Here is a 72089-nt window from a genome sequence, read left to right on the forward strand (position 1 = left end):
GCAAAAATTAGAATTCCACGACAATAGCCACCCCCCAATCTGCTACTGATAAGGAAAAGCATTGCAGGCTAAGCATGCCGCGCGCTGCTACAATGCAAACTTTAATTAATTTTTATAATTAAACCGCTTTTCATAGGCCTCTAATATTTTACCACGGTTAGTTTGGGCGTCAAATCTACCAATGTGCCAAGTTTCATCAAAATCCGAGACGAGCAACGTGCGGGTTCTCCTTATGAGTGTAAAGGTTGCTACGTAAAACACAACATATAATTGTTTTTAGACTTTGTTATTCCTGTTCAACTGTATTTTTGGGTGCTAATTATTTGAATAAAAAATGCAGCATTTGTTTTATTATTAACATCCCGTAGGGTAAGTTATAGTTATCGCAAAAAATATATATCTTTACGTTTCAGGGGTTTCTGGACATTTTGGCTTAACTTAGAAAAAATGGATGTATGTGTGTGTGTGTGTGCGGATACAAATTTTCTTCGACGATTTCGGGAACACGGTTCAACCGATTTGAATTATTCAAAAAAACATACGATTTGTATTGATAAGGAGACGTGATGATTACTTTTTGGCATAAACAGGTTTAGCCGTTTCGAAGATACAGGGCAAAAAGTGCCACAAACGGTAACTCATTTTTTAGGAGAACGGAGCGTCCGATTTTAATAATTCAATAATTTTTTAATTTGTATTGACAAGATGATGAATTAATCAAATTTTCAAAAAGGCAGACCTAGCGGTTTCGGAGATCTAACAAGAAAAGTAAAAAATAATGCCATTTGGCGGTCAAAAATTATCATTAGACATATGTACATACAATTATCAGATATTTTATAAAAATTTCAACAATAAGTATAAATTTTGTATACATTCCTATGGGTTCCGTAATATTTTTGGTACGGAAAGTTCTAGGAATTTGCCTCAAGACACGATGCCATGCGCCCCACTAGTTTTCATTATAATTATTTACGGAGGACAGGGTAAAATTCTTCTGATTCAGGCATTTTTCATTCAATCAAGATTTGTACTACAATGTAACTTTAAATTGTTTAATTATCTATGTCGATTTCCTTTTTAATATCAGTATGAATACAACGTTGACACCGGTACGCATACAATGTTGATGCCGGTATGCATACAACGACAGATCTCTATTCACATACGGGACGACTAATCACAATCGACCCGTATAGAAATTATATCATGACGGCGAATGACGAATTTTTGGCACTCGACTTTTATCTTATCTTATCCGCCGTAACGCACTTCCGTTGCATTTGTACGGATTTACACCCTAGTCGCGTCTAAAGAAGTTTTACTTCAAAAATCTCTGGTAAATCGTAAATGTTTCAAAGTATGTCAGTTAGAAAGCTATTCATGACGACTTGAACATACTATTCGTGAAAGATGTAATTTTCAGTACTAGTCATCGCCATTTTAAGAAGTTGGAATCCCATCCTAACTCCGCTTTAGGACAATCAAAAAAGTTTCACTTGATTTGAAGACAGATCAAATTCGATGAAGACCAGACTCAGCCCATGATACAAACCTCAACTAGATTAGTTGACCACTCATTGGAGTACATACTATTATAATTTTTTAAACTTCAGCCGATTTATTCAGTGCATATATGACTGTGTGTGAATATATATATATATATATATATATATATATATATATATATATCTATCTGTGTGAGTGGGTAAAATCATAAGCACAATAGCTCATAGGATTAATTTCTGATCGCTGTAAAATAGAGTATATATAAAAAAATGTAACTATTATATAAACATCAAGAAACGTAATATGTAGTTAAAATATTATGCGTATATTATACTGTCTATAAATTGATTTCATTTGAAACTGAAGACAAATAAAGTAAAGACAAAAAGTAACATCAAAATAGGTTAAATCAAAACAATGATATAAAGTATGATGAAGAAATCGTAATATCAACAAACACAACAAATTTGAAAAAATATATATTGTGATTTTTTATTTTGGGACGAGTTGTGTATAAAAAATATTTGAAGTAACCAATTATATAACTGATGTAATAATATCATATGATTTGATAAATTATAAATAATTTAAATATCTTTTTTATTGGTCTGATTTACCCGTTTAACCGTATATTCTATTATACAATTACATTTGTGCTTAACGCACATTTTAATTTCGAACATATTATTGTTGCCAAGATTTTTCAGCACAACCTAATATCAAATATCAACTAGTGGTTTGTATGGCATCGTGCCTTAAGCTAAATTGCTGAAACTTCCGTACCGTAACAAAATGTTCGAGGAATATTTAAAGCTGTCAAATAGATTATTATAAATAAATAATTATCTAATATTTACAAGAATTATATAAACTGAATTGCAAAGTTAAAAATATTTGTTTAAAGTATATTAGAACTTAAGTCAGAATTACAATTAAAATCTGAATTATTTTCGATATACAAAAAAAAAAATTTATTGAAAAAAAAAAATTTTGAAAAAAAAAATTGGAAAGAAATTGAGACAATTTTTTTTTCGAAAGCAATTATTTTGTTAAAACAAGCAGAAAGTTCTCTCTCAAAACTGCTAGATCTGCCTTTGCCAAAAACTAATCACCACTTCTCCCCATCATTACGAATTGAATCGTTCAAATCAGATGCTCCAATCTTTGAAAAACTCGATTTCTATTTTCTGCATTCTTTGTTCTGTATCTCCGAAACGCCTCGACCTGCCTATGCCAAAAACTAATCAAAATTATTCAAATCGGTTGATCCGTGCGCCCGAAAATGTGAACGAAAAATTGTATCTATACATACATACACACACACATCCATTTTTTTTGAGGTATGCCAAAATGTTCAGAAACCTTCAATACGTGAAGAAATGTAAAAATTTTCAATTTCGATATTTGGATGATTACAATAACTTACCCTACGGGAAGTTAAAAATAATACCTAGTGATATTTGTTTTAACTTAAAATTTAAAATCCAGTATTATATCACATTACAATTAGAAGTGAAATTTTATCGCAAAGAGAAGAGACAACCAAAGGTTGTCATCAAATAAATCAAGTTAGTAGAAAGCACATCACAACAACTAACATAGTGAGGATAGATTTGATTTCATTTAAAATAATAATAATGTATACAACATAGTATTCAAAATATGTATTTAAAACAATGAATACAGCATAGTATTTAAAAATCACGAATGCAACAATTTAAGTTATCGAAGATTAAGTCTATAAATAGTAATAAACAACGGATTATCCTTTTCAATTCGTTTCGAATATACTTCGAAAGAGTACATAGTCGCTTAAGAGGGGTGCATTGCATTAAATACTGTTTATCCGGCAATAAACATATTAGCGACATATGACGCCCTTGCGATGATAAACTCAACCCCTGACAGTGGCCACGGGGCCATGAAATCAAATGTACAACAAAAGTCGGGGTTCATCAACAGGGATGTAGTTGAAAATATATGATCTACTTTAGACAATGTACATATATTACATATATTACGCATATATATATATATATATATATATATATATATATATATGTATATATATATATATATATATATATATATGTATATATTAGGGTGGTTCTTAATATAGACATTTTCAAATTGATAAAAAACAATTTTCTGAAAGTAGTAGAACTTAATATTAACTTTTAGATAGTGCGTAATTCAATCAAACTTCGTATGGAACTAGCATGGAAAAAATTTTGAAAAATAAAAAATATTTTTAGTGACAAATGAATTAAAAGTGAAAATTCAAGTCATTTTTTATTGAAAATTCGACGCTCTGCAAAATTTTTGAAATTTTTTTCATGCTATTTTCATACAAATCTTTGATTGAATTGCGCTCTATCTAAAAAACAATATTAAGAGCTAAAACTTTCAGAGAATTATTAACTTCCCGTAGGTTAAGTTATAGTAATCGCAAAATGAAAATTTTTATATATCTTTACGCTTCAAAGGTTTTTGAACATTTTGGCATACCTTAGAAATAATTGATGTATATGTGTGTGTGCGTTTGTGTGTGTGCGAATACAAATTTTCGTCGACGATTTCGGGACACCGATCAACCGATTTCAATAATTCAAAAACATTCGATTCATATTGATAAGGAGACGTGCTGATTAGTTTTTGGCGAAGGCAGGTCTAGCCGTTCCGAAGATACGAGGAAAAAAGTGCCAAAAACGGTAACTCAGTTTTTAAGTGAACGAAGCGTCCGATTTTAATAATTCAAAAAACATTTTACTTGTATTGACAAGATGAACAACTGATTAAATTTTCATAAAGGCAGGTCTAGTAGTTTCGGAGATCTAATGATCCGTACCAATGTTTATTCGTTAGACGGCAACGCGGCGCTTACGCGCTTTGACATTTTGTCTCTATGCAGTTGATGCAATACGATTGCTTTGAAAAAAAGTTCAGAATTTCCAAAATATGTCAAAATAAAAAAAAACATTTTTTTAAAAAAAAAAAAAATTTTTTTGAAAAAGTATTTTTTTGTCAAATTCCTAGTTTCTCAAAAATCTAATTTTTTCGAAGTAATTTTTTTTCAAAAATGTTAATTGTTTTTAAAAAATAATAATATTTGGTACGGGAAGTTCCAGCAATTTGCCTTAAGGCTAGATGCCATGCGCCCCACTAGTTTTTTATCAATTTGAAACCATTTGAACCATTGGGAGCAAGGAAATTCGAAAATGACCATATTATATATATATATACATGTATATATATATATATATATATATACTAAAAAGTTGATAAACGGAACTGCAGAACTGTAGCATTTTAAGCAAATATATTAAAAAAATAATAAAATGAATTGAATTCTTCAGAACTTTAATAAAAACAAAACTTTATGCTTTAGACAAAAAATAATTGAGTTGAAAATACAACTCACTTCAAATATTAGTTAATTTTTATGAAAAACATGAACTTTAAAATACTTTTTTTCAGATTTAGGTCTTTTTCTAAAAATTATTAAATTTGTAAATCAATTTTTTCAAATCAGGCAAATGGGTCCACTATTACCACTACAGACTATATAAAAAAAACTTAGCTAATTAAACTTTTTTTTTTTAAGAATGATATTGACTTTATTTTGAACCATTTTTGTTTTTTTTTTTTTGGTTTCTGTTTTAGTATCAAATATGATGGTACAATATAGATTTTGAATACAACATGATCGCCTACAAGAATTTACAAAAAGGAATTAAAGATCATCCCAATTGCTTGGAGCAGATCGAAGAGGGCAAATCTTAAAATTGTTTTTTCTAAATTAAATATCTAAATCCAAATTATCTTACTAATAACAATTTTTACTCAAAATTATTATTTTCTTATAACTATTAACTTCCCGAAGAAGAAGTTTATGTTTTCGACAGAAAATCCGATTTGCTTATCTCAATTGTTTGCTTTATTCCAAATTTGTCTATTCTGAAATCTTTGCTTACTTAAAAAGTTGTTTGATTATAAAAAATAATCAACATTTGAAAACTGGGCCATGTCAAAATTTCAAATTATATCGTCACAATTAGAAAAGTCACAATTCTTCTCACAAATACCAGTTACATATAGTTCTATTTTTCTCATAAGTTTTAAATAACATCGACTCATATAGAGTATTTTAATGAGCATACTTTGTTTCACTTTCTTATATATTATATTCAGCATAACTAGACAAGTTCGTAAAACAAATGTAACATAAAATAAAATTACAATTTGCTTATCGATAAATAACTTCATAAAAAGCATAACAATAATAAATCAATTACAAGCGGCTACTACCCTGTCGACCGATTGGATCTCTTTATGCAGCACCCTTTCGGTGATTGTTTTTGCACGCTATCGGGAACTGGGGGTTATCCTGAATCGCAGGACTATCCGATTGCATTCGGTTTGATAAGTTTACAAGCATCCTAAAATCCGTCGTCCTCCAGGGAAGGAAATCCCGCCCGCTCTTTTGTGGCGCTACGACCGGCTCGATCGGAACCGACGTGTCGTGACTTCATTACCAGATTAGATACGATTGTTTTTGTCAATGTTGCTACTTTTTATTTGATTGCTCGTGAAATTCGTGCTGACGTGGTAAAATTTCTATTTTTACGTATGTTGTAATTAAACAGTGATATACAATATCGTATTGAACGCATAGGATTTGTTTGTATTTTATTTGATAAATACATGGTTTTATGCAAAAATATTTACTTTGTATAGAAGTATATTTGAGAAGATTCAATCATGCACTAATATAATTTTTTTTATTAAAATCTACTAATAAAATATATAAAGTTATTATACAATAAAATTATATCATCTATAAAATAAACAACAAACATCAATATTACATCTGAAATACTGCGCTACGTACACTCTGATAAGCTCTAGAGATATGTATATTTTTCATTTGAAAACATATATCAAAATAATATTTGCGAGTAAAATAACGTTTTCGTAAAAAAGTTATTTTACTAAAAATATGTAAAAAACAAATGGTCATAATTACTGCAAATTTAAATAAAAATAATATGTTTGAAAAAATAGGGTAGAGCGGAGCTTATAAGTCCGCGGGTAAAAAGGTTCACCTCCGAATCTCAAAAGTTAAGAACTTTTTAACTTCCCGTAGGGTAAGTTATAGTAATCGCAAAAAAATCGAAAATGAAAATTTTTGCATTTCTCGATGTTTCAAAGGTTTCTGAATATTTTGGCATACCTTAGAAAAAATGGATGTATGTGTGTGTGTGTGTGTGTGTGCGTGTGTGTATGTATGTGCGGATACAAATTTTCGTCGACGATTTCGGGAACACCGATCAACCGATTTGAATAATTCAAAAAACATTTGATTCGTATTGATAAGGAGACGTGCTGATTAGTTTTTGGCGAAGTCAGGTCTAGCCGTTCCGAAGATACGGGGCAAAAAGTGCCGAAAACGGTAACTCAGTTTTTAAGAGAACGGAGCGTCCGATTTCAATAATTCAAAAAACATTTTACTTGTATTGACAAGGTGAAGAACCGATCAAATTTTCATAAGGGCAGGTCTAGCGGTTTCGGAGATCTAATAAAAAAAGTAAAAAAAAATGCCATTTGGCGGTCAAAAATGATCGTTAGACATATGCACATTAAATTATCAGATATTTTATAGAAATTTTAACAATAAGTATAATTTTGGTTTACATTCCTATGGGTTCCGTACCAATGTTTACGCGTTAGACGTCGACGCGGCGCTTACGCGGTTTGATATTTCGTCTTCATGCAGTTAAAGCAGTACGATTGCTTTGAAAAAAAGTTTAGATCTTTCAAAATATGTCAAAATAAAGAAAACATTTTTTTTTCAAAAAAAAAAAAATTAAAAAAAAAATCAAAAAAAAATTTTTTTTTCAAAAAAAAGTAATTTTTTGTCTAATTGTTTGTCAAAAATCTTATTTTTTCGAAGTAAATTTTTTTCAAAAATGTTAATCGTTTTTAAAAAAATAATTTTTGGTACGGGAAGTTTCAGCAATTTGCCTTAAGGCACGATGCATTAATTGCCTTAAGACAGAATTCCACTTACAGCTAGTTACAACCATATTTATGTTGAGAGAAAGAGATGTATAACCAATCATCATTGTGATTCTTACGATAATGCTAATGGCGAAATCATCAATGTTTGAAAATATATAACCAAATTACTTTCTTTCGCTGTTATTTGTTTTGGTTGTCAGCATTGTTGAAAAGCTTACACCTAGGTGGGTAAAATGGACCACTTGAACATTTACCCTGGTAAAGGCGTTAAAAAGACAAAATAGAGTATGGTATCGAGTTTTAAGGCGGATTGCTGGAACCTCGCGTACCGAAATGAAATATTCAAAAAATATTAAATGTCTTATATATTATCATCATTAACTTTCATTATATATATTTTATAAACAAAATGAAAGGTTTATAAATTGAATGACGATGATTATATATGTTTACACAAAAAGTATATAAATAAAACTTAATCAACCGGATTTAAAATGAATAATATAGTTTAATATTTCTAAGAATTATATAAACTGAATTGCAAAGTCAAAATTACTTATTTGTAGTATATAAGAAAGCTTAAGATTTTTAGCTAGTATAAAAATTTAAATTCGAATTATATTCGATATCCAAAAAAAATTTTTTTTTGAAATTAAATTTTTTTTTCGCTGTTTTCCCAAATCCAATAATTATCTATGAAATAAAATTTATTTGTCAGGTACGTAGCAATTCTTCATTCACATAATAATAATCGATATTTGACAATAATTAATTTTATTCACAATTATACAATACATATTTCCTTCTACATATCAATAGTGGTAATTGTGACGGAAAAAAGTATTTGGGCGAGTAAAGAAATTGAAACATCAAGTGACCAATAAAAGCGATTACTCAATGGCACTTAACCGACCGCAAACATCCCTCGATAATATTTATAAGGGGTTCATTACTTCATCAATTTCCTAATCAACTTTTTGTTCTGTATAGTGTGGCTATTATTCAACTGGGATTTTATATAAGCATGATCCAACGACGCAAATCGCCTTTATATATTATCTCACGCTTTTGAATATTTAAAGCTGGAGCCAAGAAACATAATTGACAAACATAAATAGTTCACTACCAAAGCAAAGTTTGTTTTTTATTCTTTTCTGGTCAAATATATTTATTAATTACACAAGTGCCCGAAAATATTGTCTGTTAACAAATGATGAAACATTTACATTTTAGAATTAATCATGTGTCATTTACTGAATTCGACAAGAATGGAAGTTTTGCCTATTCATTTTGAAATATTCTAACTATTTAGACAGCTGCGTGTAAAATAAATTTTTGAAGTTTACTTAAAATTCATGAAGCATTTGTAAAAATTAGATTTTTGAGAATTTTCACTGGATTAGCTTTTGCTAAACTAAAATTTAGAATGGATTGTCATTAACTATTTAGGCATTAAATGGTTAATGACAATCAATCTAATATAATCACAACATAATTAATAATTATTTAATAATTCCATATATTCTACATTGTTATATTTTTGAGAAATGTAAAAACATTTTTATCTGATTCTGAGTTTTCGGTCGTTGGCAAATCCCTTGTCCTCCTACGTACTCGATCTGCTCTCATACCCGGGAGAATTTAATTTATCAGACTTGCGACAGCAGCATCACAATAATTCGATTACATCTTTATATCATTCGATAGCTCGCGGCACACACGCGGCTCAGGGAGGCGATGTGCGTGCGATTTAACCTCTTCATTCAGATGAAACGAAGACTTTTTCCAGATACGCGCGTTTGCTTTCCGGCTCAAGTAGTAATAAGTAATGTATAACATTATGATTAGGTTTGAATACTGCCGCTAAATTTTATGTTACAAATTAGGCAAGTTGTTATAGAATGTCACTGTAGATCAAATATTAACTAGTGGTGTATGGCATCGAGCCTTAAGGCAAATTGCTAGAACTTCCTGAACCGGAGATCATTAAAAAAATCTTTGAACAAATTAGGTTTTTGAGAAAGTTTGGAATTTTTGAAAAAAATTGACTTTTTTGAAAAATTTGATTTTTTTAACTTTCCGTAGGGTAAGTTATAGTAATCGCAAAAAAATTGAAAATGAAATTTTTTGCATTTCTCGACGTTTCAAAGGTTTCTGAATATTTTGGCATACCTTAGAAAAACTGGATGTATGTGTGTGTGTGTTCGGATAGCAATTTTCGTCGACGATTTCGAGAACACCAATCAACCGATTTAAATAATTTAAAAAACATTCGATTCGTACTGATAAGGAGACGTGCTGATTAGTTTTTGGTGGAGGCAGGTCTAGCCGTTCCCAAAATACGGGGCAAAAAGTGCTAAAAACGGTAACACGGTTTTTAAGAGAATGGAGCGTCCGATTTCAATAATTCAAAAAACATTATATTTGTATCGACAAATTGAAGAATTGACTGAGCGGATTCGGAGATCTAATAAAAAAAGTAAAACAAAAAGCCATTTGGCGGTCAAAAATGATCATTAGACATATGCACATCAAATTATCAGATATTTTATAGAATTTTTTACAATAAGTATGAATTTTGTTTACATTTATATAGGTTTCGTACCAATGTTTATCCGTTAGACGGCGACGCGGCGCTTACGCGCTTTGACATTTCGTCTCTATACAGTTAAAGCAGTACGATTGCTATGAAAAAAAGTTCAGAATTTCCAAACTATGCCAAACTGAAGAAAACTTTTTTTTTGTTTCTCAAAAATATAATTTTTTCCAAGTAATTTTTTTTCAAAAATGTTAATCGCTTTTAAAAAAATAATAATTTTTGGTACGGAAAGTTCCAGCAATTTGCCTTAAAGCACGATGCCTTAATTGCCTTAAGACAGAATTCCACTTACAGCTAGTTTTGTATTTTGATTTATTTTGAAATTTTTTTAAGCAATCGTGCTGCATAGCTGATTTAGAGTCGAAATATCAAAGAAGGTGAGCGCCGTGGAGTAGTCTAACGTGTAAACATTGGTACGGAACCATATGCATGTACACAAAATATGTATTCATTATTATAATTTCTATAAAAGATCTGATAATACAATATACGTCTATGTTCATTTTTTATTGTAAACTGGCATTATTTTCACTTTTTTATTGCATCTCCAGAGACCTGCCTTTAAAAAAATTTTACCAATTGTTCATTTTGTTAATACAAGTAAAATGTTTTTTGAATTATTTTTATCGGACGCTCCGTTATCTCAAAAACCGCAATATCATTTTTGGCACTTTTTGCCCCGTATTTCTGAAACGGCTAGACCTGCCTTTGCCAAAAACTAATCAGCACGTCTCCTTATCAGTAGGAATAAAGTGTTTTGTTTGTGAAATCGTCGACGAAAATTTCTATCCGCACACACACACACACGCACATACACACACAAGCACACAGACAAAAACAAAAACAAAATTTTCTCACGTCAGAAATTAGATATTTTGTCGTAAAAAGTTATAATAGTTCTATCAGTTTTAATAAGTTACTTATAAGTCAGTGAGCTGTGTGAACCTCGCCTCTGGGCATAGTATCAAAGGGGACATAGTGTCAAACAATGCAGTTGTTGATACAATCAGTGCATCAAATATTTTGAATACAGCGCTATGCCCAGGTTTATCAGATGTAGCCCAAAACCCGCTAGCAAGCTCATGCGACGTTGTAAATAGTAAAGGAGAACCAATGGCTGAACTGTCAAACATAATTTCAGAAAACGTCATTTTACAACGTAATAAGTAATGAAAGAGCTTTGAAAAACTGATAAATGACCTGCACATGATTGTCAAATCAATGTCAAACATACATAAAGAAGTAAAGATAAAAACAGGCAACTTAACGGCTGTAATTAAAAGATTTATTGATTCAGACAACCAAATGATAGAATGGATGAGGAACCATGGAAGATACGGAAGTAATGATAAATGAAGTGCGAAGTGGTAAAACAGCCCCTATAGAAGAAAGTGTACGGCAGGGCACAAGCAAAGCTTCAAAAAAACCAAAACTCTCAAAAATATAAGAATTAGTCAGGTTAATGAGAAAACTGGTTTGCAAGACGTCAGTCAACCATAAAAATATGTATCAAAGAACAAGTCTAGGTAAATGGCTGGCATAAAGTTCAGCCGAGGAAACAGAAAAAAAGGAAGCAAAGGTACATCTGTCAAAACACGACTCTCACCATAAAATGATAAATATTCATAGATTTTTTCCAAAATCAAATGCCTTATGGATCCGGCCTACCGAAAAATTTAATTATTCCGAAATCTTACGTCGTATCAAACATGATGTCCCTGATGACCAGATAAATATGACAGTGAATAAAATAAATAAAACCAGACTTGTCGATAACCATTTCCAAGAAAAGTGCGGACAAAGGCCAAGGACTACAACAGATTATTGCAGGTGTGTTAAATTCGAATTAAAACCAGCAAGAAACCAATCCGGTGCTTTAAATGCTGGCTATTCGGAAATTATGGATCACAGTGCAAGAGCGAAGTGAATCGGACCAATCTATGCATTAGATGGACAAGAAGGTCACAGAATTGCCAACTGTATAAATGCAGCAAAATGTGCACTATGCGCAAAAAGTGGAAACTCTAAATATGTAGCACATCATGCCGGCACTCACAGATGTTCTGTTTATAGGGAGGCCATGGAGAAAATAATGAACGCAAAAGCATGAAGATAATGCAGCTAAACATGAATCATTGTAAGGCTACACACGACTTGCTTATGCAGACGGTAAGAGATATGAAAACTGATATTGCCCTCTTGTCAAAACCTTACAAATAACTAACTGATTTGCCACGGAAAACGGACGGTACCACGAAAGCTGTTATTTGGTCCTGTGGTAAATTTTGTTTCCAGATTGCTGTTTACAATAGCAACGCTGAATTTATAGCAGCATCATTAGATGACATACATTTATACAGCTGTTACGCTCCAACTAGTCTTTCTTTACCAGATTCTGTTCATTTCATAGATCGTCTAGTAGAGGATGCAAAACGACACCGCCCCGTAGCGATAGCCGGTTACTTCAATGCATGGGCGGTAGACTGGGGAAGTAAGAAGACTAATGCAAAAGATAAAGCTCTTTTTGAGGCCTTTAATGCACTTGATGTTGTTTTACTAAATAGTGGCGATAAGCCAACCTTTGTCAAGGGCAGTGCAAGCTCAATAATAGACCTCACTTTTATTAGCAATAGCCTCGTCAGAGGAAATTGCGATTGGGAGGTATTAGATATCTACACTGCTATTGACCACAATGCAATCACCTGGGTAATATCAAAAAATAGAAACATTAGAAGACATGAAGATATCTAAAGCCATTGGGTGGAAAACGAATTAGGAGATTAAACGAAACTTGTAAGCATGGCATAAATCAAAGACAATCTGTGCACTGGTGGACTGAAGAAATCAGCTCTCTTCGTAAAGTGTGCCAAAAGAAAAGAAGGAATTCCCAGCGAGGATATAGTTTCACAAATTCTGCACAACTGGTAGTGGAATACAAACAGGCACGTCGACAACAAAAGAAAGCTATCAAAGATAGTAAAGTTCGGTGCTGGAAAGAATTTCTGGATGAAGTCGAAGAAAACCCATGGCGAAGACCTTATAAGATTGTAATGTCTCACCTCAAAAGCCAGCCAATACCTTTACCAACTTGCCCACGACTATTGAATAAAATAGTAACTACTTTGTTCCCATGAGAACCTAATTTAAACTACCAGGTAACACATGTAGAACTGAATAATATTCTACCTCTAACACTGCAAAAACTGATGAAAGCTTGTCGTCGGGTTGGAAATATTAAGGCACCGTTATTAGATGGAATTTCTAATATTGCCTTAAAAACATCAATTATGACATCACCGACAATGTGTCTTAATGCCTATAACACATGTCTAAAATAAGAGGTTTTTCCACAAAAATGGAAACAGCAAAGATTAGTGCTTCTTCCCAAAGGAAAAAACCACCAGATGAACCATCATCGTACCGTCCGATATGCATGCTGGATACAGCGGGTAAAATTTTTGAAAGAATAATTCACCAAGAATAGATGCAGTAGTTGACCCAATCCTAGCAGACAATCAGTATGGTTTTCGCAAAGGGCAATCAACTATCGATGCTATAAACTTGGTAGTTAATACCGCCAAGGAAGCAATTGCTGGAACCAAATGGAAGAGAGGTACGAAGAAGTACTGTCTTGTAGCTACATTGGATATAAAAAATGCTTTCAATTCTGCAAACAGGAATTGCATTATGAATGCACTCCGTAACAAGAACGTGCGAGTAAACCTCTGCAGTATAGTCGCAAGCCATCTTACAGACAAAATTATAATGTACAATTTACGCGATGGTACAGAAGAATATAGTATAACAGGAAGTGTACCGCAGGGGTCTCCCTTTGCTGTGGAATATTATGTATGATGACCTTTAGAGACGTGAGATTCCAGAATGTGTGAAACTAGTAGCATATGCAAACGATGTTGCCATAGTAGATGTCTCCAAACAAATTGATGAGATCGTAAGTCTATTTGATATAACAAATAAAAAAAATTAATTGTTGGATGGGAACAATGAACCTCCAAATAGCACAACAAAAAAGTGAAACTGTTTTTATCACGAGTAGAAAATCAACAGAGACCATCAAGCTAAAGATAGTAAATCTAGAGATCACGTCAAAACCTCACAACTGTTACCTTGGCGTAATGCTTGATGCTCGATTGAATTTCAATCAATAGGTGTAACACGTTTGTGCTAAGGCGTCAATAGTTTGGACGAGACTTGCTCGACTTATGTTGGAGGCCCTAAACAAACCAGAAAGATATTACTATCGCCAGTGGTTAGTTCGGTACTGACATATGGTATCTCCATATGGGCTGATGCTCTCAAATCTCAAAAAATGAGGAGAATGGCAGGACCTATACATCGTATGAGTGCTTTAAGAATTGCTTGCGCATTTCGCACAATATCGGAGGAAGCAGTGTGCGTCATTTCAGGAACTCTGCATCTTTTCGTCTTAGCAGAGGAAAGACGGACAATTTACTATAGAAGACATCAACAACGGAGTGCTGAAAGGTTCAGATTAGAAGAACGGCAGAACAGCATTGACGGATGGCAGCAACTGTAGGATGTCGTGCAGGGCAGATGGACGCATAGTCTCATTCCTAACATCAAAGTCTGGCTAAGTCGCAAGCATGGAGAAGTAAATTATTATACTACGCAAATGTTATCCGAAAACGGCTGTTTTCGAGCCTATCTACACCGCTTTAAGCACGATAGCTCGCCGGATTGCCAATATTGTTTGGGCGAAATCGAAGATGCTGAGCATGTGTTCTTTGTGTGCCCGCGATTTGGTGCTCTACGGGACGATGTGGGAGAGACATTAAAACAAAGCATTACCCCAGGTAATGTTGTTGAAGTGATGCTGACAAGTGAAGCTGTTTGGAACGCCTTAGACAGATTTGCAAGAGGGGTGCTAATTGACCCGCGTTCTATGGAAAGAGAAGGAGCAAATGGGACTTCGCCCATTCAAAAGATGGGTATAAGTTTAAGAATTATAACATTCATTATAGCAAGTTAAGAATTATAACATTCTAGATCCTCCCCGCACAAAGTAATGCCTAACAGCGGTTTCCGTGGGGCCCAGAGGCAAAGGCAAAGCGGAGTTTTTAATCGGCATTATACCAGGGCGGTATTGAGTCCGACATACCCAGACAAAACACCAGTCTGGGATGCATAAAAGCATTTCCTTCGCTATACAAAAAAGCAAAAAAAATACATACACACACATACATCAATTTTTTAAGGTATGCCAAAATGTTCAGAAACCTCTTTAACGTAAAGATATATACAAATTTTCATTATCGATTTTTTTGCGATTACTATAACTTACCCTACGAGAAGTTAAAAATTAAAATTAAGTAGTGGGGCGCATGGCATCGTGCCTTAAGGCAAATTGCTGCAACTTCCTGTACCAAAAATTATTTTTTTTTTAAAAAAGATTAACATTTTTTAAAAAAAAATTCTTTGAAAAAAATAGATTTTTGGAACTATGAATTTTTGACAAAAATTTCCTTTTTTTTGAAAAAAAAAGACTTTTTGAAGAAAAAATTATATTGAAATATTTTGGAAATTCTAAACTTTTTTTCAAAGCAATCGTACTGCTTTAACTGCATAGAGACAGCGCGTAAGCGTATATCGTATCGATAAACATTGGTACGGAACCTATAGTAATGTAAACAAAATTTATACTTATTGTTAAAATCTCTATAAAATATCTGATAATTTGACTTGCATATGTCTAATGATTATTTTTGACCGCCAAATGTCATTTTTTTTTACTTTTTTTACTAGATCTCCAAAACCGCTAGGCCTGCTAGTTCTTCATCTTGTTAATACAAGTAAAATGTTTTTTGAATTATTCAAATCAGACGCTCCGTTCTCTCAAAAACTGAGTTACCGTTTTTGGCACTTTTTGCCCCATATCCTTGGAATGGCTTGACCTGCCTTGGTCAAAAACTAATCAGCACGTCTTCTTATCAATACAAATCGAATGTTTTTTAAATTATTCAAATCGCTTTATCCGTGTTCCTAAAATCGTAGACGAAAATTTGTATCCGCACACATACACATACACAATACACACGCACACACACACATACACATGCACACACACACATACATCAATTTTTTCTAAGGTTTGCCAAAATGTTCAGAAGGCGTTGAAACGTAAAAATATAAAAATTTTCATATTCGATTTTTTTGTGATTACTACAACTTTCCCAACGGGAAGTTAATAAACATATAACATTTCAAATTTTACAAATGCTGTCAGACTCAACTTCAAACATATATCCTAGACATTTTGGAGAATATAGATCAAGTGATATAAATGGTTCAAAAAACATTCGGTTCGTACATACCGCGAGACGTGCTGATTAGTTTTTGCGAATGGCACGTCTAGCCGTTTCAGAAATAGTACGTAGCGCAAAGAGTGTAAAAAAATTATTATGCAGGTTTTGACACAACGGATCATACAATTAGAAAGATTCAGAAATTTTGCTTGAGTTAGCGGTGTAATTTTTCAAAAATTAAAATAAGCTTGTGGTGCATGGCATCGTGCTTTAAGACAAATTGCTGGCACTTCCCGTACTAGAATTAAAAAAATCAATAACAATAAATATTGCGTATGGTTAATAACAATTGTTTTAAAAATTTTCAAATAGATAATTATAAACACAATATTTTAACTTCCTCTATGGTAAGTTATAGTAGGGTAGGGCGGGGCTAGTTGAGCAAATTTTTACTTAAACGGATGTAGCACCTCAATGAAAAGTCTCAATAAATTGCTATATGGCTTAATGGATTTGTTGTTTATCGCTTAACAAAAGTGTTAATACTACTTTTTGGTAATAAGAAATAATTTAAAAGCTACAGCTGTTTAAATGCAAAAAGTCAAGTATGCTCAATGTACCCCATAGGTGAGCAAGTTGAGCACTAAAAAAGTATAATAAAATCATAGGTTCAATGTCGATTAGTAATGAAATAAAATAAGTTTTTAATAACCAGTTCTATATTTATAGTCTTTATTGACAGAGAAAACAAAACTTATAGTAATTTGCTTTGAATAATTAACGAAAAGTAGAGTCAACAGAACAATATCGTAGCTTAGAAATTATTTTACCATTATATTCAGTATTTTTGTTTAAAATCATTATTTCTTTATTTTATTACTCATAGACTTAGCTTAAATCTTAAAAATAATGATCAATTTCTGGAAGTTAATGATAATTGTCTTAGTGACAGAACAAATTTAGCAACTATGCTCAACTAACCCCAACTCGGAATTTCAAAATAAAAGTGAGTTTATAAAAAAACCGTGAGAATTATAGCCAGAATCTCTGTGCACATTAAAAGTACTATAATTATATTGAAGAATAACATTTACCTGATTAAAAATAAATAACATTTGACTAAACCAGACGAAAACTCGTGATAAATTACGTTTTTACTTTTTGGTCTCAAAAGAAACAAAACGCCCGTGAGCCTCACTCATTTGTCCAGCGGCCACTAGTGATCGCGGAATGTTTATTTTTCCCAAACCTCTATCTTTCCGCCATATAACGCCTAAACGGACGGTGAATACTTTTCGAGATATTTCGATTGCTCAACTTACCCCTATGCTCAACTAGCCCCGCTTTACCCTAATCTAAAAAAAATCGAAATCGAAAATTTTTATATATCTTGTATGTGTGTGTATGTGTGGGTATTTGTGATAAATAATCTATTTGAATTTATTCAAAACAATTTTTGATTATTTTTATTTCTCGATTACAATAACACATATGAAATATATACATTTAAATATATAAATTGTAATTTTAAAATTTATATTTAAAAATTGGTATTTTCAGAAAGTATTTGTTTGAATCGTTCAAATGAACTTTAAAAATTAAATATCTTAATGCAAAACCCCAAAAAAAATTAACAAATTTAGTACTCATTTTTAAAATATTTCTAAAATATCTGATAATTTGATAAACATATGTCTAATGATCATTTTTGACCACCAAATATCTTTTTTTTACTTTTTTCTCTGTATATCCGAAACCGCTAGATCTGTCTTTCGAAAAATTTAATCAATTCTCATTTCGTGAATATAAGCAAAATGTGTTTTAAATCTTTCAAATCGGGGGCTCCGTTCTCTCAAAAACTGAATAACGGTTTGGGCACTTTTTGCCCCGTATTTTCAAATCGGCAGGACCTGTCTCCGTTAATCACTTTCTATCAATGGGAATCGAATGTTTTTTTAATTATTCAAATCGGTTGTTTCGTGCGCCCGAAATTGTGGAGGAGAATTTGTATCCAAACATATATACACACACACACAAACGCACCACACACATACACCCATTTTTTCTAAGGTATTCCAAAATGTTCAGAAACCTTTTAAACGTAAAGATATGCAAAAATATTCATTTTCGATTTTTTGCGATTACTTTAACTTACCCTACTGGATGTTAAAAATCAAATTTTTCAAAAGAATTTAAAAAATAAATCAACATTTTTCAGAATTGTCAAAAAAATTCAAAACTTCGAAAAATGTCATTTTTTTTAAAAAAAAACAATTGTTTTCAAAATATTCAGAATATTTCAAAACTTTCAAAAACAATGATTTTTTTAAAAAATTACCAAATTTTCAAAAATCGAATTAGAAAATTATTTGCCAAAACAAACAAAACATTTAAGAAAAATTCAAAATTTTCAAGTAATTTTAAAATTTAAAAAAATTCAAAGTTTCAAAATGTTTCAGAATTGAGAAAAAAATAAAAATAATTCTTGTAAATATGCAAATAAGTTGTTGTAATAAGCACTTATAAATTAACAGTATTTATAAAAATCTATTTGAATATATTTGAATTAATTGTTCTAAATTATCACCAAATTGGTATTTTGCCTTGAGGCAAGTTACATGAACTTCCCGATATTTGTAAATAATCGACTTAATCATTAAAAAATAAATTAATTTATAAGTGATGAGTATTCCGAGTGGATTTATTACACATCATTGAAAACGAACAAAAACTCGGAGTATTTTTTAAAAGAATTTTTTTACAAATTAATAATTTTTAAAACTGAACCAGTTTTTGTAGGACTTTAATGGTCTAGTATGTCCATTAAATCTAAGTACTCTATCGTTATACCAAGTAAATCATCTAATTTTAATTTTAACAAATGTCAAAAAAACTACTCATTTTTTTATGAAATTTTAAAATTAAACTACTTGACGTAAAGTCGTAATATTTCAGTAAGCTCTATAAGACTATGATATATATCGCCAAAAAAAGTTCGTTAATTACAAGAAACAGCTCGGTAGATTTTCACCTAAAACTAATCAGTATCATTCCCAACTAATGTCTTTCGAAGTTTTCGATGTTTTAAAATCGACGTTTGAGCTTAAATGAGACAACAAGTTTATCACTTTTACCCAAATTACAAAAAAACGGCTCAGCCGATCGTCGCATAAAACTGAGAAACGATCATCGAGATATATGGAGGTGTAGTCCATATTAAATACCATAATTATCCAAATTGTAGTCATAATAAATTTTATGAAATATTATGTTTTATACTTTGTTTATTTTATGTATGATTAGTATTGACGACACCATGTGTTATCATATTTATCATTTATAAAATATAGTTGGTATTTACTTATTTACAATCAAAAATAAAAAGTTTTAAGAATTTTAATTTTGGCAATCACACTAGGGATAAACAAAAGCCAGGTCAGATCTGACACTTGAATTAATTTTGTTTCCTCCGTGCTGTCACTATATGAGCCTATCTGTCCAGTAGAAATGTGATGCGTGTTGACGAGCTGCTACAGCAAATGCGGTGCGTGTTGACAGCCCGCTACAGATACATCAAATGGCTTTTAAATTTCTGCAATCGGTTCAGGCGCTTTTGAGCAAACGTCAATGAAAGGTCTAATTTTGACAAATGCCAAAGAAAAAACGATACCATTTTTTGCAAACTTTGACAAATTTTTAAAGTTAAACCAGCTGTCGTAGGGCCGTTATATTTTAGAATGATCTATAAAACTATGGTATCTACCGTCAAAAAATAATAATAAAAATCGTCGAAAATAAATTTTAACATTTTATTATAAGAAAACGGCCCGGCCGACCAAAAACTAATCAGCGCGATTTCCAGCCAATATCTTTCGAACGGTTTTTCAAGTTTCAAAATCGATTCAGAATTGCGGGCTAAAACGTGGACGAAAAATTTTTCACTTTCTGCTATTTATCTGTTCACACACACATACTTTTTCCAAATTTGGTCTCATTCGATTCAGAATGGCTTGAAACGTCGAGAAAACATAAAATTATTAATTATTATTAAATATTGTTTTTTTTTTCAATGTTCAATTACCGTACTGGAAGTTTTAGCAATTTGCGTTAAAGCAAAATATTATACATAATTTCCTATAGAAAAAGTTATAGTAATGGGCCAAAAATCGAAAATAAATTTTTTTGCATATCTTCACGTTTCAGTGGTTTTTGAACATTGGAACTTTTCAATTCAGTTTATATAACACTGTTTTTTTTATTGTTTGAACAGCAATCAGAACTCTTATATGTTCTATAATCTGTTGATTAAGGACTTATGTCTACTTATGTATTTCATGAGAGGCAATCCATCAATTTACTATTCTTTTGTGTGTGGGATATTTTTGATATCAGCTCTTACGTCTATCAGTTTACATATGATTGGATGTTGCAACTATGTCCACGAAGGATGATTACCACTTGGAGTTATATTGTGATCAATAACCCCAAGTGGAAATTTGACATCGAAGCTACCTGATGTCGGGCTACGGCGGTAGCGGGAATCGAACCAGCGAACCCGGGACTACTTGCTGCTAGCCCACGCTCTACTAACCAATATCGCCAGCGCTGAAGAGATTGAGAGATTTAAGATTGAGAAGTTTGTGTAAAAGGTTTAGGAAATATCAAACACTTAAAAAAGGAAACACATATTTACTATCAAAATTACTACTTTATTCTCACACGGCTCAAATCAGAAAAAGAATCCTAAAAACGGATATAAAATGAATCATAGAATATTTCATCAATAGTACCAATATATAGAACTTAACAAATATTCACTTAATACACAGTAAATATAATAGATGGCGCTACTATTAATATGAATATTTAACATCCTGTGCGCGCAAAAGAATGACACTATCTTACATGTCAAGTTATACAATGTCACAAGATTGTTACAAGCTAAATAACTATAATAATACATTTTTAGTTACATTAATTTAAGCTAGGATATATATATACAAACTTAGTGCTAAGTATTTCATTTGACAGCTGAGTATAATATGGATTTTATCATTTTATCATATTGACATACCTTGATAAACTTCAATAAGGTGTCAACTTAACCTAATTCTAATTTTAAATTTATTTATAAATTTGAAAAAAATTATCTTAAAAATCTACGATTTACACACTTAATTATTGTCTATATTAATTAAAGGAATCAATTTCACAATAGGTTGCACATATAGTCCTTGAGTGGTTTTGATAGTAGCCATCCGAACCTTGCCATCTTTGCCCTTTGTGACGCTGACTATCCGACCTGCTGGCCAGTGTAATGGCGCGACATGGTCCTCTTTTATTTAGACTACCATATCAACTGCTAGGTTGTCCAAGGATGCAGTCCATCTTGCCCGCTTCTGTAGCTCTGCTAAATATGCCGTAGACCACAAGGTCCAAAACCTATTTCTCATCTCATTTAGCTGTCTATGTATGTTTAATTTATTTTTTAGAGCAGTACTATCTACTACGGGTTCAGGAATAGCAGTCATAATATCATTTATAAGAAAGTGACTAGGGGTTAAAAACACAGAATCGGTGCTATCATCATTTAATGGAATAATGGGTCTTTAATTCATTATGGCTTCTACTTGATTCAAGAATGTTAAATAGTCTTCATAAGTTAAACAGGTTGAACCAATAACCCTATTTAAATAATGCTTCATTGTTCTAATGTTCCGTTCCCATAGTCCTCCAAAATGGGATGCATGTCACGGTATAAATTTCCATGTGATTCCAATGGTTGGCACACTCTCAATGAGCTGTTTCTTATTAATATTATTTTCGAAATAGTTATAGAGTCTATCTAATTCATTACTGGCGCCTACAAAGTTGGTTCCATTGTCACTGTATATGGTTTGGCACACAACTCTTCGTGACACGAAGCGTTTCAATGAATCCAAAAAGGCTGCAGTTGATAATTCCGTGACTAAGTCTAAGTGTACTGTTTTAGTGGACATGCAAGTGTATACCACTATGAATGCTTTTATTCTTGGTGCTTTGCGCAGTCGGCTTGCTCTCAACTCAATGGGACCAGCATAATCCACACCTACAGCAAGAAACGGTCTTTTACTTGTCACTCGATCAACAGGTAACGATCCCATCAGCTGTTGAGTTTGTGCTGCTTGAAAGCGCCTACAGATTGTGCACTCTTTGATTATTCCTTTAATGATGTTACTTCCATTTATAGGCCAATATTTTTGCCGTATGTTAATCAAGATGGCTTGAGTGCCAACATGTAATAATCTTACATGCTCCTGTCGCAACAGCAGTCGTGTTATGTAATGTCTCCTTGGAAGAATTATTGGATGTTTTTGTGATTATGGTAACTGTGAGTTCTCCAATCTACCACCTACTCGCAGAAGTCCTCCCGCATCAACAAAAGGATTTAATGGTTTTAGCTCTTGAGCTGTCTTAAACTCCGAGCTGCCCTTGCTCCTAAGATTTTCAATGACGCTCCTGTAAACCGTTGCGTTTGTCTAATTATTATCTGGTGAGCGTTTTCTAACTCAGCAACAGTTAGCGCTGTAACATTATCTAGAAAACGCGTCCTTTATATTTCTTTTTCACTCTAAGGCAATAAGCTACAACACGTATTAATTTATAAAATTTAAAAAAATTTGTGTATGTTGTTGCAAATTCTGTGTTATTTGTGCATGTGTTAATGTGGAGTACTGCCTTTTGCTCTGGAATTGGAGATGTTTTTACTACTTCCGTTACTGGCCAATTACTATCTCGTAGTGAGAGCCATGAGGGCCCATTCTACCATAAATTGGATTGTGTGATCTCCTGAACCGTCATTCCTCTAGACACTAAATTTGCCGGATTATCTGGAGATGCCACATGACTCCACTTTGCTCCTGATGTGATCTCTTGGATTTCAGCCACCCTGTTTCTTATTAAAACATATTTAATCTTTTTTTAAAAATTTAATTTTTGGTACGAGAAGTTTCAGCAATTTGCTTTAAGACACGATTCCATGCGCCCCACTAGTTATAAAACTATTTTAACAACATATATCATGTTCTTATAAAGCATAATAAATATTACGGCTCCACGGCAAAAAGTTTATTGTTAAAAATTCATTAGAATTTTTAAAAAATATTACAGTCAAAATTTATGTCAAAAGTTACTTTTGTAGTCGCTCGTCAGCTACCGAGCAGGTAAGACCTCCCGGTAAATATTGTCAAGTGTACAAGTGGAATAGTTTATGTGAAATTACGCAATAGTGTTATTATCTAGTTCTAGTGTATTCAGAAAAACATACACTATTATTAGTGCAGTTTTTTAAAAAGTCACAACAAATGTTACCCGTAAGGGTATACATTTTGTACAATCGTACAGTTTGTAAATATCGTATGTTAGAACCATCAGAAAATAATAATATAACAGAACTTTAATGTTCACTACCGCTAGTGGAAACGAACAAAGTACTTTATGATACTTCTGAGGCACTCTGAGGCAAACGCACAAACCGTCCGTTAACAAATGCAATAAACAACCTCTGAACTCTGCTGAATCTTCGAGGCAGGTACCAAAATTCACTGTTAAACACACAAAGCAAAATATTTTTTTTTTTTTTTTAATTTTATTTGAACAGCAATCAGAACTAATGGGTTCTATGAGCTGTTGTGAGCAAGATCTTACAAACTACGTTTGTTTTATTACAGATGGCAACACAAACAGTTGTCACATCTCTGTATGATAAATTTTTATTACAATCTCTGTAATAGGGCAAGTATGGTGCAACAATGGCGGGTGAGGGCTATTTTCACTTGGAAACTTATAAGCAAAATAATAACATTGAAAATAATGCGGTATTAGTCAGCGAACCTTCTACTTCGGGACTGATTTCTAAATCGTCCGTTGTAAATAATAAACAAAATATGAATCACATTGAAAACAATATGGAGTTAGACACCGAATCGTCAGCTGCTTGTCAGGTAGCCAATCCGTCCGCTATTAAATGCAGTTCACAAAATCTTGACAGCAATCAAGAATGGAAAGTTGCTACAAATAAAAAACGACATCAAAGTGAATCATTATCTAATAATGACACTGCAAAAAAAGTGACCTCCAAGGATTATTTGCTCAATCCGACGCCCACAAAAAAATTATTATGAAGTTTTAGCCAAAAATACCGCCTTACCATCAGAAACTCAAAAGGAAAAAACGCAACCCAGCAGACCTCCTCCAATATTTACCCACGAAATAGGAGATATCAAGCCGCTCATGCAATTACTCGAAGACAAAGCCCCGAAACAATATAGCCTAAAACTGATCAGTTCTTCTCAAGTAAAATTCAATCTGGAAATCGTTCAATGTACACGCTGCCAAAGGTACGGCCATACAAGAAATTACTGCCACCGCACCACAAGATGCGTGAAATGTCGATCATGTCAAATGTGCCCTTTGTGGAGAGGATCACCTCGCCAACTACAAAAGCTTTAGCATCTATGGAGAACAATTCTAAAGAAAATATTCTCCTTTACGACAAAGAACCGCAACGACTCTAAACTCTACTTCAAATCCTATCCTAAGACCAGGACTAACTTTCGTAAACATTACCAGAAACAGCGCAACACAGCCCGAAGACGCAACGAACACAAACAACAACAACATTGGCCACAGTAATAACACTGATAACAATACAAATAATATAACAAACGACTTTACCGAACTAAAAAATATGATAAAAACATTGACAAAACAAATGTGCACAATGCTCAATTTACTCACGACCATTTTAAAAAATAACAAATAATAATGTCTATACAACTAAAAATTTGCTTATGGAATTCGAACGGCTTGAGCAATCATGTCCAAGAACTTAAATATTTTTTATCTAACAATAACATAGACATTATGTTAATTTCTGAAACTCATTTCACCGATTTACACCATAGCATACGTTTTCAAAACTACCGACTATACTACACTAACCATCCTGATGGCAGACCACATGGCGGTACGGCAGTTATCATCAGGGCTAACATCAAACATTACGAGATGGAATCATTTAACACCGACTCACCAACTCATTGTGTCGGCAATCTACTGTCCGCCGAAACATAAAATTACAGAAAATCAGTTTTCAAATTTTTTCGACAGCCTTGGAAATATGTTCATTGCGGGCGGAGATTTTAATGCCAAACACACATTCTGGGGGTCGAGATTGATCACCCCGAGAGGCCGACAATTATTTAATGCAATTAGTAATAATGACCTCAGAGCATTTTCAACGGGTGAGCCCACTTACTGGCCAAGTGATTTAAACAAAATTTCAGATCTTATTGATTTTTTTATCACAAGAAACATTTAAAAAAACTGTATGGAATTAAAATCAAGCTTGGATCTAAACTCTGACCACTCGCCTATAATTCTTCAATACTCGACTCAAACACCGGCCAAAATTTCAAGTTCAATCACAAATAAATTCACAGATTGGAATCTTTTCCAAAGAGAGGTAGAAGACAATATATCTTGTAATATTCGTCGGAAAAGCAAAACTGATTTGAATAATGAACTAAAAAACTTTACAAATATAATTATTGAAGCAGCCAAGACATCAAATCCTCAAATGGATCATTCAAACGACCACTCCCTGCCAATTGACATTAAAAAAACTATAGCATATAAAAGAAAACTACGAAAAATTTAGCAAATTACCAGATCACCCAAAGACAAACAAAAATTTAACAGAGCGTGCACGGATCTCAAAACATTAATAATAAATTATAAAAATGATTCTTTCAAAAATTATCTGCATAATCTTTCAGGAACCAGTGATACAAATTATTCTCTCTGGAGAGCGACCGAAAAACTAAAACGACCCACTATACCTATTCCACCATTAAGAAAATCAGATGGTTCTTGGGCAAGAAGTCCTAAAGAAAAAACTGATGAATTTGCCGAACATTTACGCCTAACTTTTCAGCCCTACCCGAGTACATGCGATCCAAATGATACTACGTTTATCACCGAGTTTCTACAGAACTCGCCGTCGACTGTAACCCAGCCTGTTAAACGTTTCACAGTGAATGAAGTAAAGCAACAAATCCTGAAAGCAAATGCAAGAAAATCTCCAGGGCCAGATGAAATTTCTATCACAATGTTGAAAAAATTACCCGATAAAGCTATCAGAATGATTACAATAATAATAATAATAACTCAATACTGAGGCTAAAAACTTTTCCCCAGGCATGGAAAATGGCAAAAATCATTTTGATTACTAAACCAGGAAAGGACCCTCATCTCGTTTCATCTTACAGGCCGATCAGTTTGCTGCCTTTCATTTCAAAACTTTTTGAAAAACTGATCCTTTGGCGAATCAAAGATTTCCTGCAGGATTTGGATCTAATTCCAAATCACCAATTCGGGTTCCGCGACCAACATTCTACTATAGAGCAAGTTCATAGGATTGTAAACATAATCAACAACGCATTCCATAGAAAAGAGTATTGTTCTGCAGCCTTCTTAGATCTCACAAAGTCTGGCACACAGGCCTAATGTACAAAATAAAAAGATGTCTTCCAGATACTTTATTTCAACTGATAAAATCCTATCTACAAAATAGAATTTTTTTTGTCAGTATAGCTAATACAGACTCAAATATCACTAATATAAATTCCGGGGTGCCTCAAGGGAGCGTCTTTGCTACTACATTATTTTTAATTTATACAGCAGATTTTTCAATCTCTACGGATACAAGTGTAGCCATATTTGCTGATGATACGTGTATTATCGCCGTAAACAAAGATCCATAAGCAGCATCGTGCAGTCTTCAGCAACATCTCATCAAAGCTGAAAAATGGTTTTCACTGTGGCGAATAGAGGTCAACAGCTCAAAATCGGTCCATGTAACATTCACACTATGCAATCAAACATGTCCTTTAGTTGAACTTAACAATGCAATGATTCCTCCCAAAGAGTCGGTGAAATACCTTGGCATCCACCTGAAAACAACGTTGGAAACAACGTATAATTAATAAAAAAACAGCAATTAGATCAAACCTTTAAAAAATTCTACTGGCTACTAAACAACAATTCTGAACTCTCAGTTTACAATAAACTGTTAATATACAAGATGGTACTCAAGCCCATATGAACCTATGGTCTCCAACTTTGGGGTACAGCAAAAAAAAAAGCAATCTGAACATCATCCAACGTGCTCAAAACAGAATCCTGAAGCAAATATTAAAAGCTCCTCGTTACACCCCTTCATGGATTATCCATCACTGGCTTGCTCACAATCGAGGAACAAATTTTAGTGGTTGCTTCTAAATATAAAAATAGGATTGACGTACATCTCAACTAATTGGCCAGCAGAGTTTACCAGGATAGTCAGCCCACCAGATTGAAAAGAAAATTGCCACAAGACATTATCTAGTCCAGTTAAACCTAATTACTATTCTTTTTTATATTTTATTTGATTGTTTGTTTTTTATCGTTTTGTTTTTTGTATTTCTTTTCTTTTTTTATTTTATTATTATTATTATTTCTTATTATTATTAACATGTGTTATATATACCTAGTAGACACGCCGCTGGGTGTTGCTACTATCTTCTTGTTTATATTATATGATAATTATTGTTAGCAATCTCTGCTTAATGTTAATGAATATGTAAAACAGATTGCAGAATAAATTAAATAAAAAAAAAGTTACTTTTGTGATGTGTCAAACATTATCAATTCTTTAAAATGTGGAATAATAAACTACATACAAAATACAACTAAATACAATATTAGGGCATACAACCACGTGGCTGTGCAATATATTTGATATAAATAGTGGGGCGCATGGCATCGTGCCATAAGGCAAATTGCTGGAACTTCCTGTACCAAAATATATTATTTTAAAAAGATAAAAAAATAATTACTTTAACAAAACTGGATTTTTGAGAAACTATAAATTTTTGAAAAAAAATATTTTTTTTTGAAAAAAAAACTTTTATTTAAATATTTTGGAAGTTCTGAACTTTTTTCAAAGCAATCGTACTGCTTTAACTGCATAGAGACAAAATATAGAAGCGCGAAAGCGCCGCGTCGCCATCTAACGGATAAATATTGCTACAAAACCCATAGGAATGTAAACAAAATTTTATAGTCAAAATTTATACTTACTGCTAGAATCTCAATAAAATATCTGATAATTTTATGTGCATATGGCTAATGATAATTTTTGATTGCCAAATGGCATTTTTTACTTTTTTACTAGATCTCCAAAACCGCTAGACCTGCCTTCATGAAAATTTAATCATTTGTTCATCTTGCTAATACAAGTAAAATGTTTTTTAAATTATTAAAGTCGGACACTCCGATCTCTTAAAAACTGAGTTACCATTTTTGGCACTTTTTTCCCCGTATCTTCGGAACAGCTAGACCTGCCTTCGCCAAAAACTAATCAGCACGTCTCCTTATCAATACGAATCAAATGTTTTTTGAATTATTCAAATCGGTTGATCGGTGTTCCCGAAATCATCGACGAAAATTTGTATCCGCACACACACACGCACACACATACACACATACACACACAAACACACACACATACATCAATTTTTTCTAAGGTAAACCTTTGGAACGTAAAGATAGATAAAAATTTTCATTTTCCATTTTTTTGCGATTACTATAACTTACCCTAAGGGAAGTTAATTATAAACTGTATACAGTTCATTTGAATGTATTTGAGAAAATTGCAAATCGCAATGTTTAGATTTAATTAAAAGCAATAACTTTATCTTTGAAGTAAACGGTTCAAAATTTTATCTAAATATCTAAATTTCAAATTTGGTTGATTAAGGGGTTACACGGGTTTCTTCGACCAAAAAACGGCCTTTTTTCAATATTTAATAAACATTTTGTAAAATTAACATCACGACAAAATTTGCGGCAGTCCCTCGGAAAAAAGTGCCTCCGCGTTGTCAGCAGAACTTCTTGCAGAAACATCCAAAATAAAAATAATAAATACGTGTTTTAGTAAACACAATAAATTAGGTAATGGACGAAGAAAAATAAAAATAAATGAAAATTGGATTTTTGGCAAACGTTTTCTTAAAAAAATGCAAATTTCGATAAAAATTTTTGACATTTTTTTTTAAATAGTTGTAAATTTAAAAAAATCCTTTGTTCAAGACTTTGTAAATGATATCTCGTAGACTTGTGTGAAATTTAATTAAGATCGGTTGACTAGTTCGCGAGAAATCTTGACAAACGTCTTTGAAAACATAGTTTTGAGAAAAACGCGTTTAAAGTTTTAAGAGACAATAAAGGTAAAGGTATTAGTCGGATTAACTTGAAAATTTAGGACAGTATTCTAGAGATGTTAAAGAATTTAATAAGACAAAAAAAAACAATTTTTTGAAACCGTGAAACCCATGTAACCCCATAAGACAATTATTACACATTTCGGAAAGTTCATGCTATTTGCCTTATGGCTAAATGCCACTTTCAAATAGTTAAGTTTTGTTTATTTACTTTTTATGAAATAAGAATAATGAAAGTTACAATATTTATAATAATCTATTTAAAAACATTTAATATTGCTCGGGGAGGTACGGGAAGTACCAGCAATTTGCCTTAAGGCACAATGCCATAAACTACTAGTTTAAGTTTATTATTAGAAGAAGTCTATCTGATGTTTTCCAATTGTGGCCTTGTATATTAATATGACGAATAATAAAGAAGAGGTCTGTTTATTATCGAATACCCACAATTTACAAACGGTATTACAATATGCATTTGGCCAAAGTTCATGAGCGTAAAGCTAATCCGAATAAGTCGTTTTCTGCCACTGCCCGGGGGACAATCATTGACCTTGATTTATGTGATGAATTTTCCATGCGATAGATCTCCTACGAAGTTTGGTAAAATGAATTTAATAACTAGTTGTGTAGGGCATCGTGTTTCATGGCAAATTTCTGAAACTTTCAGCACAAAAAATTTTATTTTTTTTGAATTTTTTTAACTTTCCGTAGGGCAAGTTATAGTAATCGCAAAAAAATCAAAAATGAAAATTTTTATATATCTTTACGTTTCAGAGGTTTCTGAACATTTTGGCATACCTTAAAAAAAATGGATGTATGTGTGTGTGTGTGTGTGTATGTATGTATGTGCGGATACAAATTTTCGTCGACGATTTCGGGAACACGGATCCACCGATTTGAATCATTCAAAAAACATTCGATTCGTATTGATAAGGAGACGTGCTGATTAGTTTTTGGCGAAGGCAGGTCTAGCCGTTCCGAAGATACGGGGCAAAAAGTGCCGAAAACGGTAACTCCGTTTTTGAGAGAACGGAGCGTCCGATTTGAATAATTCAAAAAACATTTCACTTGTATTGACAAGATGAAGAATCGATCGATCGAAGGTCTAGCGGTTTTGGAGATATGGAGGAAAAAGTAAAAAAATGAGCCATTTGGCGGTCAAAAATGATTATTAGACATATGCACATCAAATTATCAGATATTTTATAGAGATTTTAACAATAAGTATACATTTTGTTAACATTCCTATGGGTTCCGTACCAATTCTTATGCGTTAGACAGCGACGCGGGGCTTACGCGCTTTATATTTTGTCCCTATGCAGTTAAAGCAGTACGATTGCTTTGAAAAGAAAGTTCAGATCTTCCACAATATGTCAAAATAAAGAAAAAAAACCTTTTTTTTAAAAAAAAAAATTTAATTTTTTTTTTTTTTTTTAAAAAAAGTAATTTTTTGTCCAATTTATAGTTTCTCAAAAATCTTATTTTTTCAAAGTAATTTTTTTTCAAAAATGTTAATCGTTTTTAAAAAAATAATAATTTTTGGTACGGGAAGTTCCAGCAATTTGCCTTAAGGCACGATGCCTTAATTGCCTTAAGACAGAATTCCACTTACAGCTAGTTTTTTAAAGCGATTGCGCTGCTTTGCCTGCGTAGAGACAAAATATCGAAGCGTGTAAGCGCCACGATGCAGATTAACATTAGTACGGAACCCATAAAAATGTTAACATTTGTATTTAATATTAAAATTTCTATGAAATATCTGATAATTCCGTCAAAAAACATTCTTTTTAATTTCCTGTAGGGAAAGTTATTGAAATCGTCCAAAAATCGAAAATAAAAATATTTGCATATTTTCACGATTTAGAGGTTTCTGAACATTTTGGCATACCTCAGAAATAATGATGTATGTGTGTGTGTGCGTAGGGTAGAGCGGGGCTAGTTGAGCATAGAGGGAAATTGAACAATCAAAATATCTCGAAAATTATTCACCGTCCGTTTAGGCATTATATGGCGGAAAGATAGAGGTTTGGGAGAAATAAACATCCCGCGATCGCTAGTGGCAGCTGGACAAAGACTGAGGCTCCCGGGCGTTTTGTTTATTTTGAGACCAAAAAATAAAAAAGTAATTCATCACGAGTTTTTGTCTGGTTTAGTCAAATGTTATTTATTTTTAATCAGGTAAATGTTATTCTGCCATATAATTATAGTACTTTTAATATGCACAGAGATTCTGGGTATAATTCTCACGTTTTTTTTATAAACTCACTTTTATTTTGAAATTCCGAGTTGGGGTTAGTTGAGCATAGTTGCCAAACTTGTTCTGTCACTAAGACAATTACTATTAACTTCCAAAAATTAATTATTACTTTTAAGATTTAAGCTAAGTCTATGAGTAATAATATAAAGAAATAATGATTTTAAACAAAAATACTGAATATATTGGTAAAATAATTCCTAAGATACGATATTGTTTTGTTGATTCTACTTTTGGTTAATTATTCAAAGCAAATTACTATAAGTTTTGTTTTCTCTGTCAATATAGACTATAAATATAGAACTGGTTATTAAAAACTTATTTTATTTCATCACTAATCGACATTGAACCTATGATTTCATTATACTTTCTTAGTGCTCAACTATACCTATGGGGTACATCGAGCATACTTGACTTTTTGCATTTAAACAGCTGTAGCTTTTAAATTTTACTTATTACCAAAAAATAGTATTAACACTTTTGTTAAGCGATAAACAACAAATTAATTAAGCCGTATAGCAATTTATTGAGACTTTTCATTGAGGAGCTACATCCGTTTAAGTAAAAATTTGCTCAACTAGCCCCGCCCTACTCTATGTATGGATAAATTTTTTCGTTCACGTTTTCGGGAGCACGGATCAACTGATTTGGAATATTCAAAAATTCGGTGATACGGAGCAAGGAATGCAGAAAATGGCAATTAAAGTTTTGAGAGAACCGAGCATCCGATTTGAATGATTTAAAAAACAATAATTTCGTAATGATGGGGTATAATGGTGATTAGTTTTTGGTGAAGACAGGTCCAGCCGTTTTGAGATAAGAAGCTAAATGTGCAAAAATAAAATTTCAAAAAAAAAACATTGGAATCATTTTATACCATGCAACACTAGTTACTTTTTTATTAGGTCTCCAAAATCACTAAACTTTTTCAAAAAAAATATTCAGTTTTTTATTTCGTTAATTAAAATTAATTATTTTTTGAATTAATCAAATCGGACGCTCCATTATCTTAGAAATTTAATTAAGTTTTTTGGCATTTTCATTCCATATCATCTAAACAGTCGAAACTGCCTTTGAAAGAAACTAATCAGCACGTAATCCCATAAATACGAATCGAACGTTTTTTGAATTATTTAAATCGGTTAATCCGCGTTCACAAAAACGTCGACGGTTTTAGACAAGAGATTCCACCATGTGTCAAATGATGTAGCAATAGCAGTTGTTTTCAAGCAAATTAATGAGATTGTAAGTTTTTTAATATATCCTTGAGAAAAATGATTCGCTGAACGGGAACAATAAACCTATAATTAGCACAACATTAAAGTGAACCTGTTCTTATCACGAGTAGAAAAACAATAAAAACCATCAAACTGATGTTAGGAAATCTAGAGATTATATGAAAACCTTACGTCTATTACCTTAAGGTAAGGCTTGATTTTTTAATAAATTTGAATCAACAGGTGGAATACGTGCTAATGCGTCAGTAGTTAGAACGAGTCTTGCTCGACTGATGCTTAATGTTGAAGACCCAAAACAAAACAGAAAGATATTACTATTATCGTCAGTGGTTACTTTGGTGCCTACTTATGGTATATTAGATGTCAAAACTCAAAAATCGCGGAGAATTGCACGACCTACAAATCGTCTGAGTGTGGAAGAAATTTGCATTTTGCTCAATATCGGAGGCATCTCATAGTTCTAGCAGAGAAAGAACGACTGAGTCCTGAAAATTTGAGAATAGAAAAACGGCAGAACAGTATTGATTGATAGCAGCAACTGTAGGATGTTACAGTGAAGGGCAGATGAGCGCAACGTTTTTATTCCAAACATCAAAGTTTGGTTGAATCGGAAGCACGGAGAAAAAAAAAATTACACTACACAAATACTATTTGGGCACGGTTGTTTTCGAGCCTACCTACACCACTTCAAGCACGATAGCTCGCTGGATTGCTCATTTTGTTTGGTCAAATTCAAAGATGTTGAGCACGTGTTCTTTGTGTGCCCGCAATTTAGTGCTTTACGTGACGATGTAGAAGAGATATTGAGGTGTTGCATTTGGAATTATATCTAGACAGTATTGAGTTTGACATACCTAGACTAAAGTCTAGTATATGATGCATAAAAGCATTTCCTTTGCTATACAAAAAACAAAAATTTGTACATTCACACTCTCTCTCACACACACATATCCCGACAGGGAAGCCAAATTCGGGTATTGGGGCAAAATAAAATAGTAGTAGCCACCGTTTGTGTATCCTTGTAGTTTGGAAAAGCTGGCTGTTCTTTGAATCAGAGGGCAAGAGCGAAATAAAATAGCTATCGCGGTAAAATAGAAAAACTCCCCTTTCGGCTGGTGGGGTTGTTCGAGCGGATGAGGAAACACTGCTTGACAGAAAAGTCTGGATGATCCATATAGCGCAGCGTGCGTGGTAACTCTAGGCATCAAGGTGCACGGCCGGAGTCATCAGCCGGCTGATAATTTCAACGCAAATCGGCTCAATGGGGCGCGAATAACTCGGACACTAGAGAAACTGTCCAAGCAGACTTTGAAACAAGGTTAATCTTTACAGTACTAAACACTGGGAATGTCACAACTTTTAGAAGACAAGCATATCCGGAATCTATCCTCAACATTGCACTGCAAGGATAGCAAACATGATAAGAGACTGATCTGTATCTGAAGAGTATATTGGCAGCGATCATCAACATGTGACATTAAGCGTTGAACCTGGACCGACTCGACCATGCATAACTCACAAGTAGAGGTGGAATGCTGAGAAGCCTAATTCTAAAGTGTTGCAAACCCTTAAGCACCTAACGCCTCTACACAACGACTAAAAGATAGCGGTGTACACAGTACAGCATATTAGTGGTCATCAGTGATAGCAAAACTGCGAAAAATATGCAACGTATTACGTTGCCACGCAACAAGAGCAGCAAAACGTTTTTCTAACCAGGACATACAAGCTAACGAGTACAAATAGGCCAAGAAAATTCTAAACAAGCAAAAAAATCAGCTAACGCCGGATTGTGGAAGAAATTTGCAACAATATTGACAAAGATTTCTGGGGAAAAGCCTATCAAATTGTCACTAAACGACTTGGGAAAACTTTACTCAAAGCGCCAAAATCTTCTACTATGGTGAATAGCATCGTAGCAAAACTTTTCTTTAAACACCCGCTATGGGAGAAAAGACAGCACGTGTAAAACAGTACAAAATCACCTTTTAGTATCAAGGAACTGCAAAATGCGGTGAAAACCATCAAGACAAGAAAAGCACCAGGTTCCGATGGCATCCCAGCCAAAGTGATTAACACTGTAGTTCTAGAATTTCCAGTTGTTCTCTTACAATGCTTGCCTAGCAACCGGCACGTTTTCTACGGTCTGGAAGCGGCAGACATTGTTGCTATTGAGAAGGAAACCCCTATAACATCATTGTTGTTTAGACCACTCTGCATGTGACACATTTCCGGAAAATTGTTTGACATGCTCAAACAAAGCAGGCGTCGCAACGACATCGTCTGCGCCAGAGGTTTTGCCAATAACCAATACGGTTTTCGAACAGGACGACCGTGCGATCGGGAAATAACGAGGACAGCATGGTATGGTAGTTTTAACTCTCAGAAGGTATGGCTCCTCCTAACAATCGACGTTAAATGCCTAGAAAAGTGCAAATTCGGAGGAGATTTTAGACGCCCTAAAGCATAAATTTGACGTAAAAGCTAGAGAACTATCTTCACAAGAGAAAGATAATAGGCGAAACGATCTTAAAATAATCTGCATTTTTTAATTTAACATTGTTGAACGCTATTATAGAGACTTGTTAAGTGTTACCTGGTTCCAAACTTGCACTTTAAATAAAAATAATTAACAACAATTATCTAGATTTTTTTCGTTTTTATCTGATTGCAAATCTGCACTGATGCAATAAACTGCATTTTTGAATTAACATAATTGAATGCCGTTATAAAGACTTGTTAAGTGTTGTCTGGTTCCAAACATGCACCTTAATATAAAATAATTAACAATGTTTGTATAAATTTGCTCCTAAAGTTTTATCTGATTGCAAATCTCCACTCTTGAAATAATCTGCATTTTTTAAATTAGCATAATTAAAATTAATTGAATGCGAATTATAAAAACTTGTTAAGTATTGGAGCACCATCGAAGACATTATAGGCGCCAGACTATCCCCTGCAAGTCTGGTGACCTATATGATAAAACTAGAAGAAAACTGGTTAGCTGTGGCAGCTTACAGCACATTTTGAAGGATAAAACTGGAGAAACGGACTAGTAGCCGGAAGTAGGTGTCGCAAGACGCAGCACACTCTAGCGAGTATTAACGCTTAAGATCTGTTTTTCGCAACTCTATAGAAAAAAAACTATCGGTATATGGCATCGTGTCTTAAGGAAAATTGCTGAAACTTTCCGTAACCAAAAATTAAAGTTTCTGAAAAATATTCAATTTTTTTAGAACGTTGAAGACAAAAAAAGATTTTTCGATTTTTTAAATTTTTGAGAAAAATTTACGTTTTTGATAAATTCTATTTTTTTATACTTTTAAATATTTTGAACATTTTTTTAAAGCAATTGCTATACGTTAGCTGCATAGAAACGAATTATCGAAGTGCGTAAGCGCCGCATCGCAGTGTAGCGGATAAATATTGGTACGCAACCCGTAGAAATGTAAACAAAATTTGTGATCATGTCTAATGATAATTTTTGTTCGCCAAATAGCATTTTTTTTCACTTTTTTTAATGGATCTCCAAAATCGTCAGACCTATCTTTTCAAAAATTTTATCAAGTTTTCATGTAGTCAATGTGTCATTTTCATGTTGTCAATAAAATGTTTTTTAAATCACTCAAATCGGACGCTCCGTTTTCTCAAAAATTGATTTACGATTTTTGGCTTTTTTGCCCCGTACTTTGGAACGACTAAACCTACCTTTGCCAAAAACTACTCAGTACGTGTCTCCTTATCAATAGAATACGATTGCTTTTTGAATTATTCAAATTGGTTGATCTATGTTCTCAAAATTGTCGACAAAAAATTGTATCCGCACATTCATACACACACACATACACACATACATCAAAACGTAAAGATATATAAATAATTTTTTTTTGATTACTTTAACTTACCCTAAGGGAAGTTAAAAATATCAAAATAATTCAAAATAGAAAAAAAAAAGGTTTTTTTAAAACAAGGCATTTTTTGGAAAATTTCAAAATTTTCTACGATCTCATTTTTTAAGGTTTTTAAAAAAGTTGAAGTTTTGGTAAAAATTTAATTTTTTACGGAAAGTTCCAGCAATTTGCCTGGAAAGTGCACGATACACGATACCATGCCCCATTAGTTATATATCTTTATTTTCCACTGGTTTCTAAACATTTTGGCATAATTGAGGAACAATGGATGTATGTGTATTTTTTGTGTACGGATACAAATATTCGTAGACGATTTCAAGAACACGGATTAACCGATTTGAATAATTTAAAAAACGTACGATTCCTATTGATAAGGAGACGTGCTGATTAGTTTTTCGCAAAGGCAGAGCCAGCTGTTTTGATACAAATTAAAAAGTGCCATAATTGATATTTAGTTTTTGAGATAACAAAGCGTTCGATTTTTTTTATTTATTAACGCAACGCGACTACTTCGAAAAAAGTTCAAAATTTCAAAAATATTTCAACTTATGGAACTTATCGAAAAGTCACTTCTCTTTAAAATTTTCAAAGTTATCAAAAAATTTTTTTTTCAAAGTTTTAAATACATTTCCAACATTTTTAAGAAATTTAAATTTCAATACGGTAAGTTTCAGCAATTTGCCTTTAGAGCACGATGCCATGCACCTCTAGTTTACAGAGATAACACTGTAAGTAATCTTGATTTGATATTTCGTGAGAAGAATCCAGAGTTGGAATAACTATTTCTTCAATTTATCTTTTGTAAAATTGCTGTATTTAACTTAATTTAATTTTTTATTCGCTATTTTTACACCTTTATCAAGGTAAAGGTTTAGTTGTAAACTTTTATAGAGATTTTGTAAAAAACGGTTAAATTGAACTTAAAATTAATAATAGATTCTAAAAAACAATTAAAATATGTATACTTAAAAATTATATTAAGGTCTCGTAAACTGAACCACAGTGCTCACAACCAAAAAAATAACGAAAGAAAATATTCTTGTGATAGATTTTCAAACCTTGCCATTTATTTCCAGATATCGATGTCGTAAAAATCACTGTGATGGCCTACATCTTGTTTCTCCTATTTTAAATATTGTTGGTAAATAATCCTTAACTTAAATTTTCACTTGGTTATTACATCGGCTGAAAAGTTTCGAGGCATACACACAGGTGGGTCCGCTAACAAAAAACACATATGATTTTTAGGATGTACGTATATCTTCAAACGATACTTGTCATATTTTCATGATAATCTGACGATTAGTTTACAAGTTACAGAGGTTCAAGTGATAATACTTTCAAGTTTATTAAAACCATACATTCAAAGCAACTTTGTTGATTTATCATTGATGGGTAAAAATACCATCACAGACAAAGTATCGCTTGATAAGTTTTTTATGGACTATTATTCACAGATTTAGTTATATAAATCAAAAATATATTTCCAATTGAATTGAATGTTTCCAACCTGCCCATTATTTATTATTATGTGTGTATGTGTGTACAAATAAGTCGAATGATATCAATGAGAATATCGGATTTAATTCGGGTTTTGTGTTATAAAATTGTGAGTCTCATAATTATCGAAGAGACAAATTATAGTATTTCTTCTTGTTGTAACTTGAAATGCGCATTGGGCTACGTTGCACCGGATGGCCGCTATTATGTGTCATTTGATGAACAAACGCAATTGTCCCTATACATCAATAACAGACGAATACTAATACAATGTAACACGTAAAGTGAAAAACATGAGGAATAAGAAATCGTAATTGCAAAAAGGTGTCATTTCTATGGTTAAACGACTCGGATCTGTGTCTCAACACTTCGGACGGCGGTTTCGAATTGACACGAACGTATAATTAATGTTCAAATCAAGGAAAATTCATGTGAGAAATAGGAAATGATAAAATAACATTGTTTTGTAAGATTTTATTTCAAAACAACGCGTAGGTCAAAATTCATTAACTTTAACTTTGTTTTACTTTCTGATTGTACAATAGTCGAGTTAATCGTTTTTCAAAATATTTAACTTCCCTAGGGTATGCTATAGTAATCGAAAAAAATTCGAAAATGAAATATTTTATATATATTTACGTTTTAGAGGTTTCTGAACATTCTGGCATACCTTAGAAAAAATGACTTACAGTGCGTGCAAATTCAAATTTTGAAGTCGATGGTTATGAAAACTTAGATCAACCGGTTTGAGTAATTGACAAAACACATTAGATTCGTATTGATAAGGAAACGGCTGATTAGCTTTTGGCAAGGACAGGTCTAGCCGTTCCGAAGATACGGGCAAAAATGGTAAATCAGTTTTGGAGAGGACGGAACGTCCGATTTGAATTATTCAAAGAACATTTAATTTGTACGGAGTTTTAGTAAAAAAAAAAAAAAACGCCATTTGGCGGTCAAAAATGATCATTAGACATATGCACATCAAATTATCAGATATTTTATAAAGATTTTAATAATGTAGGTATATATTTTATGTATTTTTCGGGTTTGGTACCAAGATTTTTAATTTTAAAGTTCACTTATAGAACTAAAACAAATGTCCTCGACATTTTCGATAGTATGAAATAAGCGATTTGAATGATTAAAAAAATGTACTCGATCTCAATGCGTTTTTGCAAAAGGCACGTCTAGCTTCGAAGGTATGGAGTGCAAAGGGTGTAAACATGGTCATGCAGTTTTTGAGAGAACGAATCATCCGATTAGATTAATTCAGAAAATATTTTGCTTGTGTAGATGGTGTGACAAAATGCTTCGACAAAAAATTACGTAATTTTGAAAAATTTCAAAAGAAATTTTGTAATTTCAGAAAAAATTAAAATTTTCAAAATTTAAAAAAAAAATCAAAATTTTGAATAATTTGATAATATATCGAAATTAAAAAAAACGATTTTCTACAAATTTTTTTAGAATATTTCGAAATTAAAAAAAAAATTGATTATTTTTAAAAATTGCAAAATTCTAAAAAAATTAAAAAAAAAGAATTTTTTCAAAAATTCTAAAATATGCCGAACTCTCAAATAATTTCCAAAATTTTGGTATATGTAATCTATTTGAAAATATTTAAAACAATTATTGATTGAGTCATTTTTATTAATTATTGATTATTTGCATTCCTCGAACGTTTAATTACGGTACGGAAAGTTTTTGCCTTAAGGCACTATGCCATGCACCACTAGTCTTTTTATATCTATGCTTTGCAATTTGTAATGTTTTGTTCTAGCTATTTTTGGTTGTTTGGTTTAAAATTGACAATTGTATTTGTTTCCCTAACTTAATTAGATTGATGTAACCCGCAAAAACAAAAATTGATTGTAATGCAAGTTTTGAGTTCAGTCAAAAATTTTTAATATATTTATATATAATTATGGATGAAGAGTGAGGTTTAAAAATCCGCGAGTCAGATCCACCACCAATATCTCAAAAACAAGTGAAGTTTAGATTTAACAATAAAATTTGAAAGTAGACGGTAAATAATTTATAACCAGTCATCACTTTGATTCTTACGACGTCGCTATCGGGAGATAAACGGCAATGTTTAAAAGTCTACAATAAAAGTATTTTTGTTTGCTGTTTGATTTTTTGGTTGCGAACACTGTTTTTTATTTTACGAGACTTTAATATAATTTAAGTAAACGTTATTAACTTCTTAGGGTAAGTTATAGTAATCGCAAAATATCGAAAATGAAAATTTTAATATATCTTTACATTTCAGAGGTTTCTGAACATTTGGGCATACCTTATTTAGATAAAATGGATGTATGTGTGTGTTCGGATACAAATTTTCGCCGACAATAGCGGAAACACGAATCAATTGATTTGAATGATTCAGAAAACGTTTGATTTCTAAGATAAGCTGATTAGTTTTTGGACAAGATAGCTGTTCAAAGATTGCTAATAATGGCACTTTAGTTTTTAAGAGAACGGAGCGTCAAAGTTTAATAATTCAAAAAACAATTTACTTGTATTGACAAAATGAAGAACTGATTAATTTTTTGGAAAGGCAGATCTAGCGGTTTCAGAGATTGAGTAAAACCAATGGTGGCATCCATCGTGCCTTAAAGCAAATCGCTGGTACTTCCCGTACCAAAAGTTTTAAAAAAAGAGTCATTTTTTTATAACGTCGAAATAAAATAGGTTTTAAAGATTTTTTTTGAAAAAAAAATAGATTTTTATACTTTAAAATATTTTGGAAATTTTTAACATTTTTTTCAAGTATAAACGAAATATTGAAGCGTCTGAGCTCCGCGTTGAAGTATAAAGGATAAACATTGGCACGGAACCCATAAAAATGTAAACTAAATTTATTCTTATTATTTAAATATCTATAAAATATGTGATATGTTTTGTTACATGTCACATATTTCATAGATATTTTGTGTGAAAGATGTGCTTATGTCTAATGATCATTTTTTGTCCGTAAGTTATAGTAATCGCAAAAAATGGAAAAAAAAAATTTTGCTTATCTTTTGTTCCAAATGTTTCTGAACATTTTGGCATATCTTAGAAAAAATTGATGTATGTGTGTGTGTGCGGATACATGCTTTTGTCGACGATTTTGCGAACACGGTTTAATCGATTGAATATTTCAAAAAACATTCGGTTTCTACTGATAAGGAGATGTGCTGATTAGTTTTTGGCAAAGTCAGGTGTGGCCGTTTTGCAAAAAGTGTCAAAAAGTGGTATTTCATTTTTTAATATTATTGACGAAATGAACAACTGATAAAGGCAAGTCTATCGTCTTCGGAGATTCAATAAATAAAGTAACTAGTGGCATCGTGCCTTAAGGGAAATTGCTGGAACTTTCCGTTTTGTAACAAAATGTTCGAAAAATATTAAATGTTTTTAGATAGATTATTATAAATATTGTAACACTGTTTAAATTGCTGAAACTTCTCGTATCGCAACAAAATTTTCGAGAAATATTAAATATTTTCAAATAGATTATTATAAATATTGTAACATTAGTTAATATTTATAAGAATTATATAAACTGAGTTGCAACGTAGAACTTATTTCTTTATAGTATGTATTAAGTATGTGTAGTATATTAGAACTTTAGTCAGAATTAAAAATAAAATCTGATCTATTTTCGATATACAAAAAATTATTTTTTTTGAAAAAAAGAAATTGAAACAATTTTTTTCCAAAAGCAATTATTTTGTTAAAACAATCAGAATGTTTTTTGAATCATTCGAACGTTTAATTAAAATACGGGAGGCGAGCGTTTAATTAAGACAATTTGCCATAGGGTACGATGCCATGCGCCGCACTAGTTTTTTAACATCCCGTAGGGCATAGCAATAGATTAATCTAATAAGTGCTTTTTAAATTTAGCTGCGAGCGTATTCCACAAACAACTCAGCGTATATTTTTTCAAAAACTTTTGAATTTTTTTTTAGATGGTTGACATTTTTTATTTTTTTAAAAAACGTGTTTTTTTAATTGTTCTAGAATTTAGAAATTTTTGAAAATATTCCATTATTTTGAAAATTTCGAAATAATTTCAAATTTTTGTAAGAAATCTTTTTTTTTTTAAATTTAGATATATTTTGAAATTATTCAAAATGTTTTTTTGAAAATGGTGAAAAATTTCGAATATTTTAATTTTTTTGAATTTTTTTCTGTAAAAAGCATTTTTTGCACACCATCTACTCAAGCAAAATGTTTTTTGAATTAATTTAATGATCCGTTTCTTCAAAAAATGCATAACCTTTTTTACACCCTTTGCGCTCCATGCCTCCGAAACTGTCGAGAATGTCGATGACATTTATTTGGGCCAATTACGTAAATTTTAACTAGTTGGTATTGGTATTTAGCCTTGAGGCAAGTTACATGAACTTCCCGATATGTGTAAATAATCGACTTAATCAATAAAATATAAATTAATTTTTGAGTGATTAATAGTATTCTTAGTGGATTTATTACACATCATTGAAAACGAACGAGCACTCTATACCAAGTAAATCATCTAATTTTCATTTTAACAAACGTCAAAAAAACTACTCATTTTCTCAAACTTTGATGAATTTTTAAAGTTAAACTACTTGTCGTAAGGCCGTAATATAATATTTCAGTTCTATAAGACCATGATATATATCGCCAAAAAAAGTTCCATAAAAATCGTCTAATTTTTTTTTCAACAGTTAATTACAAGAAAACGGCTCGGTAGATTTTCATCTAAAACTTATCAATATCATTCCCTACTAATATCTTTCGAACAGTTTTTGATTTGTCAAAATCGATTCGGTAGTACGAGCTTAAATCTAGACAAAAAATTAAACACTTTTTCAAATCACAAAGAATCGGCTCGGCAGATCGTCGCACTAAACTGAGAAAAGATAATCTACGTCAAAATACATCGATTGACTTTTAAATTTTTGAAATTGGTCTAGCCGTTTTTGAAAACGTCGATGAAAGTTCTAGTTTTGTCAAACGTCAAAAAAACAATACTAATTTTTGCAAACTTTGACAAATTTTCAAAATTAAACGACTCGTCATGGGGCCGTAATATTTTAGTATGATCTAGAAAACCATGATATCTATCATCAAAAAAAATTCAAGAAAATCGTCGAAATTTTTTTTTTAACACTTTGTTACAAGAAAACGGCTAAACTTTACCAAAAACTAATCAGGTCGACTCCCAACCAATATCTTTCAAATGATTTTTGCATTTTCAAAATCGATTCAGAATTGCGGGCTAAAGCGTGGACGAAAATTTTTTCACTTTTCTGCTATTTACTAAGAAACGGCATTGCTGATCGTTGCGCAAAATCGATAAACGCTAGTCCTGATCGAGATACATCGAATGGCTTTAAAATTTTTGAAATCGGTCTGCTCGTTTTTGAGAAAACGTCGATTTACGGCAAAAAATCTGTTCACATACACACAGGGCCGAATTTAGAAATTTGGCGCCCTGGGTCACTGACAAAAATGCCGCCCCATCCCTAAATTTTTACTTAAAATAGTTTATATATATATATATCATTTTTCTAAAATTAAAATAACTATTTGATTGCAGAAATTTATTACGCATTACATAGTGTAAATAGTAGTGCTTGGCATCGTGCCTTAAGATAAATTGCTGAAACTTCTCGTACCAAAAATTAAAATTAAAAAAAAATTAAGCAAACGGCCTGCTTTAGCTGCGTACAGACGAGATAAAGAAGCGCGTAAGCGCCGCCTCGCAGAACAATAGATAAATAATTATACAGAACCCATAGAAATGTAAACAAAATTTATATTATTAAAATATCTGATAATTTGATGTGCATATGGCTAATGATCATTTTTGACCGCCAAATGTTTCTCTTTCAAATTTTTTATTGGATCACAGAAACTGCTAGCCCTGCCTCCCACAAATTTAATCAGTTCTCCATTTTGTATATATATGTAAATTTCTTTTAATGATATTGGACGGTCCGTTTCTCAAAAAATGAATTATTATTTTGGGCATTTTGGCCCGTATTTCCGAAACAGTTGGACCTGTCTTGGCCAATAACTAACCAGCACGTCTCGCTATCAATAGAAATCGAATTATTAAAATAAAATTTAATTTTAATAAGTTTAATAAATGAAACTTAATAATTTTCAAAAAAATTCTAAATATAAAAAAAAAGTTTTTTTAAATTATCATTTCAAAGCTTTTTATAAAATGTAATTTTCAGTACGGAAAGTTTCAGTAACTTGCCGTAAGGAACAATGGCATGCGTCACTGATTTAATTTTTTTCGGCGCTATGAGCTTGGAAGTGCACAAATTCGTCATCTTAAGAGGGCCCGAGATCTGAAGAACATATTTTTCTTAAACTTTCAATTCACTTGCAATCTTTATATAGCCAAATTGCCAAATTTTGCATTGCATTTGTATAATGTTTTGTTAATTATATTTCTTGAAATTAAAAATGTTATAAAAAAATGAGTTAATTATATGGTATAGAATTTTCTTCCCACTATCCCTATTTTGCCGCCCCCGAAAATTTGCCGCCCTGGGCAGTAGCCCCGACTGCCCCAACTGTAAATCCAGCACTGCACACACACACATACTTTTTCCAAATTTGGTCTCATTCGATTCAGAATGGCTTGAAACGTCGAGAAAACATAAAATTAGCAAATCGGATTTTTTGATGAAAACATAAACTTCTCCTTCGGGAAGTTAAAAATTAAAAATCTTGGTACAAAACCAAAAAAATTTGACACAAATGTGTACACATTATTAAAACATTTATTAATTTGATGTGCATTGTCCAATGAACATTTTTGACCGCCAAAATGGCATTTTTTTAACTTACTTTTTGAGAGTTTACAATCGCTGGACCTGCCTTTTGAAAAAATTGAGCAGTTCTTCGCTTAGTCAATATGAATAAAATGTTTTTTGATTTATTCAAATCGACCGCTTCGTTCTCTCAAAAACTGAATTACTATTTTTGGTTCTTTTTGCTTCGTAACTTGGAAACGGCTAGACTTGTCAAACAAAAACAAATCAACACGTTTCCTTATCAATACAAATCAAATTAAATTATTCAAATTGGTTAATCCGTGTTCCAGAAAGTCGACAAAAATTTGTATCTGCACACACACGCGCCCACACAGGTATGCTATAATATTCAGAAACCTTTGAAACGTAAAGTTATATAAAACGTTTTATTTTCGTTTTTTGCGATTACTATAACTTACCCTACGGAAAGTTAAAAACTTAAATTGAGCATCATTGCTGCATTTCAAGCAATTAATGTCAAAAAATTATGAAGTAAAAGTACTTGACATGACCGTGTCTGCAATAATCATGGATGTTGCCTCGAAGCGTGCATCTCCCGTTGGCGTGCGGTGATCCGGCATCACAGGGAAGCGACGCAGGGACTAATACCGCACGTTGACGGCGTCCGCACCGTAATCCCTTACTCAATCAACATGTCCGACCTGATCACACGGCAAGAGTAGAGCGACAAACACACACAACACCAAATTCGTAAAATGCTAGCTATATTCAAATGATGAATGACTAAAGTGCCTCTACTCACATTCACAATCAGTCGGGGAGGTTACGAAAAAATATGCACACTGAAATCACTGCAAATAACTAATTATTTCTTTTGAATCACTCTAATCGGAGCGCCGTACTCTCATTATTTGTAATTTTCACTCCGAATCTCCGAAACCGCTAGACTCCCTTCACAAATATATAATCAATTATTCACATAATATGAATCGAATGTTTTTTGAATCATTCTAATTGGATGTGCCGTTCCGTTGAAACTAGTTGTTTTTGCGCTTTTTGCTCTATTTTTCGGGAATGACTGGACCGGCCATTGCCAAAAACTAATCAGCACATTACCTCGTCAATACGATCACTCAAATCGATGTGCATATGTCCAATGAACATTTTTGACCGCCAAATGGCATTTTTTTAACTTACTTTTATTGAGAGTCTATAACCACTAGACCTGCTTTTGCCAAAAACTAATCAGCACGTCTCCTTATATCAATACGAATCGGAAGTTTTTTGAATTATTTGAATCGGCTGATCGGTGTTCCCAAAATCGCCGATAAAAATTTGTATCTGCACACACACATACATACACACACATACATCCATTTTTTCTAAGGTATGCCAAAATATTCACAAACCTTTGAGACGTAAAGATATATAAACATTTTCATTAACGGGAAGTTTTCGATATTTAAAAAAAATGTTTGTTTATTAACATTTTCTTTGAAATCTTAAAATATAAATAACTTGTCTTCCCGAAAAACCCAACGTTTTTTCTGACTGTTGACACAAACGAATTATTCGATGCGAATGCACCATTTTTTCAAAAACTGTAGTTTTTAGCATTGTTAGCTCCTTATCTTCCACACGGGTAGACCTGTCGTTGCCAAAAACTAACCATTACGTCTCCTTATGAATGGGAATAAAATGTTTTTGGAATTATTAAATATATATTTATGTAAAAATGAACATCGTCATAAGACTTATGTTTATATAACATGCAAAAAGCATTTAAAGATAAATATATTATTTGTTGTGTACTTTAAATTTGAACTTTGAAACATTGTGGTCGAATAGACAAATTCTTAAACACTTACATTAAGCCCATTACTATTAACCGGTAATAATAATATAATGGGGCAATAACAGAGCAGTGAAAATGTTAAACTATTTGCCGTGCGACCAGGCGCATTCTACACACAAACAAGCAAGGAAGAATTATCGGAGATTCTGTTATAATGCCATTCTTCCCTGCTTTGTGTACATGCAAAACACGCCCGATCGCACGGCAAACAGACAAACATTTTTAGTTTTTACTACCAGTTTCCCATAAATATTATAGATTATCCAATTACCATCTTACCGCAAAGTAGCCCACTTTGCTCTTTACGCATTTCGCAATTCCGAGCAATCCCTTCTCGATACTGCCACTGAATTCCCTCTTGATGGCCTCCTCGATGTCGTGTCCGGCCAGTCTCTCGTATTTGGCAAACACCTGCCTCAATTGCTGATAGGACCTCGTCACCAAAATAGAGTTGAAGGCGCTCTCGTCAATGCCCCATTGGCCCTCTCCGGCGTCCACGAGCGCCTCGGCGTCGGCTATGGCAGCGCCCTCGTCCACGCCTGAACTTTCGTCACGGTTAGCCTGGCACAGGGACACGCACAGACGTTTTAAGTGTCCTGAAACGTCACCTTTCAGGTCGGATTCCAAAGATTTGCCATAGAGGTTCTCGTATAATGCAGCGATGGTTGTGCACGTGCACAAAATTTCAACGATTGCCTCCTTGTCGGTTCCAAGTCTCGAACCAGTCTGAGTATTCGAATAGGATGACCCTTCTCGCAAAAACCGAATTCCCACTTACTGTTGTTTTTTGCTCCATATATCCAAAACGGCTGAAACTGTCTTTGCTAAAAGCTTATTAGTACGCCTCCATATCTATAGAAATCGATCATTTTTGAATAATTCTAATTGGTGTATTTGTGCTCTCAAAATTGTAGACAAAATATCGTTTGCACACCAAGCCTCACATACACACACATACATCATTTTTTTTTAAAAGATATGCCAAAATCTTCAGAAACATCCGAAACATTTTATTACCATTTAATTATAAAGTATTATAATTAAATGTATATATTATAATTATATATATATATATATATATATATATATATATATATATTATAAAGTAGATTGTTTGAACTGTAATTGTTCTTATATTGGCCAGATTTGTCAGAACTTAGATTAGGACTCAGGTAGCATGAATTACAATGCGAAAAATAGATAATAAAAAATTTAAAAGCACGCATGTGGATCATGCTAATATCAACAACGATAAGTTTGAACCCCAAGTCTTATTCTATGAGAAAGACTTATTTAAATAAAGCATGTCAGTATCAATGTGTATATATATGTATATATACATATATATAGCGAGAGGTTTTTTAGTGCAGTAAACGGATCGTTTTAGGTCTGAATTTTTTTATTGTGCTCCGAATTTCATGAAATTTTGGAATTAGGTTCATCTTACCCTCAAGTTCAAAAGTGAAAACAATTCGGGTTGCGCCACCACTCCCCGGGGGGATGACACCCATTCTAATTAATTAATTGTGTAATTACATTTTTTCAAAATAACGTCGGAAATCGATATAAGAATTAATTATAAGAAAAAAATGTCTTTTATAGTTTTTCAAAAAAACTAAGACTTTTCAAGTAACTGGCCACTAAAGATTCATATAGTTTTTGCGTTATCTTCGTTTTTTTTGCAAATATCTCCTAAAATATACATTTTAACGAAAATCATGCAATAAACAAAATAATGTCAATAAAATTCTTAATAAATTGGTATTACATAAAGTGTTCTAGAAAAAATATTAAGCAAGATTTGAAAGAGCAAAATCGTTTTTTATTTCGTTTAAGATTTAATTGTTGTATTTAAAGCCATCTAGTGTCGAGGTTTTACATTTTATGCATTTTGGTAAATTGGGTTTTATAGTGCTCAACATAAACTTTAAAATGAGTGATGTTACAAGTTTTTTGCGTGTAAAATGAGTGAGCTATCATGCAAATAAGAAGCAAATACTAAGTTTTATTTTCTTTTAAATCATATGGTTTAATGAGCGCCATTTCCACCAGAATTAAAGTAATTCACATTCCATCTAGAATTCACTTCATTATATACATCTTGATGGATTCTAGCAGATTCACTACTTTAGTACAAACTATTTCCAGAAAACTCACGATTTTATAAAAACTTTGTTTTCCAGTTTGCGCGGCCGCGCAGTCTTTAAACATTTATAACTCTGTCAAATTTTGTGTGAAAGAAAAATAATAAAAAACAATAATAAGCCAGAAAGATTATATTTATACGTAACTTTTATTCTTCAAATCCACTAGTAATAATTCCCAATACAATAGTTCACATAAAGTTAGTTTAAAATACATTGCACTCACAATTAACAGATGTATCAAAAATATTTGCAATTTTAGAAATACAATTGAAAAAATCACAAACTGGCTTTATCGCACAGTGGAAATCGATATTTTTGACTACTTTTTATATTTGGAAACAATTAGAAACAATAAACAGTTCAATAGTTTAAAACATTCGTATACTAACAAATTTAATATAATAAGCTACTACAAAATAAATTGGAAAATAACAAAATAATTTTAGATAAAAATATTATTGATAAATGGTTAAAAAATTATTCTTCTATCGACATACCAGACAGACTATTGTACATATTCGCTTTAGTACCTAATTTTTCAGTTCCTGCTACTTGTCGTAATTTTAACTTTATTAAATTGCTCAGTAATTTAGAATATGGTCTACAACAAATTAAAGATCCGAAAACTAAAATTCACACTAGAAATCTTTTTTGTAAAAAATTCCTCTCACATATTAATTCCTTTAATATCAAAAATACAACTCACGATAATATTATTAGAGACCATAAAGCTTGCAAAATATTTCTCAAAAATCATCCGGATATAGTGGTCACTAAAACGGATAAAGGCAACATCACCATTATCATAGACAAGCAAGACTATATAAATAAAATATCTGAATTATTACTTAACACTAACACTTACAAAACTACCAATAACGATCCAACTGACTACATGAACCGTACGATCCAACTGACTACATAAACCGTATGTGCCATAAATATTTAGATAAACTCACAGCAAACAAACAACTATCCATAGAGATAACATCTGACCTGAAAAATTTACACCCATATTTCCCCATACTTTATGGCCTTCCCAAAATCCACAAAAATAATTGACCTTTTAGACCAATAGTTTCAGACATTAATACCCCTCTATATTCATTCAATTCAATGAACTCGTTACTGACTTAAAACACAAGATAAATTATATACCGGACAACTACAAACTAATTGGCTTAGACGTAGTCTCACTTTTTACTAATGTACCTCTAGACCTTATTTTAGATGCTATAACAACCCGATGGGATCAAATTTCCCCGTTGACTTCTTTATCTTTGCACTGGTTCAGGGAAACTGTCAAGTTCATTGTCTCTAACACTTATTTTGAATTCAATGGCTCTTTCTATTATCAAATTTTTGGGGCGCCAATGGGGTCCCAAGCAAGCACATCTCTAGCAGAAATATCTTTACAACTTCTTGAAAATACAATTTTAAAACATTACAATAAACATATTTTTTATTACCGTTATGTAGATGACATTATCACTTGTATCCCTAGTGATGATGTCACTATGATAATTGATCAATTTAATAACGTCAATAAAAAATTAAAATTTACAGTAGAATTAGAGACAATGAACTCGATAAGCTTCTTAGACATAAAACTTATACGTACTACGGATAACAAACTAATAACAAGTTGGTACCAAAAACCAACTAACTCTGGACGTTACCTTAATTATTTTTCTTATCATTCACTCAAAATGAAAATAGGTACTATAATAAATCTAACTGACCACGCAATACTTCTATCGGACAAAACATTTTGGGACAACAACATCAACTTAATTACGAAAATTCTAACAGATAACTCCTATCCCTTAAAACTTATAAACTCCGTAACCAGTAACAGACGAAGATACATTTTGAACAAAATGAAAAATTCCACAGTACAAAACGATTTACCTGACTCAGAAACTCTTTCTGGTGTGATATGTTTGCGACATTAAAGAATTGTATGTTCCTTGGAAAAAACTTTATTATAAATCTGTACTCCGACTTGTAAACAATTTTAGTACAACGACTAGTACTATTTTTACCAAAACAAAAAACCCTTTTAATATCGAACGACTTAGAAATCTCGTCGATCAAATTAATTGTCTAGATTGTAATTTAATTTACATAGGTGAAACAAGCTATAACTTAATGAAACGTTTACAACAACATAAAAACAATTAAAAAAATCCAAGGCAGTTTAAAACTATGATAGCAGAACATATTTATACTTTAAAACACATTATGGACTTTTCTAACGCGACTGTACTACAATTCGAACAAAATTTATCCAAACGAAGAATTATTGAAGGATCTTTTTTAACTATCTACAGCAATAAAACAATAAATAAGCGGAATGAACTTAACACGCTGTGCGACACAAACCTCTTTTATTTAGATAGTATTTCCAAATTTTTCACAAAACAATAAAAACGACGCGCAAAGGATTCGCAATTCGTTCTACATATGTGTAGAATCTTGGTAAAAAATATTTTTTAAAAAGTCCTTTTTCCATTATATCTTCAACCAGTCTACGAACAACACACTATCCAATTGTGATTTTTTAAATTAGTGTTTTGTGAAAATATTGTGTATTATAAGTTTAATGTTTATAATACATAGAGTAGTGCATTACCATATCTTGATACCATGGATTATTAAAATTTTCCAATTTAACACTAAGAATAACTAATTATAAGTACTATTTACTATTTTATTATTTCTTTTCACTCCAATTCAATTGTTTTAGTTTTTATTTTTATTTTTAGTTTCCACTGAATGAAGGCTTAGATTATAGCCGAAACGTATGGATTTAAAATAAATTTTTGAAAGAAATTTCTGTTTTTTATTGATGTTATGCCCGATTAGTAGACTTTGTTAATGTATATATATATATATATATATATGTATATATATATATATATATGTATATATATATATATATGTATATATATATATATGTATATATATATATATATATATATATATATGTATATATATATATATATATATATGTATATATATATATATATATATGTATATATATATATGTATATATATATATATATTTATATGTATATTTGTTAAATTTTTATAATTTTGATGTTGAGATATGTGAGATTCAGTCTTCAGGGCAATACATCAACTAAAAACTTGTATGACTTTTAAAACAATTTTATTGTTTCCATACGTTTCGATACATTGTTTTGTGTCAACTTCAGTGAACACTAGTTTGTATACATACATATGCTGTTTCAAACGTTTGATAAGGTTCTGCTTAGAAGGTTTGATTCGTTCTAGCTTAGAACGAGTATCCAATATGGTCTATAAAATATTTTGCAATGACTGTGATTCCACCTATATTGGCGAAGCAAGACAGAACCTTATCAAACGTTTGAAACAACACGATAATAACTCAAAAAACAAAAATCAAGGGCAAACAATGATCACAGAACATTTAAAACTAAATAATCATACGTTCAATTTTTATGATGCAAAGGTTCTTCATCACGAGTCGAAAGTCTCACAAAGGCGTTTTTCTAAATCGGCCAATATTTTTTTGGATAGAAATTGTTTAAACAAACGTACAGATACCAGCTTCATTTGCGAAAATTACCAATATGTTCTAAATAATGTTTCACAATTTATATCAAATACCTTACACCACTGTGTGCACGGCACTATCACGCACAACATGTGTTTTTTCTCAAAATTTTGACCTCAGATTTTTACAAAACTTTATTCTTGTCTAGCCTGCCTCGGAACACGAGTGCTTACATAAAATATTCTATTTGTTTTTTTTTATTTTTTATTGTTTATAAAAAAGAAATTACTGACATTTGGTGCTTGTTCCCAATATTAATTTTTACAAGCTGTATTAATATGTGAAAGTGATAGTCTAAGAAATTCAAGTAAGTAATGTTTTGCATTTTTTAATTTAAGGCTCAGATATAATTAGTCTATCTCTTTAGTTAAACCTTTTCCTTTTACTATTACTTATGTATATTCAATTTTTAACGTTACTTTCTGTTTTGTTTTTTTTTTTTAATTGTAGAAACACTGACGATGACGTAGAATTTTACGTCGAAACGTATGGAAAAATAAAGATGTTTTAAAAAAATCTTTACCTTACTTATTTTTTACTTGATGTTACGCCCTTCAAGAAATCAATCATATATATATAGAATATTATGATATGAGTGGAACGAATACTAAATGTTTAATATGAACAAAACAGCACTCAGATTTTTTTAACACAACTTTATTTTATGATTACAAACGTTTCGAGACCAAGGTGTGCCTCATCATCAGTGTAATTTCAATAACAGTTATTTATTAATAAACATTCTTTAATATTTTATTTAAAACTATATTTTGACTTTTTAATATAAAACATCAACTATTCCTTGCATTGGCAAGTGACAATTGTTTCAATCAATGCTTGACACGGTACTCCTACAGTGAATTGAAAGTTTGGTATAATATTTAACTTTTTTATATGATTGTTGACCCTGGTTTGTACGACTTTTTTTGCCACCTTACTCAATGTATTGAGTAGTGCGATTGGACAATAGTTTGCTGGAATATTGTTTATTTTACTGGGCTTATGTAATGGTATCATGATTGAATTCATTCATTGAGCTGGAAAATAGCCTAAAATCAATATTTGATTTATTACTCTTGTTAGAAGTATCAATGCTTTATGCGGCAAGTTTTTAATTATGATGTTTTGCAACCCGTCGGGACCTGGGACTTTATTGTTTTTGAGTGTTTTCAGTGTGTTTATTATTTTCTTAACTGTAACAATTTTTGTCTTGGATCTACAGTAAGTAGTCTTAGAAACGAATGATTTTACTGCATTTTTTACTTTTTGGGAAAATAAGGTGTTTTGACTGTCGGAATTTGATCGGTAATTATTTTTAATATTTGTTTAATTGGTAATTAAAATATTTTGTTTAGCTAGTGCTTCGGTTTTTTGAATTTCTGTTGAGGCCATCCCCATATCACAATCAAGGGCAGGTATTCGTGGAAGTCGCTTAGTGATGCGCTTTATAGTTGGCCAAATATCATTCGGATATGTATTTATTTTGTTCAGCTTGTCAGTCCAGCAGTTGTTGCGATATTCCCATACTTCTACATGAATTATTTTTGTTAGCTTATTCACATGGGATTTTAGGTGTTGATTTTTGGAAACTTGCCAAAGTTTTTTACTTGATTTTTAAATTTTATTTTATTTATTATGTCTTGCGGTAAGCAGTCAGCAATATATTATTGTGGATTACTAAAAAGAATAGTTAATTTAATAGCGTTATTTATCGAGTTTGTTAAGTGTTCGACCGCTCTATCTAAGTCTTCTTCTTCAGTTATTTGCATTATGCGATTGATATTTAAGTTTATTAATTTTTAACTTCCCGTAGGGCAAGTTATAGTAATCGCAAAAAAATCAAAAATGAAAATTTTTATATGTCTTTACGTTTCAGAGGTTTCTGAACATTTTGGCATACCTTAGAAAAAATGGTGTATGTGTGTGTGTATGTATGTATGTATGTATGTATGTGTGTGTATGTATGTGCGGATACAAATTTACGTCGACGATTTCGCAAACACGGATCAACCGATTTGAATAATTAAAAAAACATTCGATTCGTATTGATAAGGAGACGTGCTGATTAGTTTTTGGCGAAGGCAGGTCTAGCCGTTCCGAAGATACGGGGCAAAAAGTGCCGAAAACGGTAACTCTGTTTTTAAGAGAACGGAGCGTTCAATTTAAATAATTCACTTAAAAAACATTTCACTTGTATTGACAAGATGAAGAATCGATATAATTTTCATGAAGGTAGGTCTAGCGGTTTCGGAGATATGGAGGAAAAAGTAAAAAAATGAGCCATTTGGCGGTCAAAAATGATCATTAGACATATGCGCATCAAATGATCAGATATTTTATAGAGATTTTAACAATAAGTATACATTTTGTTAACATTCCTATGGGTTCCGTACCAATGCTTATGCGTTAGACGGCTTACGCGTATTATATTTTGTCCCTATGCAGTTAAAGCAGTACGATTGCTTTGAAAAGAAAGTTCAGATCTTCCACAATATGTCAAAATAAAAAAAAAAAAAAATTTCTCAAAAAAAAAAAATTAAAAAATTTTTTTTTTTTTTTTAAAAAAAGTGATTGTTTGTCCAATTTATAGTTTCTCAAAAATCTTATTCTTTCAAAGTAATTTTTTTTCAAAAATGTTAATTGTTTTTAAAAAAATAATAATTTTTGGTACGGGAAGTTCCAGCAATTTGCCTTAAGGCACGATGCCTTAATTGCCTTAAGACAGAATTCCACTTACAGCTAGTTTTAAATAGAATCCTATTGGTTTTTGCGTAGTTTAAATACGTTGTATTGTCAGACTCATAGACGGTTTATTTGCTATTTATTTGTAAGAAGACTGGATTGTGGTCCGAATTTAGACATGGTAGAGATGTCGGTTGAGTTGTTATATGTACATTTTTCGATAAAGCCAGATCAATAGTACTATTATTATGATGCACACATTGAGCAAATCTAGTAGGAGTATCTGGATAATACAGCTGAACATTATTTACTGTATTATTAATATATTTGCATAGTTTGTTGCCGCTGTTATTATTTCCTCTACATTTCCACATTGCTTGTTAGGCGTTGAAGTCACCAGCTTTCATGTGTTACACGAAACATAAATAGAAATGATTGTCAGTTTAGAATTTTTAATAAATATATTCATGGCAGTCGCTTCAGTGTACTTCAGTTCTGGTAAGTTGAGTTGTTTATGCTTAATGCAACGTCTGACAAGTATGGCTGTACCTCCTTATGAAGAGTTTCTCTATCTGTTCTATACACTTTGTAATTTTTAATATAAAAAGTATCTTTCTTTTGTAAATGTGTCTTATTTATGAGGACTATATCTATGTTCTTATCTTCAAGTAGTTCAATAAGTTCAGCTCGATTTTTCTTGCGTTAAAGTAAATTATAATAATGCTATAGGTTTAGTTCAAGGCCATGATTTTAATGAGTCGAGTATTAAATGATATTTTTCACTATAGGTCTTTGCTGCCTTGAGGGCTGTCGATAATGTGTATAATTCCTTGAATATTGTTGCCACATCTGGATCTTCAAATGCTGATTTTATATGTTTTGCTGCAGCTAAAATCCCTTCTGTCGTGTTAATGTCCGGTGTTGCCAAAGAGTTCATAGCTGGATTTTGGGGTCTGGATTTGCATTGTTCTTTTGCCTCGAAGATGACCGCAGAATAGGTCCTTTGACACATGAGGTGAATTTGCAAATTTATTTTTCTTTTGCTCTTTGTACTTGAGCAAGTATTCACAACGTGAATAGTTCGCAGAGTGTTTTTCTCTGCAGTTGATACACTCTGCTGGTTCATTGCTAGTTTTGTTACACTGTCCTGGTAAGTGGTCTTCAGTTCATTTTACGCATCTGTATTTTAATTTACAATTGTAAGAAGCGTGACCTACTGTTTGGCACTTTCTGTATTGTTTAATGTCTAGTGGTTTATAGTTCTCCCATTTGAAAAGATGGTCGTTGATGTTATTCATATTTTTTAGAGTATTCATATCCTGACTATTGTCCAGTATTATTATGTAAATAGGTAGTTTGATTGTATGCTCATCCGAGTGTTTTTTCTTGAGCTGAATAATTTTTTTTACTAGTATGTTGTTTTCAATTAGACAGTCATGAACTTCCGTATCTACAATGTGTGGGTTCAGTCCAATAATAGTAATTTTTTTAGAGAAATTGTCGCTGGTGGAGTAAAGAGTATAAAATAGAAGATTTATTTCTTTAAGTTTGTTTTTAATAATTTTATGTTCTTTTATATTGGTAGTGTAAAGTTTATGTCTGAATGGATGCATGTATTCAAGAGTAAATAATATTTTGGTAGCGTCGTTTACATACTTAATAGTTTTAGGATTAATTGTGCTTCTGATAATGATAGGTAAAATTTTTGTAGAAACTTTTTAATGGATGCATTTTCATTACTGTTATTATTGTTTTAATTTCTTCTTCTTTTTTAGTTTGAGACTGTTTGAAAATCGTTCATGTCCATGTTATCTCTGTCTATTAGAAACTCGAAACTATTCGCAAAAGAAATAGTACTTGTGGTTTCTTTCATTATATTTTGGGTAAGATCTACATTATTTAAATTCATTTTCAAAGATTTTCTGGAGATATTCCTAGGTAAATCTTTGTTACCTTCTGTTCCTCCTGTAGCTGAATCCAGTAGCGTAAACTGATCTTGGTATTAGTTTCTTCATTGCTGCTTTAACACTAAAGACTTTTTACCATCACAATTTTTGGTTTTCCAAAGATCCTTCTTCTTGTTTTTGCCTTTCCACTTCGACATCAGCCACAATCCGGGAACATTTCGAGCTTTTCAAATATCTTCCACGCCAATACACTAAGTATCAATCACCGTGTTCTGACCTCACGCCTCCCCGTATCAGTATCTGCCAATTTTTGAAGTATGTGAGTTTGGTGATGATATATATTTTGATGAGTTATTTTGATTTGGGCAGTAACACCAAGTAAAAAAAACTAAAGTAGTTTTGAAATACTTTATTTATCCATATCCGTTTCGGTCTTCGTCGAGACCGTCATTCAGTGGAAAATAGAAAATTAATTATACAAAAATACACTACACTATTACACATTAATTACAATGAATATATTAATAACTGGAACATTTAAACTAATTATTTTTGACAGTTTTTTGTTACATTCTAGTGTGTACAGATTAACTAACGTCTAAATACTGAATTTTCAGTGTTTAGACGTTACACACACACAGACGTGTTTGTGTGTGTGTAGATACAAATTTTCGTCGACGATTTCGAGAAAACTGATCAACCGATGTAAATAATTCAAAAAACATTCGATTCGTATTGATAAGGAGACGTGCTGATTGGTTTTTGGCAAAGACAGGTTTAGCCGTTCTAAAGTTACGGGGCAAAAAGTGCCAAAAATAGTAACTCGGTTTTTAAGAAAACGGAGCGTCCGACTTTAATAATAAAAATTCAAAAAACATTTTACTTGTATTGACAAGATGATGAACTGATTTTGGGAAGGCAAGTCTAGCGGTTATGGACTCTCAACAAAAATAAGTTAAAAAATTACACATTTGGCGGTCAAAAATGTTTATTGGTACATCAAATTATCAGATATTTTATAGAAATTTTACCAAAGTGTACCCATTTTGTGTAAACTTTTTTGGGTTTTGTACGAAGATTTTTAATTTTAAAATTCACGTATATAGTTATTCGATTTGTATTGATAAGAAGCCGTGCTGATTAGTTTTTGGCGAGGGCAAGTCTAGTCGTTCCAAAGATACGGTGCAAAAACCAGCAAAAACGGAAACTCTATAAGAGAACGGAGCGTCCGATTTTAATAATTCAAAAAAATTTTACTTGTATTGACAAAATCAACAACTGGTAAAACCCTTTCTGGGATGGCAGGTCCAGCGGTTATGGATTCTCAATAAAAATAAATTCAAAAATGTCATTTGGCGGTCAAAAATGTTTATTGGACATATGTACATCAAATTAAAAGATATTTTATAGAAATTTTAATATTGTGTAAACATTGTGTGTAAATTTTTTCGAGTTCCGTACCAAGATTTTTAATTTTGGAGTTTATTTATATGGTTCAAACAAGTGTTCTCGACATTTTCGTCAATATGGAATATCCGATTTGAATGATTAAAAAAACATTCGGTTCGTACTCGATGACGAGGCGTTTTTGCAAAAGGCAATTTTGCTGTTTCGGAGGTATGGAGCGCAAAAGGTCTAAAAACGGTTAAGCAGTTTTTGAAAAAACGGATTCGATTAATTCAAAAAACATTTTGGTGTGCAAAAAATGCATTTACAGAAAATTTAGTAATTTTGAAAATTTTCAAATAAAAAAATCTAAATTTTCAAAAAAAATCAGTTTCAAAAAATTCAAAATTTCAAAATTATTCATCATTTTCAAAAAAAAACTAAATATTGAAGAATTAAAAAAAATGATGTCTTACAAAAATTTGAGAATATTTTGAAATTTAAAGGAAAAAATTTCTAAATTATTAAAAAATTTCTAAATTATCAAAAAAATCAAGTTTAAAAAAGTAGACTCTTGTAAACGTACACATAAGTTGTTTATAAAATACGCCCAATTTAAAAAGCACTTATAAATTCACAGTATGTATTTATAATAAATAATATATTTGAAAATCTTCAAAACAATTCTTGATTATTTTCGTTTCTCACGGTACGGGAAGTTCCAGCAATTTGCTTTAAAACACGATGCCATGCGCCCCACTAGTATTAATAACTTCCCGAAGGAAAATTTAATGTTTTCATAAAAAAAAAACGATTTGCTAATTTTATGTTTTCTTGACGTTTCAAGCCATTCTGAATCGAATGGGACGAAATTTTGCAAAAGTATGTGTGTGTGTACGATTTATGCTAAAATAAAACACACTGAAAAATTGTTAGATAATAAAATTGTGCATAGTTCAACTAAAGACATTATTCCCAAACAATAATTACCGTCCATTGAAGTACCCAAAATCTCAGGTGATATTCACCAATGGCCATTATTCTATGAAACTTTTAATTCACTAATTCATGAGAATACCGAGTTAGATAATGTATCAAACTTCCATTTTTTAAAAGGGGTATTATAGTGTCCGTTGTTAAAAATTCGATACCACCGACCGCTAATAATTATTAAATTCTTTGGGAAGCGCTCATCAAAAAATAACAAAATAAACGTTTTTAGCCACAAATTAATTCAATCAATTATTATCATTTAAAATCATTTCTTCTGGACAAATAAATTTATTTCTTGAAAAATTCGATACCGCGGTGCAAGCGCTCTCTCAATTAAATATTTCCGATGCCTACGATTTCCTAATAACGTCACTAGCATTCTCGAAACTCGATCCATTGTTACAAGAAAAGTTCGAGCATTTTTATCAAGGTGAGTTTCCCAAATATCAAGACCTCCTACGATTTCCTAATAACGTCACTAGCATTCTCGAAACTCGATCCATTGTTACAAGAAAAGTTCGAGCATTTTTATCAAGGTGAGTTTCCCAAATATCAAGACCTCCTGCAGTTTCTTCAAAAACCACAACAAGCAAGAAATCAAGTCTATGGTATGATCAATAATTTCACAAATAAGAAGCCAAATTACAAAAACACTAAAATTAGCCACCAAATTATAAATTAATTCTAGATTTTTATAACTAAAATAAATATAACTAAAAACAGAATCATAAATAAATATCACAATTTCTAATGTTATAAAAATTTCTTAAATTATTTTTTGCAAATATATGCCAAAAGTATTTTTGTATTTTTTAATTAGTTCTTGTCTTCTGCTTCTTAAATTTCTTTCGATCAACAATATATCGTCATTTCTTTGAAGGATGTTATGCGAAATCCCTGAGACTAACCACAGAATTGCATGTTCCTTTTCTTTTAGTTTTATCGTTATGTCCAACTTAATTAATTCATCATCATCGATTATTCCAACTTTTAATTCCTTTAATTTATTTTTCACCCAATTCCATATATACTTTCTTCGACCACATTCAGTTAGGTAATGTATAATATTGTCTATTTTATTATATTTATTACATAATTGAGTATTATTCAATTTAATTTTGTGTAATTTTTCATTCATGTTTAAAGATTCATTTACTATCAAGTATAATGAAGATTTCCAATCTGATGGAATGTTTCGGTTTTCTAGATTAACCCAAATCTTTTTCCATTTATATTCATTTTTTGTCTCTATTATTTTGGGAGTGTAATTTTCCAATAATTTTTCATAAATTACTTTGGTTACTGGATTTCCTGTTAACCATTCTAAATTATTATTAATAATTTCTACTCTGGTTCTGAGTATTTTGGGCAATTTTTTCTTTTCTTTCAACATTCTTATAAATATTTCATTGACGTCATCTTTTTTTATTTGATTTATTATATTTCGCATAAGTAAAGCATCACATTTTTCTTTTGTTGCTACGAGGTTGAGTCCTTCTTTTCTATATTTTAATCGAAGCTGTTGACGGTTTATTTTTATTCTGTGTCCATTCCACATATAATAACGAATTAGTGATTCTACTTTTTGTGCATCTTTTAATCTCAGTAGAAACACTTGCGCAATATACCAAATTTTTGCTAGTGCAAATTGTTTAATATGCCAAGATCTTTGTATCAGACTCAATATTCTTGACAATTATATATTTAAAGTAGCCCTAAATTTATTTATTATGATTTTATAATTATTGAGACATCATCTGCATAAGCGAATAATTTTATATCTTTATTTCCAATTTTTTGACCCGTTAATTCATCAGCAAGTAGTTCTAATAACGGATCAAGTCCAATTATAAATAAAACCATCGATAGAGGGCATCCTTGTCTAACCGAACCTTCAATTTTAAATCCATGTGATAAATGTCCATTAATCAATAATTTTGATGAAGCATTCTTATATAATTTTTTTATGACGTCAGTTATTTTGTCTGGTATTGATATACTCTGGAGAACATTGAATAAGTATTCGTGGGACATTACTTCAAAGGCCTTCTGAAAGTCGACATTCAATAGTGCTGCTTTAACATTTTTTTCCGAGTTGTAAAATATTATTAAGTTTCTGATAATTGTTAAGTTATTAATTATATTTCTTTCTTTCATGCAGCACGATTAACTTTCATTAATTATATTCTGAAAACTATTTTTAATCCCGTTAGATATAATTTTACAGAACAGTTTAATATCAGTATTTAGCAGAGTAATAGGTCTATAGTCTTCTGCGTATTTAGTAATCAGAATTATAATGCCTTCTATATATTCTTTATTTATCAGCTCTGGTTTAGACAAGAATTCATTAAACAATCTAACAAGAATGGGTGTCAAAATGTCAATATATTTTTGATAGAATTTATAAGAAATTTCATCAATTCCTGGAGTACTCTGTTTTCTTGCTGATTTAATTACATCCATTATTTCATCTTTAGTTATTTGTTTTATTACGTTTCCATTAAGCTGATAAGAACAGATACTACACAACAGATTTAGAAAATTGCATTCGACCATAGAGCAGACTCATAGAATTGTCCATTATATAAATAAATCACTAGAAGAAAAAAAGTACTGTTCAGCAGCATTCTTAGATATACAACAAGCATTTGATAAGGTATGGCATACTGGACTATTCTATAAATTAAAAATGAATTTGACGTACTCTCTATATTTAATAATAAGATCATATCTGTCAATTAGGAGTTTTTATGTGAATATTTTAGAAACTGAATCATCAAATAAGACAGTTTCCTCAGGTGTTCCACAAGGAAGCGTCTTGGGGCCAATTCTATTTTTAATATACACATCTGACATACCAATAACAACTAACAATTTGATCGCTACGTTTGCTGATGATACGTGCATTCTAGCCAGCCACATAGATTTCAGTTCTGCATCTGAGTTACTCCAAAACCATTTAAATTTATTAGAAAAATGGAACAAAACCTGGAGATTTGAAATGAATGGCTTAAAGTCAGTACATGTCACATTTACACTTAGAAGAGAGACTTGCCCACCAGTAAGAATAGGAAATACTCAAGTACCTCAAGAAGACCATGTGAAATATCTCGGCATATACCTCGATAGAAAACTTAATTGGCGAACTCATATAAAAAAAAGAGACAACAGCTTGAGATAAAAACCAAAAAGCTTTACTGGTTACTAGGAACTAAATCCAAACTAAGCGCACACAATAAGCTACTTTTATATAAAACTTTATTCAAACCAATTTGGTGTTATGGTATACAATTGTGGGGCAGTGTTCATAAGACCAATATAGAAATTATACAGAAATTTTAAAACAAATTTTTGAAAATTGCTTTAAGAGCTCCAAAATATGTTCCCAACTGGTTAATTCATGCCGACACGAATACACCTACCATAAATGAAGTAATAACAAAAACAGGACAGGAGTATAGAAACAAGCTAATCAATCACCCAAATACATTAGCAAACTCATTGATAACAGAGAACTATCGTAGAAGGTTGAAAAGAAAAGCGCCACTGGATTTAAGCAATCAACTCTCCTGAGAAAAAAAAGGAAATAACTTAATCATTATTATTTATAAGAAATTATTTAATAAGTAAATATTGTAAATTTTATTTCGAAAAAACAACTACTGAGTTGTTTTTTCCAACAAGTCAAAGTAGTATACAATGTACCTTTTCGGCGGACTATTGTAAATCCATTAAATTCACTGAATGTCCTATACTGGACAGTCGTAAATAAAAGAGTTAATAAAAAGAATTAGGTTTCCTTTTTTATAATATTTATATTTTTCTTGTACTTCTGAATTATTAAGTACATATTTTCCTTGTCAATTTCTTTTTCTTGGTACGTTAATTTAAATATTTTGTCGAATTCTTTAATAATTTGCTCAGTATTATTTAAGATTTTATTTTTGTATTATTTAATGTTTTTATATATTTATTCTCTCCATTTCGTTTTTCTTTGGCAATTTGATATGTAGTCAGACGATCCTGTTCAGAAATATGTAGGGTTTTCGATCTTATTTTAGTACCTTCGTTTCTAATGTCATATAGTTTCCTGATCGTAGCTTTAGTTTCTTTGATAATGTCCCACATATCATCGATGTTATTATGGTTTGTTACCGCTTCTTTCAATATTGCTTGAAAGTAACTAATTGTATAATTAAATTCACTAGCTTGTTCTTTTGCAAATTTTTTTGAAGTTTATTTAATTGTTGATTTTACGTTATTTTGCCACCATTGCGTTATATTATTGTAGCTTGAATATTTTGTCCTTTTTTGCAGTTTTTCTTTAAAAATGACATCAAAATCACTGGCCTGCAAAATGTTTATGTTCATCTTCCAATAGCCTCGTCCAAATATTGGTATTGACTGAGCCGATTTAATTTTCAAAATAACAGCGTTATGATCTGAAAATACAATTGGGACTATTTTGCAATCAACGATATTTTTTATTAAAACTTCATCAACATAAAAACGATCTATTTTTGAACCCAAATTTCCTCTAATAAAAGTATACTCAACCTTATTTTATTCTTATTTTCCCAAGGGCTCGCCCGTAGGTAAGCGGTTAAGAGCGACGGGACCTGATTCAGAGGTCCCTGGTTCGATACCCACTTTGAGCAGCCTGTTGTCAGGCAGCAATGACAATGATTTTCACTTGGAAATATAGATAGCAATATGTTTCCAAGTGAAAATAGCCTTTGCCCGACATTGCTGTATCAATAAAAAGTCAGCCCTATTAGATTAATTCTAATAACAAAATCATCAAATATGGATGGATTGTCCATTGGGTTACCATCTAAAAATACGAAGTAAGGAGAAGTTTCAGCCCAACAGCTCATAGGACGTGAAGTTCTGATTGCTGTTAAAAAATATAAAAAAAAAAAACAAAAAAAAAATTTTAAAAAAGAAAAAAAAATCCCAAACGTCTTTTAATTTTAGTTGTGCCACTTCTCTCTTCAAAGCACCGCTAAAATTTCCTTCACCTTTTCGATCTTAGGCATCAGTTACGCAAATAAAGTCTTCTGCTAAAACTAAACTAGTATTATCACTGCCTATCACACTAGCCATGTCTATTTCTAATAATCTTACCCTCTGTGCACGTTTTCCATTTCCTGCATGTGCATATATATTTAGAAAATTAATCCCATCAATATTTGCTCCTAATAATCTTGAATTTTCATGTATCTTAATGTTTTTAACTGTTAATCCAAATCTAGTTAAAATTGCTGTACCTCTTTGATTTTCATTTATATTAATTATGTTTTGATATGGCTTAAAAAAACTTAAATCAATTTCATTAACTTCCTGCAAAAAATAATATCTAAATCTTTGTCTATTATAATTTTTTTCAAAAGTGTTTTTGTCGTCAAGTTTCTCATTCCATTTACATTTATTGTCGCAATATTTCTAATTTTGTGATCAGTCATTGTAGTGGTTTATTGAGTAACTTGATGTTTTAATTTTTTTCAATTTGAAAGCCGTTTTTATGCTCTGGATTTTCACCATATTCTTTGTTATATTTAACTGAGTCATCTATCATAATTTCATCTTCTCCTTCGAGAAAATCTATAAGACTCGAATCAGTTTCCATGGATATTTTGTCAACAACTTCTTTCATAACTTCTGTTGTGTTTAGTGTTGTTATTTTAGCTTGTTTCATTTTAATTGGCGTTTCCCTATTTTTTCCATATTTTGTGTTCCTTCCTTATTTTTTTTCTTACCGTAAAAAGTTTCATTAATTATTGTCATTTTCTTTTCTTTATTTGTTTCAGAATGTTCTTTACTATCATTTTTTCCATTACTATCTTTTCGATTTCTGTTTTCGTAACTTGTTCTTGAAATCTATGTTCTGTTGTGTATAAATTTTCCGTATGGTATCCAATCGGGTCTTTTCCTATTAAAACCTTCATTCTTTGATCTAATTTGGAAGGCTCCGTGCAGTTGGTTTTTAAGTGATTCTCAGCTCCACAATTGAAGCATTTTCTGGTTTGACCTTTAATTGTAATTGTGATAATTTTACCATTAATCTTAATTCTGCTCGGTAATTCTTTTTTTATTCCTTGAGTATTGTATTGTTTCCAGTTAAACATGAAATTATTCTCTCACCGGCCCACATGTCTTCTTGAAATATTTGTCCATATTCTGACATAATATTATATATATACTCTTCCGAGATTTCCCGTTGAATATTAAGTAACTTGATCCACTGAGCCGGTTTCCTTGGCTTCAATTCGTAATTTAGTAAATTTTATTATCTTCCGATTTAAATTTCAGATTTTTTTCGTATTTTTCTTTTATTTTCTTTACAATAGCTTCCTTATTAAATTTTACGTTTAAGGGGGTTGTTCTTTTTTTTGGTACAAAACATGCAAGGTATTTGTTTTTGTTTTTCTCGAAATGTATTTATCATAAAGACATGCGGTTTTTTTAAACAAAAATTACAAAATCATAGAATATTAATAAATTTTTTATTTATTTTTTTTCGCCGTCATTTTTTAACCAGGGGGCGCCAAAATGGGCATTGCAAAATCGATCTCGTTTGCGGTGCCACAGATAAATCCGTTGCGCATCGCCTGAAACAAAAAAAAACGAAACTACGTTGAAGAAGAAGTTTGAATCCAGTCCCCCTACCAAAATGAAAGAAAAAAAGCAAGAAGGAAAAAAATGGCAGCTATTTTTATAAAAAAGTGTCAAAAAAGGCTTTTTTTTGGACGAGAAGGTTCGCAATTTTTTTTTGCGTAATGTTATCAAGTTGTTTGAGGTAGGGGGACTAGGTATTGCAGTGGTGAACAAATTAAAAAAAAATTCAAGTCGATCCGACTTGTAGTTTTTTTTTAATTTGTGGCACCGCATTGAAAAAATTCAATTTGAGAAAAACGTATTTAAAGTTTTTAATATAATGTACTAAATACACCATTTAATTTAATGTACGAAATACACCATGGTGTTCAAAGATGCTGACACATTAAAATGGTCATGTGCATGAGATATTATAATGAAAAAGAGGCAACTGGCATACAATAGCTCGCGGAACGATAAAAAAACGCTTTCAGAGGATCATACGTATAGAGATATATATATATATCTATAACTTCGTCAAAAATATAGATATTGAGATGATTTTTTTTTTAAAATAATTCTAAGGTTTTTAGCTTTCATAATATCAAAAAATCTCAAAACCGAAACAAAGAAAAATAAAAAAAGAACAACCCCCTTAATATTTTATATTTCATTGAAATTTTGTGTATACTAGACACATTTTCGAGCACACTTGCCTAATATCACTTACGTAATAGTCTACTTTTTTTTTTTTTTTTTATTAAACTTTATTACCTTTTTTCTTACATGTTTTTTTAAGATACTTAACATTTTTTTTCTTACATACATATTACTTTTTCTTACGTATTACAATTATATTTACTTTTTCCTAACATATTACATGATTATTACATTTTCCTTTTTATTACTTGATTATTACTTTTTTTTTTTTTTTTTTTTCTTTCTTTTTATTACTTGAATTTTAACTTCTTCCGAAGGTTCTCCTGGTGTATTGACTTATTCTCCAACTCAGTCTGGGTGGACAGAATCAGAGTCGTTGTTTTTCCTTTTTTTTTGGGTACAGGGATACAATCCGAGTACCTCATACTTGAAAGAGGCACGTTGCTACTACAACTATTGCCCCCTCTGCATATACGTATGCTGCAGCAATGCCCACGAAAGGCTATTTTCACTTGAGATCATATTTGAAAATCTATGATTTCAAGTGAAAATTTGGTATCAAGCTGCTTTGATACCGAACCGACCGCAGTTGGATTCGAACCCGGGACTAGGATTTGCTAGCCCACGTTCTTACCACGGGACCACGGCCGGCCCATTAGGAGTTCATTCGTCAAAATCACTAATCGAACTGATCGGCGATCGCTGATTCAAAAATTAAACTTATGCGACAATTGTTTGGGTCATAAGATAACGAATACATGTCGATCGAATAAAACCTGTTTATTATGTAATAAACGACATGACTCGTTATTGCGTACTGGCAGCAATTTTGCGAATACGGATCAAAATAATCTTTCTAACTCAAAATCAAATAGTACGGTTTTATGCGCGTTTAATCAAAGCAAAATAGCACATCATATTACAAATTGCCGACAGCAGTAGTAAGAGTTACTACTAGAAAAGAAAACATTTTATTACGTACAATTATGACATTAACTTGGTGCAAAAAGGCTGATTTACAAATTCTTTCAATATCAACCCAAGTGATCGGGTTAGGCAATTCGTCACATAAAGTTTTCTGAGTAGTTAATTTCACTTTGAAATTTATAATCGATTCCTATCAGTTGTCGGTATGTGCATACGTAGTGCACGAAATAGTGGGAAAGCAACCACAAATTACCATTCCGAATTCATCCATTAAAACATTTCTAAATTATCCTTTGGCGGATCCTAACATTTATTCACCCCAGAAGGCCGACGGAATTTTGGGTTGCGAAGTTTTCAGCGAAATTATTGGCACTAATCAGGTGAAAAATGATGAAGAATTACCTGTGGCCCTAGAAACCCGGTTGGATTATCTAATATTAGGTTTCATTCCTAATTTATTCGAGAATACCGGCATTTCTACTAATTTATGTAATGTTTCAGATTCAGATCTTCAATTGCAAATGAATAAATTCTTACAATTAGAAGACATTCCCATAATCCTCTCTTTTAACAATGATTTATGCGAAAATCATTTTATTTCAACTACTACGCGATCTCCAGATGGACGATATGTAGTAGCGCTGCCTTCTAAAAGTGAAGGCAGAAATTTATACAAATCATTTCATTTAGACTTAAAGCGATACCACATGCTTGAAAATAATTTTTTGAAATATCCCGAAATTCATAAAAGGTATGCCTCCGTTATAGAAGATTACCTTACTCAAAACCAATTATCCTTTATCGCTTATTGTCCGGTAGATCATGAAGTCGATGATTTTATTAAAATAAAAAATGATTATTATATTCCACATTTCGCAGTCGAAAAAGGAAGTTCCTCCACGCCATTACGTGTTGTGTTTGATGCATTTGCAAAAAATTCAGAATTTACCTCCTTGAACAAAATTTTGCATGTGGGTCCTAAATTACAAACTGACGTTTGTTTAGTTCTTCTAAATTTTCGTTTCGGGCTTATAGTATTAACGGCTAATATCAAACAAATGTATCGTAACATTTAAATTCGTAAACAAGATAGAAAATATCAAAAAATCTTATGGAGACCGTTCCCCGATGCACCCATTGGCATCTATGAATTAAATACTGTAACATTTGGTCTATCGTCATCTCCTTTTCAAGCTATCATTTTTCCCGAGACGAATGTTGCAAATATTCTCAATCTATTTCTAGAATACTTGAGAACGATGTCTATATTGATGATGTAAGTATCGACTCTATGGATAGCGCTAAAACCATTTGCAAGGATTTGCAGACTATATTGTCATCTGGTGGCTTTGAATTAAAAAAGTGAGAATCTAATAGTTCTAATCTACGTAAACTATTTCCTAATTCTGATATACAAAATAAAAACTTCTCTAAATCGGATTTCAAAATAAAATCTTCTACAAAGGTATTGTTGTTAAAATGGAATCCCTTATCAGATAATTTTTCATTCGAGATGAAGCTTACGTGGAGAAAATGGTCCAACTTCTTTCAGTAATAGCGCAAATCTGGGATCCTCTGGGTTTCCTTACTCCTATAGTTGTTAACATGAAACTATTATTGAAGTTTGGAAATTAAAAATCGATTGGGATGAGGAGCTACCATCATTTATTATTACATCATGATTAGCCGTATATTCCGAATTAGAGCATCCAACTATCAGATTCCGCCTTATCTCAAAACTTCAAAACAAAACAAATGTTCATTATTTGGTTTCGCAGATAGCTCAGAACAAGCGTGTAGAGCGGTAGTTTATATTAAATCTTTTGGCAGTCCGAATTTCTGGTTGATTTCAAAATCACGAGTAACACCGATTAAGAATCAAACTTTAGCCAGGTTTGAACTTTGTGCTTGTCATTTACTGTCAAAACTGCTGAATTTCATATTAACGAATAACCAACATAGTAAAGATTTTGATTTCATTTACTGTTTTTCTGATTCTATGATTGTCCTCCACTGGTTAGCAGAACCGGTTACTCGATGGAAGACATTTGTAGTCAATATGGTAACAAAAATACGGGATCTCATTCCTAATGCACAATGGCTTCACATTCCTTCTAATTAGAATGCAGCCGATTGTGTTTCCCGAGGTCTACGACCTAAGGAATTTATCCAACATAAGAATTGGTTGGTTGGGTCGGATTGGTTAAATGGTCCTATATCAAAAGCAAAAGCGGTTGAACCTCCTGGAGATATTTTTTTTTATTTATTGGCTTTATAAACGAGTACATTAGCCATATACATGGGTTTAATCTTATTTACTACACTATCTCTTTAAGTCTAGTCTTACGTATATATCATTGTTTTATGTATATTTCATTTATAGTTTTATATTATTAGATTTGATGTAAGTATAAAGAGCACCATATAATCTTGTATCTGTCAGCACTGTTATAAAATTAATTGGAAGGTAGATTTTTTGTTTGATTATTTCCTCCTATAGTTTTTGTCTGCCCTTTTCCCAACGTTTACACTCCATGATGATGTGTTCTGCATCCGCCCTAGTCGCTTCACCCAAGCAGTAGCAACTAGGATCGATATCGATCCCAATTCTGCTTAGGCAGAACGGAGCGTATGAATGATTGAGTCTTATGGACCGATTCTGCGCATAACAGAGAAATGTTACGGCATAGCTATGTTACGCTCCGACCTCCATACATTATGCGAATGAATCATACTGAATGCTGTCAAAATATCATGTATTTGCTGTTCATTCCGGCGTTTTAAGCATAAACTGCAACGTCACTCGTATGTTACCTAAGAGGAATCAGAAACACACACTTATCTAACATCGTTTTTTTGACATTTGTGCGGCTTTTAGGTTATGTTTTGTATGAGAAAACCTGAGAAATTCGCCTGACTGAACACCAACCGCATAACTTTTGTCTATATTACTATGGAAAATTCTTCATAACATGACCTTATCAGAACATTGCGGCAGAATCGGTCCCTTAATCTACATAATGTAGCGTAAAACGGCCGACACTCCGTAAATCCGTCGAACCATGGTTTGACTGGAATTTTTCTTTTTATTTATTTATTTATTTATTTATTCATAAGCAAGCCGTAATCAATAATAATAGATATTATTTCAGGCTCTTGTCAAACTTATTCATAGTTAATATTAAAAAGATAGTTATTTTATAATAATCATAGTAGCTGCACGAGTTTCGCTTCTGAAAAATAAGAGCTAAAAAAAAGCATTCGAACATTAAATACAATGTTCATCATCAAGTTCATCATATTAAAGTCTATTTGACCACCAATTAAGCTCAAAATTCTTGCACAAGGTTGAAAGTTATACTCATTTAAAACCGTAAAAAAATTAAATTAACAAAATATCAATGAAAAAAATAAAAAAATATATGGTTGTACAGGCGATCAAATGGTCAGACTACATAGATAAAGGATAAGGATTATGCAAGAAAATAGTTATTGAAATCAAATTGAGAAAATTCAGTAATGTCATAAAAACTAATTCTTTAAAATGTTTAACTAGGGAAGCATGAAATTTTTTGCTGTCTAAGTTCTGGATATTGAGTGGAAGATTATCCATAAGCTGAATACCTAAACCATCGATCGTATTGAAAGAGCTGACTAATTTATATGTGCGCGCCTTAATAAGTTAGTGTCTAGTGTTGTAGTTTGAGGAGGACGAAGCCATATCAAAAAGTTTCAAATTGCTTTTGATGAAAGATAATGTTACCAGCAGAAAAATGCATGGGACAGTTAGAATATTGTATTTTTTAAATATGGGTCTGCAGGAGGCTTTACTAGGCAAGGAAAAAATTAATCGAATAGCTCTTTTCTGATGCTTAAATATTTTAATTAGTTCGGATGAATAACCCCAGAATTGGATGTCGTATGAAACGTGAGAA

At 31.8% G+C, this 72089-nt stretch overlaps 2 protein-coding genes across 2 annotated transcripts; both read right to left on the bottom strand.

Moving 5' to 3' along the window:
- Positions 1–22163: 22163 nt before the first annotated feature.
- LOC113375683 lies at positions 22164–22556 on the bottom strand. Its single transcript, XM_026615618.1, has one exon. The coding sequence runs from the start codon at positions 22554–22556 to the stop codon at positions 22164–22166; it is 393 nt and encodes a 130-aa protein (XP_026471403.1).
- A 4226-nt stretch (positions 22557–26782) lies between these two features.
- On the bottom strand, positions 26783–56055 carry LOC113375684 (annexin B9-like). The gene is made up of 3 exons (XM_026615619.1): positions 55894–56055; positions 47528–47974; positions 26783–26848 (listed from the first exon to the last, which is right to left on the bottom strand). Exons 1-3 carry the CDS (start codon positions 56053–56055, stop codon positions 26783–26785), a joined length of 675 nt encoding a protein of 224 aa, XP_026471404.1.
- Between the last annotated feature and the right edge of the window lie 16034 nt (positions 56056–72089).

This window comes from Ctenocephalides felis, unplaced genomic scaffold, assembly GCF_003426905.1.
Source record: "Ctenocephalides felis isolate EL2017-DRISC unplaced genomic scaffold, ASM342690v1 CF-g0.4_SCAFFOLD_01886, whole genome shotgun sequence".
Classification (NCBI taxonomy): domain Eukaryota; kingdom Metazoa; phylum Arthropoda; class Insecta; order Siphonaptera; family Pulicidae; genus Ctenocephalides; species Ctenocephalides felis.

Bases quoted from the DNA above. Each gene is read 5' to 3' on its own strand.
- LOC113375683 (XM_026615618.1), bottom strand. From the start codon at position 22,556: ATGGGATCGTTACCTGTTGATCGAGTGACAAGTAAAAGACCGTTTCTT.
- LOC113375684 (XM_026615619.1), bottom strand. From the start codon at position 56,055: ATGTGGAAATGTAGAGGAAATAATAACAGCGGCAACAAACTATGCAAA. The intron at 47,975-55,893 runs GTACATATAACA...TCGAATACTCAG, and splicing joins ATCTGGCTTTATCGAAAAAT to ACTGGTTCGAGACTTGGAAC. The intron at 26,849-47,527 runs GTAAGATGGTAA...GCTCTATAGTAG, and splicing joins GCAAAGTGGGCTACTTTGCG to AATGTTGGTCGCGGAACCCG.